The sequence below is a fragment of the Schistocerca piceifrons genome, chromosome 2 (genome assembly GCF_021461385.2).
Source record: "Schistocerca piceifrons isolate TAMUIC-IGC-003096 chromosome 2, iqSchPice1.1, whole genome shotgun sequence".
NCBI classification, from domain to species: domain Eukaryota; kingdom Metazoa; phylum Arthropoda; class Insecta; order Orthoptera; family Acrididae; genus Schistocerca; species Schistocerca piceifrons.
The window spans coordinates 880,694,603-880,766,691 of record NC_060139.1 but is presented as its reverse complement, the minus strand read 5'-3'; the positions used below and the strand labels follow the sequence as shown (position 1 = coordinate 880,766,691).

Genomic DNA, 72,089 nt, shown 5'->3' with positions numbered 1-72,089 from the left:
AACGTCGGCTTTGGTAATAAATACAGCCACTTACTACGAAAGCCCACCACCAGCTAATAGAGTATAGTAAAACAGAGTAAGTATATTCATGTCGCAGTTCGATGTAGCAGTCAGATGGCGTCCGGTAACAGTAGAAAAGGTAAGGGACAGTTTTGGGTTATTGCAGATAACGACTGAGGGCCACACGACGACGACACATTCTATGTTTCGTCGAAATAATCCGAAAATCACTTTTAAAAAGCAGCAATTAAATTTGTATGCGAAGATTGAGAAAGAGAATAAATTTCAAAGGGAAGATTTCATTTGTTATTATTAAGCAAGAGATATAAATCCTAAGGGAAGGTTACATAGGTTATTGTAAAAGGGAAGCTTATCATTAACAAAAGAGGTATAGAGGAGCCGGGAAGGTTTCAACGTTTCACAGTGCATGTCCATGGAAACAGCGCCCTTGGCACTCAAACGGCTGTCATATCCTAGTTACTGTACTAGCTACGTCGTCACTACAGTTCTCGGTTATTTACCGTCAAGATGAAGCTGGATGGTGTTAGGTATGGAATAACTTAAGTGAGGTGTGCAGTGTCGTGCTATTTATTTTGGCACTTGCCAGTTAATCAAGAGAGATCTGACCCAGTATTACCAATTACGTAATGGTAGCGCAGAGACTGGACATCAGCAGTCTGCGGTCGATCGTCAAGAAGCCGGCAGCCTTGAAACTGAGAGGCCGAGTAGCCATCACTTGCCGCAGCAGAGCCCCCATGTCTGTCCAGACGGCCTGACGTTGTCTCAGCGTGTCAGCCCTAACCACCAGAACTCGAGTGCGCTCCGCTTCATCTGCTGTCGCCGGACAGGAGAGCACCACGGCGACGGCGCCTAGCAGGTGCGAAGCCACCTACACCACGGAGTACAGGATGGAGCTGCTCAGTACGATGCCGCGGCCCTTGTCTGAACCAACCCAAAGCATCAGGATCTCGTAGGAGCCGTACAGGAGACTAGAGTAAGCTGTTATTATTTGCAGAGCCACAGTGAAGCCGATGTGCCGCTGTAGCAGCTCTGCTGCGCGATGGAGAACGGCGTGTGCGTGGTGCAGCTGGTTCACTGCTGGTTGGAAGAACTCCTCTGACGGTCAGTTGTGGTCCAGCAGGATGTGCGACAAGCGCTTGTCGCTGTGAAGAGCAGTTGCTGTGAGGATAAAATCGTTGATGGCTTGGAACCTCACACGCAGTTCGAGAACGAGCAGGGTGAACTGCAACACTAAAAGAATGTCCACAGTTCTGTACACCATGGACAGTGTCAACGACTACCGTCAACTTCACACCTATCGTAAGGAAGAGACAAAGCACTTTCTGCTACTACCACAAATACAGAAACGCAAGTTAACAGTATTCCTGGCATTTTGTCTCTCCGCCGCTGTTCGTGAAGCACACATTCGTCAAAGTATTCAAGTGCTTCAAAATACGTCCTCAAGTCTGTCAACATGCACACAGTATTACGTGCAAGGGCCCATAATACTTTAGAATAGACGAGCAGTCTCACTGGAACATCAACAAAAATAGTAACTGTCGATAATTTCTGATAAAGAGCGAGTGTTGTATGGATGTCCACCATTAGAGTGGTGAATGCCAAAAGCAACCAGGCAGTGGAATTCGCTTTTATCACTTTACATACTACTGCAGATTCTTCTTGACATTGAAGCAGTCGTTTGGATGGCATTAAACCCACTATTTTCCACAGAGCGTGTAGATGTTCACTGGCAGCATAAAAAGTATTTCTTGGCATTTTATTAGTCACTTGGTTGCATTTTAAATTCCTCTTGTAGACATATTAATTGCAGATTGTGCAGTACGAGCTGTTGAATGAAACTTTGGAGACTTACTTTCATCTCTGTGTCCTCTTATACTAGTATTTGGTAGCTCTGTACAGTAAAGCATTAGCTTAATTGACCCTGTTTTGGATCAATTTGTTGCTCTCCTAGCGTTACGAACATTGTGTCTGAGAGCGCACTCCTGTTATCTGTTGTTCCCGATGGCGGCCTTTAATCTTGATATTAGATTTCCGGCTTGCATTTGTCCACTTAACTTCTTATTACATTTCATTAGCCACCAAATTCCGCTTTTCCTCCTCCTGTTAGTGGTACGCTGATTTTCTCTTATTTATGCACGTAACACATCACATACAACGTCTTCTACAACAGAGTTTACGTCTTCAATCCTAATTACGGCCATCAGTCTCTATAACATTTAATCAAATATATCCCACTATTCCGTGGCTGATGGCTTCACCGAATAAGATGGAGCAGTGGTAACACGTTGGACCATCATTCGGGGGGACAGTCATCTTGAATTATGGTATTTCAGTGTTTTCCCTAAATAACTTAAGGCGAATGTCGATATGGTTTCTTTGAAAAGGACTCGGCCGATTTTCTTCCGTATATATCCCCAATACAAGCTTTTTCTTCGTCCCAAATGACCTTTTAGTCGACGGAACATAAAACTTTAATCTTCCTTTCATTTTTTTACCAATTGAAGGTATTACCCCCGTGACTTGTTGAAGGTCAAAGCAGAGGTAACTTTTACTAGAAACCTAAAACGGATAAATGTGGAAGGTAAGTCCCTTAGTATAGCGGAACCCTGCCATTGCCCTATACCACAGTCACCTAAAAAGGTGGCTTCATTAAAGTTAGTTATTTTTTGTAAATGCTTCGTTACATTACACAACCTGATGCTTCCAAGTTCAGTTGTACCCTCACCGTAGCTCTCTATGAAAGATAAAGGTAATGGGAGTGTACTGCGCACAGTGCAGAGGTATTTATTTGCACAGTGGATTGCTTCCTTCTCTTCGAATATACTTTGAAGGGACAGAAAAATCCTCAACAAGGGGAAGAAAGGTGAAAACGTCAATTTTGGGAGCAAGGACGGTTCTGTTGCAACGGAATACAGCAGCATTTGTCTTGTGCTTCAAAGCGAAAGCATGGAGATCCAACATCTGGACAGCTGAACATGGATTTCAACCACCATCCTCCTGAGTGCAAGTCGAATGTCCTAATCAATGGGCCACCTCGCTTAGTTGGTAATGCCACCTATATACAACAGCTTAGCGAAGAACACGCCAGTGTTGATTGTTTTAGGATATGAACTCTGATGTTCCTGAACAAATTTAATATTTCAGTGTAATCTAAAAATTGTAACCCCAGACCTGGAGTTGTTCTTCTATTAATGTATATAATTAAAATACAAGTGTATATATTTATATAATTTTTTTGGACATGTCTAGAACTTGAAAAAATCTGCTTTCACCAATAACAGTAAAAATTGTAAAATAAAATATTTCTCAATTGACACATGCATAAAATTACCAGTTAATGCGTTTCTGATATATGTGGCTGGGTGACTAGTGGTAGAAAAAGTAGAAAGGAGGCAGCCACTCTAACCTACATGTACACTCCGCAAGCTACCTTACGGTGTGTGGTGGAGGGTTCTTTGTCCAGAGATCGCGTCGCCAGACCAAAGTCGTCAATGCATATCGATACCACAAATATCAGCGGGGGCTCGTCACAATCTGCAAGAAGCAGTGGGAGGCACTCCAGAAGACCACGCCTCCCTTCTCAGCATTGCAGCGCCCTCATACTGAGGTCAATATACACCTGAGTGTGGTAGAGCTCTGGCCCATTTCGTGGCCTCCTCTGAAGGAGATGACACCATTCTGCAGGACCAATAAGTTGTTAATGTTTCTGATGAACTTGTACTTTAGTAAATGTTGAATATTGCAACTCAAGAGAACAGTTTGGTAATTAATGCATCAAGTGATGCATTGTACCTCTCGGAGTGGCCGCGCGTGTAGAGAAGCCATGTCACGGAATGCGCGGCTCCTCCCGCCGGAGGTTCGAGTCCCCCCTCGGGCATGTGTGTGTGTGTGTGTGTGTGTGTGTGTTGTTCTTAGCATAAGTTAGTTTAAGTTAGAGTAAGTAGTGTGTAAGCGTAGGAACAGATAACCTCAGCAGTTGGGTCCCATAGGAATGTACACACATTTGAACATTTGTTTGATCCTTTGTTAGTCAATGACAGTTGTGAATTATCCAGTACTCCCGCGGTAAAGAAGAGTGTCCATGTTAAGTAAACCTTTTATTCAGTAATGTAGAATTAATATTACATGAGTTGCAGTTTCTATGTGCCATCTCACCGACCAATCAAAGAACCCACAATTACGACCGGACAAAGTAGTTTCGCCTGGTCACAACAACTATCACTACGCCGTTTCCTATTCCTTTCAAGAATTGATTGTGGTAAGAGCGATTGTTGGTGGGGCTCCGTGGGTACTTGAAAAGCTGTAATTTTAACTTCATCGTCGTTTCGCGAGATATACGTAGGAGGAAACAACATATTTGTTGATTCTACTTGGAACATAAAGTTCGTAATTTTAACAGTAAAAGACACCCTTAAGCAGAACGCCCATCTTACATCGTCTGTCTCTGGCGTTGGTCGAGCATCTCTGAGTCGCTTTAGCATATACTAAATAAACTTGTAACTAAACGTGCTGCTCTACTAAAGATTTCCTCTGTTTCCTGTCGCAGACTGGGAAGCAATATTCTAGAACAAGTCGAAACGTGGTGTTTTAAAACTATGACGTATATATGCAGACTGGAGCGACACATGGAAATTTGTACCAAGGCCAGGATTTGAACCTTGGTCTCTTGCCCACTAGCCATGTACCCTAACCACTACAACATCCTGGCACAGTGGCTTTGGAGATCCACACGGGCTACCCTACCACTCCTACCTCCTAATTCAAATTCCCATTCACGCCTCAGCCTATTGTTATTCGCCCACACACTCGAACAGCATCGCACAGGCTCTCCAACTGTATTGGAATACCACCTTAGCATCGAACGAAATAGGGGATCCCGTCTGAAACCCAGGTGTGAATGGGAATTTGGATTGAGGAGGGAGACATGCAATGACAGCCTGTGCGGCTGTACAAAGCCATCGTGCCAGGGTGCTGTATTGGTAACCTCATGTGACTACCTGGTAGGAGACCTGTGTTCGAATTTCTAGCGTTGGTCCAATTTTTATTCGTAGCTTCATTCTGTCTATATACATCATAGATGTTTGAGACTTTAAAAAGGCCTCTGGAACCACGTAGCTCCATTTAACCAAAGCACTTATCTCTATAGTCGACATTATTGTCTTGGGGGATTCAGCAAATGTTTAGACAATTAAGATAATTCTCATTTATTCTTTCACCTCAGTTGCACATTTTTAATTAAATCACATCTTTCAAACATTCTGGATCATCTTCAGATCTAAGTAGTTCGACAGCAATCCCTCTTGTCTACTCAGAATCACAATCAGAGTCCTCTCATACGTGATTCTACTGGCGTAAGTACGGAGGTCCGAAGATGATCCGGAATTCTCCAAACACGTAATGTAATTAAAAATGCGCAACTGAGATGGACCAATAAATGAGAATTATCTCAGTAAAGTACCTATGCCCGGGTATCAGGCAGGATTCAGTGACGATTCGTCCATTGAATCTCAGTTTGTGTCTTGCTGCGATTTGCTATATGTGGTCGTTCCAATTTACTTTCCTCGTATTTTATGGCTGTGACGGCTTCTAGTGCTTGTTCTGCAATAATGTAGTCGTTGCGACTTCTCTGTATACAACTTTACCCTTCTCGAAAAGCCTTGTGGAAAATTCGACGACTTCCGTTAGATAATTTACACATATTGCATAAAGTAGTCGGGCTTATGATAAACCAGAATTTACTTTTACGTCTGAAGATTTCTCTATGCTCGGAATGACATACTTGTTCGGTTTGCTAGAAACTTTTCAGTCAAATCATACAGTTGATTTGGTAATCTGTACCCTCTCATTTTGCTTACTTGGCGGAAAAGCGGAAGTAACTGAAGTGCCCAAGAAACTGGTATAGGCATGCGTATTCTAATACAGAGATATGTAAACAAGCAGAATACAGCGCTGCGGTCGGCAACGCCTATATAAGACAAGTGTCTATCGCAGTTGTTAGATCGGTTACGGCTGCTACAATGGCAGGTTATCAAGAATTAGGGTGAGTTTGAACATGGTGTTATAGTCGGCGCACGAGCTATGCGATACAGCGTCCAGGAGGTAGCGATGAAGTGGGGATTTTCCCTTACGACCATTTCACGAGCGTACCGTGAATATCAGGAATCCGGTAAAACACCAAATCTCCACCATCGCTACGGCTGAAAAAAAATCCTACAGTAATGGGACCACTGACGACTGAAAAGAGTCGTTCAAGGTGACATTAGTGCAACCATTCTGCATATTGCTGCAGATTTCAATGCTGGGCCATCAATAAGTGTCAGCGTGCGCGATATTCAACGAAACATTATCGATATGAGCTTTCGGAGCCGAAGGTCCACTCGTGTACCATTGATGATTGCACGACACAATGCTTTAAGTCTCGCCTAGGGCCGGTCAAAACCGACATTAGACTGTTAATGACTGGAACCATGTTGCATGGTCAGGCGAGTCTCGTTTCACATGTATCGAGCGGATGGACGTGAATGGCTATGTAGAAAACCTCATGAATCCATGTACCCTGCATGTCTGCAGGGGACTGTTAAAGCTGGTGGAGGCTCTGAAATGTTGTGGGCGTGTGCAGTGGGAGTGATATGGGACCCCTGATACGTCTAGGTATAACTCTGACAGGTGACACATATGGAAGCATCCTGTCTGATCACCTGCATCCATTCATGTCCATTGTGCATTCCGACGGACGTGGGCAATTCCAGCAGGACAATGCGACACCTCCCTACCTCCCCCCCCCCTCCCCCAGGTCCAGAAGTGCTACAGAGTGGCTCCAGAAATACTATTCTGAGTTAAGACACTTCCGCTGGCCATCAAACTCTCCAGACATGAACATTATTGAGCATATCTGGGATGCCTTGAAATTTGCTGTTCAACAGAGATCTCAGCCCCCTCGTACTCTTACGAATTTCTGGACAGCCCCGCAGGATTAATGGTGCCAATTCCCTCCAGCACTACTTCAGACATTAGTCGAGTCGATGCCACAACATGTTGCGGCACTTCTGCGTGCTCGCAGGGGTCCTACACGATATTAGTCAAGTGTACCAGTTTCTTTGGTTCTTCAGTGTATATGGAACGTCTTCTGGAAGTTAAGGCGTACGGCATAAACCTGGGCTCCGGAAATCTACAGCTTTCTGTGTCTTGTGGACGAACAAGTGACCTTGTTTTCGGAACCCATGTTGCTTCCTACAGAGATCTCCAGACATACAATACTCGAACATAAAACATCTTCCAAAACTATACAACATATCTAAGTCAGAGATATGGCTCTATAGTCCTGTGCGCCCGTTCGACGTCCCTTCGTTTCATTGATTCAGTTTTTTTGCAGTCACTAGGAACGCTTCACTTCAACGCACTACGGTACGCTGCTGATAGAAGGGGAGCAGCTTCTTTCGCATACTGTATACAGAAACGTACTGGTATCCCACCAAGCCCAGATGCCTTTCATGTGTAAAGTGATATCGGTTTCTTTTCTATCGCATGATCTCTTACTTCGATATGTGTCATTTTTACGTCCGTGCAAATGTTTGAAGGAGAAATCACAGTAATATATTCCTTGCTAAAAAGTGTTATGCAAAAGGCGTCCAGTATCACTGCATTCTCCTTGTGATCTTCCGTTTGGATACCGGTATTGTCAAAAAGTGTATGGACCGATGACTTCCATCCTATACTACTTTAATGTCAGACTAAAACTTCTTAACGTTTTCTGTTGAGTCGGTAGATACAATTTTACTCTAGAATTTTTTTTTCCATTCCTCAGTACTCTGCTAGGCATACACCTTTGTAAGGCGTATTGTACAATACTGTTGAACGTCGTCGGTTTACGTTATACATTTTAGGTAACTGAGAGGAATTTTTCGTGTTAACCACTCATGTAATCTGAATGTAGATTTCTTTTTTCGCTCATGCTGTGAAAAAACATTCTTGGTTACCTGCGTATTCAGTGATGCTGTAATGTTTAATGATAACTGATTTTCTGTCCTACGCTGAAACGTGAAGTACAGGCCTCTTGCTGACTAGGAGATCTAATATGTTACCTTCAGGTGCTATTTCCCTGTCTAGCTGCTCAAGATGAATTTCAGATAAGGTACTTCGAACAATTTCACATGATTCCCTGTCCCTATTACGCGTCTCAGTCACTTGAGTCTCCAACTGTACAGCTAGTAGTTAAGATCTCTTATTAATACTGTGATGTGACCAGGATACATCCGCAAAATATTCCTTAAGTTGCCCCTGGAATCTTCTGCTACGACTGCTCCTGATCCATGGATCTATAAACAATATCTGATGATCATGTCTGATTTACCTTTAACACTTATCTACCCCGAATTATTGGCATACGAAGTCAGTAATAATCTCACTAGATATTATCTTACTATTTACAGCTATAAACACGCCTCCCTCCCGGTGTTCACTATACCATTGCGATTTACATTCCAGCCACACTTTTAAAATTTTACTGATATTAACATCTGGTTTCAGCCAACTATCTGTCCTTAGTGCTATATGGGCATCACTATCATTTATAAGCCAATATGCACTGAGGCGAGGCGACAAAAGGGGTCATTAAATAACGATATGGAGATATGCAGTTGGCGATAGTATCACGTACACAGGGTATAAAAGGGTGGTGCATTGGCGGAGTTTTCATTTGTACTCAGGTCATTCGTGTGAAAACGTAATTATGAAATCACGGCGGGAATGAACACACTTTGAACGTGAAATGGTAGCTGGAACTAGACGCATGGGATCTTTCATTTTGGAAATCGTTAGGGAATTTCTATATTCCGAGATCCACAGTGTCAGCAGTGTGCCGAGAATACTAAATTTCAGGCATTATCTCTCACCAAGGACAATGCAGTGGTCGGTGGCCTTCACTTAATGACAGAGAGCAGCAGCGGTTACGTACAGTTGCCTGTGCTCACAGACAAGCAACACTGCGTGAAATAACAGCAGAAATCAATGTGCCATGTACGAAGAACGTATCCGTTAACACAGTGTGACGAAATCTGAGGTTAAGGGGCTATGGCAGCGACAACCAACCCGAATGTCTTTGCTAATAGCACATCGTCTGCAGCGCCTTTCCTGGTTGGACCGTAGACGACTAGAAAACCGTGGCCTGGTCAGATGAGTCCAGATTTCAGTTGCCAAGAGCTGATGATAGGGTTCGAGAGTGGCGCAGACCCCACGAAGCCATGGACCTAAGTTGGCTACAAGGCATTGTGCAAACTGGTGGTAGCTAGTCCAGCTGTATTCATCGTTGACTGAAATTGTTATGTTCGGCTACTTGTAGACCATTTGCAGCCATTCATGGATTTCATGTTTCCAGAAAACGATGTAATTTAACTGGACCACAATCGTTCGTGATTGGTTTGAAGAATATTTTCTACAATTCGAGAGAATGATCTGGCTACCAGATAGTCCAAGATGAATCCCCGAGAGGTCAGTTCGTGCATAAAATACTCCACTGGCAACACTTCCGCAATTATGGGCAGATACAGAGGCAGCAAGTCTCAATATTTCTGCAGGGGACTTCCAACGGCTTATTGAGACCACGTCATGTCTAGTTGCTGCACTACTCCGGGCAAAAGGAGATCTGACACGAGATTAGGAGGTATCTCATGACTTTTATGAGCTCAGTGTAGTTCTGGGACGTTTCTGTAGACACTCTTGGAGGATCTACTAATGTTATATTAACGTTTTTCTTCCCAGTCTACGACGATGAATGCTATATTCTTTAATTAATGAGGATAGTGTTCCTTTCCGACCGAAATCAGAACGTATCAGCTTGGGCCGTACAGGGACAACAAGTCTGCATCACATGTATTGTGCTACGGTTGGCCGGCCGCGGTGGTCTCGCGGTTCTAGGCGCGCAGTCAGGAACCGCGCGACTGCTACAGTCGCAGGTTCGAATCCTGCCTCGGGCATGGATGTGTGTGATGTCCTTAGGTTAGTTAGGTTTAAGTAGTTCTAAGTTCTAGGGGACTGATGACCCCAGCTGTTAAGTCCCATAGTGCTCAGAGCCATTTGAACCATTTTTTGCTACAGTTGCAGCTGCTTCCTGTAAGTAGTACATGCCTAACCTATCGATGGAGCGAAGGTTGATAAAATCAACCCACATCCAAGATCGTCACAGAATCATCTCAGCCTGTGGTTTTAGCCTCCCAGTTGTCTCCAAACCAGAGGACTGTAATCAGCTCTGGAAACAGTCCAGCTAAATGCTAGCCCCAGGCTAGCTGGCTTCACCAAACCAACCAGCCGTATGTGGAAATCGAGGTTGACATCTGAACCCAGGCAGCAGGGGTCATTCGTATTGACTGAGCCACAATTTTCAGCTGTGTTCACCCAGTGCACTCAATCGCTGCCGACAAAGGCTTCTTCAGATTTCGGACGTGACTCTTCAGAAAGCAAGTGTACTCTCCTGTTCTTCCTGCCATTTATCTGAGGGACTTCCTTACCCACCTAATGTTTGATCTACCAATGACCACCCTCTGCACTTGTCTGGACGTTCCAGGAAGACCGGCCCCAGTACCGACAAACGAGGGGTTCTGTAATTTCAGAAATGGGCAATACCTCAAAGCTGTTGTTAAGGTGTAAGGGGACAACCCTTTGGAAAGTACCCACTCTCGCTTTCCGACCAGGTGATACGCGATTTTGCCACTGCTCATCAATTACCGTCAGGTGTGTGTCGATCGGCAGTATGAGCGAATGGGAAGCCACTGCGACACAAAGCATACTTTCTATGAGTCATTAGTATGAGTGATTTTATGTGCCCCGCCGCGAAGTCCTTTCTTGTGGCACCTCTTCATCTCGGAATGGCTCCCTAAAGACTCAGTTACCTGCTGGATGTATTCCAATTTCTATCTTTCCCTAAAGTTTTTAACCTCGTTCAGCTCCCTTTAATATGAAGGAAGTAGTTCCTTGATGTCTTAACACATGTCCTAGCATCATGTACCTTCTTCTTGTGAATGTTTTCCATACGTTCCTTTATTCGTCGATTCAGTAGAGAACCTAATTTTCAACATCCTTCTGTATCATCATTCTCAAATGCTTCTGTTATCTTCTTCTCCTGTTTTTCCACAGTCCATCATACTGTGCTCCAGTGCACATTCTCAGAAATTTCTGCCTCTTATTATCGCCTATGTTTGATACTAGTAGATTTATTTTGGCCACGAAATTCCTCCTTGCTGCTGTAGTTATCTCCTGATGTCATCCTTGCTTCGACTGTCACATGTTATTTTGTTACCAAGTTAGCAGAATTCTTTTACATTGTCTATTCCATAGCGACATTATTTATGTTAACTTTATAGCTAACCTTTTTTCTGCTACTCCTCATTGTTCTCAAATTTGTAAATTCCATTCAATAGGTCAAGTAATTCTTGATTTTCGCTATGGATACCACTGTTACCAGCGAAACTTTTTATTGGTATCCTGTCAACTGAATTTTAATCCAACTTTAGAAACTTTATTTTGTCTCAGTCATTGCTTCAATATCGAACAGTAGCGGTGGAAGATTAATCGCTTTCACCATTTTAAAACCAAGCAGTTCATTCTTGGTCTTACAGTCTAAGTGTCACCTCTTGGTTACGGTTCATGTTGTTACTAGCTGTTCCCGGTCGCTATGCTCACATATCAGTAATTTTTTATGATGACTGATGGAGAGTAAGTGCACATCCAATAACGTCATCTGCCTTCACATGTCTGCAGAATTGCTGCTTAGTGGTTCATGTGGAGCAGTGAACGTAGGAGTGTTTTATTTATTTATTTACACGTCACGTTCCGTAGGACCAAATTGAGGAGCAAATGTCCAAGGTCATGGAACGTGTCAGTACATGAAATTACGACATAAAAGTAATAACAGATAAAAATAAAATGTTTATGAATCTGAAGAAAGTCAAAGTCAATCCATAAGTTTAAGTAAACGCAATTAACTATACAACAAGAGTCAGCTCGATTTTTCAAGGAGCTCCTTTGACAGAATAGAAGGTGTGGCCCATGAGGAAAGTCTTTAGTTTCGATTTGAAAGCGCGTGGATTACTATTAAGATTTTTGAATTCGAGTGGTAGCTTATTGAAAATGGATGCAGCAGTATACTGCACACCTTTCTGCACAAGAGTTAAGGAAGTCCGATCCAAATGCAGGTTTGATTTCTGCCGAGTATTAACTGAATGAAAGTTGTTTATTCTTGGGAATAAGCTAATATTGTTAACAAGAAATGACATTAAGGAATATATATATATATTGAGAGGCCAGGGGTCGACAAGAGGTTTGTGAATTTACACCACTTATTACCCGAACTCCCCATTTATGAACCAAAAATATCCTTTTAAAATGGAAGAGTTACCCCAAAATATAATACCATACGACATAAGCGAATGAAAACAAGCAAAGTAGACTAATTTTCGTGTCGAACGATCACTTACTTCAGATACCTTTCGAATGGTAAAAATGGCACCATTAAGTCTTTGAACAAGATCCTGAACGTCGACTTTCCACATGAGTTTACTATCTATCTGAACACCTACAAATTTGAACTGTTCAGTTTCACTAATCATATGCCATTCTATGAAATTGAAACGACGGGTTTTGCTGAATTGTGTGTGTTAGAAACTGTAAAAACTGAATCTTACTGTGATTTAGTGTGAGTTTATTTTCTACAAGCCACGAACTTAGGTCATGAACTGCGCTATTTGAAACCGAGCCAGTGTTGCACACAACATCCTTTACTACCAAGCAAGCAGAAATATTTTAGATTTACCCGTAATACTAGAGAGCATATCATTTATGTAAATAAGCAACAGGAGTGGCACCAACACTTATCCCTGGGGTATTCCCCCACCCCAGTTTGACCATACCCCACTCAGACCCCACATCAAAACCATTTTCCACATTGTGAATAACGACCTTTTGCTGTATGTTGCTACAGTAAAAGGTGAACCAGTTGCGAGCTACTCCCCATATTCCATAATGGTTCAATTTCTGGAGCAATATTTTGTGTTCAACACAATGTAACGACTTTGTTAAATCAAAAAATACACCTAGCGTTCGAAACCTTTTGTTTAACCCATCCAGTACCTCATAGAGAAAAGAGAATATAGCATTTTCAGTTGTTAAACGACTTCTACCAGTAAAGCCAAACTGTACGTTTGGTAGCAAATTGTGTGAAATAAAATGATCAATTATCCTTACATACACAACCTTCTCAATAACTTTAGCAAAACTGATGGCATAGAAATAGGTCTAAAATTGTCTACATTAACCCTTTCCCCCGTTTTATAAAGCGGCTTTACCACTGAGTACCTTAATCGTTCAGGAAACTCACCATTCCTAAAGGAAAAATTACAAATATGGCTAAATACATGGCTAACATGTGGAGCACAGTACTTTAATGTTGTGCTAGGCTATCCATCATATCCATGAGAGTCCTTAGTCTTCAGTGATTTAATTATTGACTCAATAATGAGTATGAATCTACACATCGTGATACTGATGTAGCTATACATTATACAACTTTACAACTTTCTTTTTACATCTCAAAGTTTCCCATATTCTTCCACAGGGCACAACTATCTCTATATCTAATTTCATCGATGTCACCCTTATTATATAGGGTGAACATTAATAAAACCGACAAACTGCAGGGACTGATTCCTGACTGGGAATGGAGGAAAAAAGATCCAGTTAACAGGTGTCCATAAATAGACATTGTGTGTGCAGTAACAACAAATCGTCTCAGAATACAGTACAGAGCTGTATCACATTTGCATCACAACAGATGTTCAAAGTGTCCTTCATGGATTGCAGATGATAGCGATAGCAGCGGTTTTCATGCAGGATGCATATAATCATACTTTGGCTTACAACGTGGTGCCGGGGCATTTTCCTGGAGCTTTTACTAGGGTTTGTCTTTATATCCTGTAGAATCTGCTCGAATCTGGTGTACGCGTAGTGCACCGCATCACTTCACAGTTGTCAGTCTGAGAGGATCCATGATCACAAAAACACCAAAAAGAGCTTGAAATGTGGTTGGTGTCTGTGAATGTACTTGTTTTGGTATAGTCCTGATGCCTCTCGACCGTCTGCATTTGTTTGGCCGTCCACAAACACCAGCTCGGCTTGTTCCCGACATGAATACCAGACCCCGGACCATTCTGCTGCCTACAGTACGTTGCATCAATCACACAGCCTGTAACACACAAGGAACACGTGGTACATGGTCAGAGGAGTTGTCATTCGTCAGTGCCATCTACCATAGCAACGATACATTTCTGGGCACATGTTCACAGGACTTTTTTCCTCCATTTCCAATCAGGAATCCGTCCCCGCAGTTTGACGGTTTTGTTAATGGTCACCCTCTACTATGGTATGGAAGAATTGATTAAACATGTTGAGGATTGTCTATGCATTGTATTCACCGCGTTTAATCGTATTATGTAGAACATATCAACGAATAAAAGCATGTTCAGAAATATTATAAAGTTCAAAAAACAAACAGTAAACGGCTTTTTCAAAGAGTAAATAGTTTTCCCTGATTCGCTTACTATTCTTCAAATTTTTAAATACAAAGGGCGTTCAAAAAGCTTTGCACAGTCGTCTAATTTTTTTTAAATTTTGCAGGAGGAGAACGAAATTTTTTGTGAACGTACTTGGAACATTTGGCTATAAGTTAGTACATAAAAGCATTTTCTTTTATTTACAGGTGAGCCATAATGCACTGTGAAGTAGATGCCAGGTTGCGACAACAGTCGGTTCCTCTTCGAGACCGGCGGTGATTCTGCCACATCGATTCACAGGAAGTTGCTGCTTGTTTATGGGGAGGACACAGTGGATCGCAGCAGTATCCAGCGGTGGTTGCAGAAGTTTAAAGAAGGTGATTTCTCTCTACTAGACAATCCACGATGCGTAGACCATCGACGGCAGTGAGTGATGTGAATAAGGAGTCCATTGATCAAATCATCCAAAATGACAGATGTGTGACGACACGACAGCTTGCTGAAATGACTCGTTTGTCATTGGGTAGTGTGGTATCACTGATACAGCAAGCCGACCAGTAGTGGAGGGAGTTGACTGTACCCCAACCATCTCATGTGCGATAATACACTAGACAGCAACAGTACACCACCGCTGTGGTAGGCATCAGGCTGACTACATCTTGATTTTGAAGTAAACAAGCAGGCAGACCATCACCATTCACCTTATCACGGTTTCACTGAAACTCAACAGACCATCATTTCTCTCTCGTTCTAGCGACACAGATAAAATGGCAGCAGGACTGAATGTGTCTTTGAGCTCTGAAAGCCTCGTTATTTGAAGGGCCGAGCCCGCATCTATGATGGGCTGTGGATGTATATGCGCATTAACCCTCGTTTATCAGACTCGTCAGTGCTCTTTTCCTCGCTGTGATAATTCAGTAATTATTTTGGGTCACCGAATTGAGTTCATTCTGTCTACGACTGATTTTCCAGTGGCGTTTGGGCATTGAATTTGCCTAGTGTTGCCTCATAGTCTATTGTTATCTAACACGGCAACGTGTGCGTTACAACCTTTCTAACTCTGAGGTTATGTGGCAATGCTTGCCCCTGCCCTGATGTTTTCTTTTTTAATATTCTTCCTCTACAGTTTTAACCGTCTACAACTGCCACCAGTACCATGGAAATGATTCCCTGATGTCTTAACAGATATATTATAATCTTGTCCCTTCTCCTTGTCAGTCCCCTCCCGGAGATCCGAATGCGGGACTCTTCCGGAATCTTTCGCCACCGGAGAGAACATGATGACACTTTTTCAAGTACAGACATCATGTCCTGTGGATACACGCTATGCATCTTTAATGCACTGGTTTACGTTGTATTCTGCATCCACATGTCGTTGATCATTGCTCATTCTTCCGTCCTTAGGGGCAATTTCCCACTCCGACAACAAAATGCCCTGAACATACGTACGGTCCTCCGCCCTCTTCCACAAGGCCGTTGGCAGAATGAGGGTGACTTCTTATGCCCTAAGTCTGTCGCACAACTGTGAGAGCTGCCTATCTGGCGTCTTTACCTTTTCTAAATCCAAACTAATGATATTCTAATACATGCTCAATTTTATCTTCCACACTAGGCGACGCTATATGCACTGGAGATGCCAAAGGTTTCGTCTGTGATGCCCAAATGTCTCCGCAGCCCAAGTCAGCTTCTTGAAGCCTGTTGCCCACGGGCAATACAGCTTCCAGCTTTTCACGAACAGTGGCCATTACCTCACACATCCATATACAAGAGGTGCAGTACCTATCCATTCTTCACCAGTCTTCGTTTATATCATGAGGAATGTAACACGAACTGAAGCAGTCACTGGGTGCAATCGAAGTTCTGCTGCTACCTTACTTAGTGTTTTTACTGCTCTCCTGAGCCAGACTACGCATTAAAAATGCAATCACACACACACACACACACACACACACAGACACACACACACACACACCATCACCATCACCACCACCACCACGACCACCAACAACAACAACACGGTACTACTACACAACTCCACACGTATACTATTTAACGCCTGAATAATATATACTTCAAAACAGAGCAGCTCTGTGTATACACATATGTGCAGGGGATGGCGAAAAATATGGAAACACCAAAAGCACAACGCACTGCCATGCCTAATACGGAATAGCAATAACCGCTGTGGTTCAAAACAGCTTCCAGTTGTCACGAAGTGGATACATGTAGGTCTAGTATGGTTTTGAAAGGACAGTTATACCACTCTTCCTACAAAACAGCGGCAAATTCACGTAATGATGATGGAGGTGGACAGCCATGACGCACTTTCCTCTCCAAAGATTTCTGCATGTGAAAGGAAACAACATGGCAACAAATCACACTGCAAGTCAATACAATTCTTCAACTTATGTGACTGCATAGTCAGTATGTAAAATTCTCCGTCAGCCATTATTGCAATGCCCTTCCTCAGCGTGTTTTGCTGAGTCAGCAAGACTTCTTCAGCAAAAATTCCTCACGGTATGTGACACCATTGTCAGTATGTAAAAGTTTACGACGTTTCGACCACTGTTGCAAATGGCCTTCCTCAAAGTGTTTTGCTGAGTCAACCATTAAGCAAAAATTCTTCGGCATTTGTGACCACATTGTCAGTATGTAGAATTCTCCAATGTTTTGGCCAGTGTCGCAAATGGAATCCAGTCAGTGACAGACAAAAATGTTGGTACTGGACATGAAACAATTGAACAACCGGACAGAGATTGGAAAGATTTGCTTATTGCTGGAAATATACAGATTCTCAAGTAATCCGCGTAGATACAGAACTTTGCTAGCATCAGTCACCAGTACGATCAAGTTGTAATGTCATCCTAATGCGTCGACGGCGAATATCAGTTAAAGCGTTCAGGAATGTCCTCGTCACGTGACATCCACAGCAGTCTTCACATTTGAGATTTCATTACACTTGATATTCCATATACACTATGTAATCAAAAGTATCCGGACACCTGGCTGAAAATGAGTTATAAGTTCATGGTGCCCTCCATCGGTAGTGCCGGAATTTAATATGGTGTTGGCCCATCTTTAGCCTTGATGGTAGCTTCCACTCTCACACGCATACGTTCAGTCAAGTGCTGGAAAGTTTCTTGGGGAATGGCAGGCCATTCTTCACTCAGTGCTGGATGAGACCCGGCACGAAGTCGGCTTTCCAAAACATCCCAAAGATGTTCTGTAGGATTCAGGTCAGGACTCCGTGCAGGCCAGTCCATTACAGGGATGTTGTTGTCGTGTAACCACTCAGCCATAGGCCGTGCAGTGTGACCAGATGCTCGATCGTGTTGAAAGAGGCAGTCGCCATCCCCGAATTGTTCTTCAACAGTGGGAAGCAAGAAGGTGCTTAAAACATCAATGTAAGCCTGTGCTGTGATAGTGCCACGCAAAACAACAAGGGGTGCAAGCCCCCTCCATGAAAAAAACACGACCAGTTCTGCGGCTTACTCCTAAAACTTAGTCAACTGGCTTCTTACATTTATACATAATTATATATATAGCAAAATAAATAGTCTTTTCATACAGCGAGCCTATTTAAAAATAATTACAAAAATACTCAGTTCTTATCACGCAAAGTTAAACGTAATCGCTCAATGTCCCACACTCCCTTCAGATTGTGAGCAAATGTTCAAGAGTAGTTAGTATCTCTTTAAGTTCATATGCGGATAAAGTGCTCTGATTCTGTCACTCATCGGGTATCCCAATAGATAAGCACCAGGGTGTGGCACGTTATTATCTTGAACGGTACCGTACACAGTAATGAGCATTTCTTGTCCTGGTTTCTTGCAACGACGATTTAGGATGATTTGGGAGAAGTACTTTCATGGCAACTTGGTTGTACTTTTCGTATACCTTTATCATATAACAGCTTTCTTTGAGCGATCTGGATGTCAGTGTGGTTATTGCCTCCCTGATTTTTTGTTCTCACGACTCATTATTAATTGGAGTTTGCAGCAATATTTCGACCCATTTATTCTTCTCCAGCGTTCTCAACATCAGCTGAGATGGAGTTGTACTTTTTTTTAATTTTCTGGTCAGTGGCAGATCTATGTGCCCAAGAACTTCGTAGTTGCTGTAGCAGTAAGTGTGATGAGATTTCGTATTTAGATCACAAACATATCCACTAATTACGCCTGGTTTTTCCTCAGAAACCTGAGCGTATTTCATGAAAGTCCCGATAGACCAGTCTGCTCGAAAGGCGGTAAGGCAGATGATTCATCAATCTTGGCTTTAATTTGCTCTCGTTTCGATAATGTCTCCGTGACAACAGGCAACTGTTTTAATTTATACGAAGTAGCTTGACCTATCCATCTGTCAATCCTTGGCGGTATTTTCCCTGGTTGCGTTCCATTGGTAACAGGCTAGCTGTGACGGAGCTACATTACCCAGTATTATTTTCAGTCGCGTCTGTCATTTTATAATTGCAAAACTTTATCCAAGAGCACCCACTATGCGACAGTTCGCTACACCCAAGGGTGGGTAATTCAGCTCTTTCCTGAATCCTTCGGAATAGTGTCAATGAAGCTGCACTGATACATCCTCCTGCGTCCACTATAACATTAACAACTCGACTTGGTAGTCCAATACGAACCGCAGATTGTGGTCTTTTAGTGGAGTTCAATTTGCACGGATGTCGAACCTCCACAAGTTCTTAACGTATATCTTGGCCATCATTATACTGTAGCATCAATAAAATACTACTACCGGAGCCCCTATACCAATTTTCGACCAAGATATTTGGGCGAGATATAGTCGCATTTAGTTTAACGTCGGGTGTGGTCTGGTAGGACTTTTGTCCTCCACCATTTCTGTTATAATTGGTGGATTATTCCCCCAGTCATTGTTTAGGTTAGCTGTTGCAGGCTGGTTGCATCCACAGTTGGTTTGATAAGCAGTATTGCCCCCCTCCCTCCCCCCTTTCGTGCCTCCCATTCTGGAAGCGGTTATGATTTGGCGTTACTGTACTTGTTGCTCACGGTAGAATTCAGCGAATTTGGCCCAATTCCATTTCGATACAGTCTACGTCCAGTTTTGAACCGAATCTGCGATGGTTGTTCGGATTAGTGGAGCTCACCTGATTGTTAGGTGTTGCAGACTAGCCCTCTAGTCCTAGCACAACACACAGATAAGAACTCTTCCAGACTCGAGTAGTTCACGTGTATTAATTTTTCTTTGATTTAAATGGCTGCTGAGTCTTGAGAATCCATAATAAATCTTTATTCGCCATTGGTTCCGTCCAGTATCTAGTTTTATTAGTGTATTTTTCGAAATATTTGCTTAAATTTTCCTGCCATATATTAAAAGGCTCGGGTTCAAATACTTCTCGACGCAAAAGCCCCTGTATCGCATTTCACCAGTATTTTGCAATAAACGGTTTCTTGAATTCGTCATAGATATGGCATGACCCAGTTGCCTGGTGCACTATCACCGTGTACGAAACCACCCACGTAACCGATATGTTTTGCTTCAGTCCATATTTGTGGCAAGGCACCTTTAAATGCACGAAATGAGATGATGGAATCAATTATCTTCTTGTCGGGACTGAATACCTGAAATTGCCGGTGTTTATTGAGTTTCTCTTCTATCGTAAGAGTGATCAATTCATTTCCTGCCACCCGCATTGTATGCAATTAGGGTGACAGTTTCGGATCGGAAGATGTCGGTTGATACTGCAGAACAAATGGAATGTTGCAAATTTCCTCTTTCTTTGTCACTGATAACAGACTGGTTATCGTATAACTCTCGTTTTACACTGGCTAATTCGCAACTCACTGTTTCTTCTCGCACACATTGATTTACTTCAGTCCTTCATTGAAGAACATTGTCTCTTAGCTGCGTTTTGACTTCTTTTAAATTATCCGTAATCTCTTTCGTCAAATTATCGTTCTGGGATGTAATTGTCTCTACAACCACACGGATTTCTTCCTGTACTTTGAGACTTAATTGATTGTCCTTACATCTCAGCCAGGTATGGAAGTTAGCATCGAATTTGTCTTCCTGTACTGTATACCTTACGGTTGTAGCCTGGTCTTGCTCATGGGATAGCTTTGACACTTGGGTAGTTAATCATTCAACACTAACAACTACGGCTTCATGACCTTGCTTTAATTCCGAAACTTCTTCATATAAATTATGAACAACCTCAGGCAATTTCTTACATGTCACCCTAAATTCAGCAATCTCATTATGGGACTGTGAAATTTCTGTATTCTACCCAGAAAGGCAGAATCGGGTGGTTAGCTCCTTGTGGAGTGTAGCTCGTACTTTTTCGATCTCAGAATGTAAGGACGTCTGAATTTCTTGCATTTATTTGGATATTGCCTGCTTTAAACTCTCAGATAAATCTTGTTTTACAGTTTCCAGTTCGTTGGACAGTTCCTGTTTCAAACATTCTGGTAACTCCCTTTTCTGGTGGTGGAACATTAATTTAATTTTACGAGTATTTAACATTTGCGTACAAGGATCCAGGGCCTGTTCTCTGCTCGCAGCCTGCTCCTCACTTTGCACCACCTGCTGAATATTCGTTTCGACCATGTGCGCTAATTTAAACTGTTGCCGGGTTCTAACCATAGCACATTAATCTTACTCATAATGCCTAAGAATTACCTTTACTTGCTAACAATAAATCCTACAACAGTGAACTACTGTTGCGGAAAAACAGTTGTATTAAATGTAAAGCACAATCACGTTCAACAACAACAAACCAACAGTGCAAAAGTTGAATATGTGCTGCACACATTTGAAGACAATATCTAACGACGACTAGCTGAAGAAATTAAATGGCACATGTAATCACTGACTCATACCAATAAAAGACCCTGATACTAGTAAATCATGAAAGGAACTGTGTGTATACACTGACCCACAGTTGTACCGCTGCGTAGCCTTTGGTATCACAAGTTCAAATCTCTTTCAGATGCAGCTCAAATTTTGTTTTCTAATCACCAGTCATGAAAAAACCTTTATGATTACCGTACAGCACTACAGAAAACAAATAAAAAGAAAATAATACAATAAAACTACAAAATTCTTATGTTACGACACATTCTGTTACAGTCGCCGAATGAATTGTCTTTTACGTTAATTTTCGTTACTCTGATTATTAATGAGTTTTTATGTTGAAGTTAAGTTTTAAATTCGTTTATGGTTTAGTTCACAAGTTTAAACAGGAAGCCCAGGTACATTGGCAGCTCCTGGAAACCAAGGTTAGTCGACAATTGGAAGGATTCCGCTATGTGCAATGCGGGCCTGAATAGTAAGCTGGAAGCTCTCGCAGCGGAGGCGTGAAATAGTGTTGGCCGTGTAGCAGGCTCATCCGCAGCATCTAAAATTCCTATTAGACGTGTACCATAGTAACTAGGACCTGGATGACAGATAAACAAAATAAGTAGTCGATACTATTTTCTTAAGTGACTCTCGCCAGCCATCTTGTATTTGACTGCTTCCGCTTGCCAGTACCCTTGCTACTGAAGTAACATGTATTTCAACTGACTTCAAAATCTCGTTAACACTGTCCTCCACGAAATTTTGGTACTGGACAGATACAAAGCCAAAAACTCACAATTCCATACGTGGATATCTTACAATACTATATCTTACAATACTCTCTACCAAAGAATAATCAGACAAAAGAGCGATATTAAATTTACGATATAATACGCATATAATCGTTGATCATCCAGTGGCGCACTAACAATATACTTAACTGCCACTGTCAGTAGTTTGACATAAACACACTGAACCGTGAGACTGGACGTCAACAATTGCCAGAAACCATGTAGGCTACGCAGAATGCTTTTATCTGGTGTCCGCAGCTCGTGGTCGTGCGGTAGCGTTCTCCCTTTCCACGCCCGGGTTCCCGGGTGCGATTCCCGGCGGGGTCAGGGATTTTTTCTGCCTCGTGACGACTGGGTGTTGTGTGATGTCCTTAGGTTAGTTAGGTTTAAGTAGTTCTAAGTTCTAGGGGACTGATGAACATAGATGTTAAGTCCCATAGTGCTTAGACCATTTGAACCATTTTATCTGGTGCCTTCAGTTCTTGCACACTATGAATATGTCATGCACGAAATTTTAACTTCTGCATCGCTTCATGGGCAATACTGCACGAAATCTGAGACTGGACAGACAGCCTCCTCACACTTTTTGAAGATAAACGCAGAAATACGTTCTTCAAATCAGCCTCTTCGGCAGGGCTACTATAAGTGATTCATTCGTTCTGTCGTCTGGTTATAACTTAAGTGCAGCTACTCATAGAGGTCCAGTGTGGGCTGTAGTTATCGTTTAGCAACGAACCTTGGTAGATATTCTAATGCGTTAATGTGAACCGAGTTATGCTGGAAAAACCTAGTTGTAATTTTGGCCACCAGTTGAAAATCTGGCGCTGTTCAGCATCCCGTCGACGTCTCCGATGCTGATACTGAACGAACTGTGTAAGCGGCTCTTAATCTTAACATTACACCTTTCTTACCTTTTTGATCTTTTCTGCCCACGTTCCGATCCTAATCCACTACATATGGAAACATATCTCTACATTCTCACAGCGCCATATTTGCATCCGCTGGTAAGAATTGGAGGTAATTTTTTCCGGTGTAAATCAGTTCAATTATAATGCAGTAGCATGCCTATAAATTTTTGCTGCCTTACGATAATTACAGCCCATCATGGGCCTCTGTGAGTAGCAGCACTTTAATTATAACCATCCGATTTATTTTCCAAAGTATTACATGTACAAATATGACTGGTGCATGAAAAGAACAGTAAACACACCGAGTCTGCATTATATCTACTAGTTGACACTATCATGTTGATAACGTGTTGGATGTACGTATGTTACATTATGGCGTGTGGTAGCGTTCTCGTTTCCCACGCCCGGGTTCCCGGGTTCGATTCCCGGCGGGGTCAGGGATTTTCTCTGCCTCGTGATGACTGGGTGTTGTGTGATGTCCTTAGGTTAGTTAGGTTTAAGTAATTCTAGGGGACTGATGACCATCGATGTTAAGTCCCATAGTGCTCAGAGCCATTAGAACCATTTTGTTACATTATGGACTCAGAGCAGCATCTCTTGTTCAGTTGCAAAAGTGAGTAAAACTTGGATTGAACACTGGCAGGATGATATGTGGCATCTCTACAGTCAACCCTATTCACAATAATTGCAAAAGTGCATCGCAGCTATAAGGAGCCACACAACGAAAGCATCGTTCAGGCCAATCTTTGCGTAACCATATACTTCGACCGCAGTTACTCAAGATGAAGTTGGTGTGGAAAGACATATTTAATAGTCATCACAACTTACAAGTGGTCTACGACAGGCTCCGCTTCTCGCTTCCCGTTTTCCACTTTTTCCAGTCGTGTCAGGCGCCTTCTTATACTATTGTAGAATCCATCGCGTCCCAGACCTCTTGAGTCGAGCTCCTCCTAGGGCGTCCACACTTTCGTCTATTTGGTGGGGTCCACTGTCACACTTTCTTTGGCCATCGGCTATCGCCTATCCTTTCCACATGTCCATATCATTTTAGATGTTTCGTCCCTTTGGTGTTAGTTATTGATTTATCGATACCCATGGCCTCTCCTATGTTGGTACTTGGTACATGGCCCAGCCTGGAGAAGCCACTACATAGTCTCTAAAAGTCCATCTCTAATGCAAGCTCTCCTTCGCTGCCCTATTTTGTTATTTATGTCTTCTTCACTTTTTCCGTTTCATGACATCACAACATCAAGTACTTAAAGGAGTTACATCCCCTGATCTTACTGGCTTCAACCGACTGATCCTCTATGGAGCTCCGGCCGTTGTGGCCGAGCCGTTCGAGGCGCTTCAGTCTGGAACAGCGCGACCGCTACGGTCGCAGGTTCGAATCCCGCCTCGGGCATGGTTATATGTGATGTCCTTAGGTTAGTTAGGGTTAATTAGTTCTAAGTTCTAGGGGACTGGTGACCTCAGATGTTAAGTCCCATAGTGCTCAGAGCCATTTGAACACTATGGTGCTGTAGTCAACCTCCAGATACTCTTTTTTTGTGACGCCTCTTGCGAGACCGCAGCTTTCATACTCCTCTTTCAACTTCTGAAGCATTTATTCAGCACCATGTTGGTCTCCTGCTATCCTGCTACGATGACCCCGTTGTCAGTGAAGTGTGTAAAAGATTTCATCACCCACAGAGACTCCTATTGCTCCACATTTGTTCCTCCGCACTTTAAGCGCTTCCTCCACATAGATTTTAAATAGCTTCGGTGTTGTAGCACTACCTTGGCGTAGCCCTTTTGTCACACCAGACTCAGGTGAGACTGAACTTTCTACTTTGACGGCGCTCACGCTGTTCGTATAGAGCAGTTTAACTGTTCTGAGGACAGCCGGTGTGGCCGAGCGGCTCTAAGCGCTTCAATCTGGAACCGCGCGAGCGCTACGGTCGCAGGTTCGAATCCTACCTCGGGTATGGATGTGTGTGATGTCCTTAGGTTAGTTAGGTTTAAGTAGTTCTACGTTCTAGGGGACTGTTTTCCTCAGATTTTAAGTCCCATAGTGCTCAGAGCCATTTGAACCATTTTTGAACTGTTCTGATGTAAATACACTCCTGGAAATTGAAATAAGAACACCGTGAATTCATTGTCCCAGGAAGGGGAAACTTTATTGACACATTCCTAGGGTCAGATACATCACATGATCACACTGACAGAACCACAGGCACATAGACACAGGCAACAGAGCATGCACAATGTCGGCACTAGTACAGTGTATATCCACCTTTCGCAGCAATGCAGGCTGCTATTCTCCCATGGAGACGATCGTAGAGATGCTGGATGTAGTCCTGTGGAAAGGCTTGCTATGCCATTTCCACCTGGCGCCTCAGTTGGACCAGCGTTCGTGCTGGACGTGCAGACCGCGTGAGACGACGCTTCATCCAGTCCCAAACATGCTCAATGGGGTACAGATCCGGAGATCTTGCTGGCCAGGGTAGTTGACTTACACCTTCTAGAGCACGTTGGGTGGCACGGGATACATGCGGACGTGCATTGTCCTGTTGGAACAGCAGGTTCCCTTGCCGGTCTAGGAATGGTAGAACGATGGGTTCGATGACGGTTTGGATGTACCGTGCACTATTCAGTGTCCCCTCGACGATCACCAGTGGTGTACGGCCAGTGTAGGAGATCGCTCCCCACACCATGATGCCGGGTGTTGGCCCTGTGTGCCTCGGTCGTATGCAGTCCTGATTGTGGCGCTCACCTGCACGGCGCCAAACACGCATACGACCATCATTGGCACCAAGGCAGAAGCGACTCTCATCGCTGAAGACGACACGTCTCCATTCATCCCTCCATTCACGCCCGTCGCGACACCACTGGAGGCGGGCTGCACGATGTTGGGGCGTGAGCGGAAGACGGCCTAACGGTGTGCGGGACCGTAGCCTAGCTTCATGGAGACGGTTGCGAATGGTCCTCGCCGATACCCCAGGAGTAACAGTGTCCCTAATTTGCTGGGAAGTGGCGGTGCGGTCCCCTACGGCACTGCGTAGGATCCTACGGTCTTGGCGTGCATCCGTGCATCGCTGCGGTCCGGTCCCAGGTCGACGGGCACGTGCACCTTCCGCCGACCGCTGGCGACAACATCGATGTACTGTGGAGACCTCACGCCCCACGTGTTGAGCAATTCGGCGGTACGTCCACCCGGCCTCCCGCATGCCCACTATACGCCCTCGCTCAAAGTCCGTCAACTGCACATACGGTTCACGTCCACGCTGTCGCGGCATGCTACCAGTGTTAAAGGCTGCGATGGAGCTCCGTATGCCACGGCAAACTGGCTGACACTGACGGCGGCGGTGCACAAATGCTGCGCAGCTAGCGCCATTCGACGGCCAACACCGCGGTTCCTGGTGTGTCCGCTGTGCCGTGCGTGTGATCATTGCTTGTACTGCCCTCTCGCAGTGTCCGGAGCAAGTATGGTGGGTCCGACACACCGGTGTCAATGTGTTCCCATAGTGCTCAGAGCCATTTGAACCATTCGATAAGCGCGCTTTTCTGGTATCCTCGACATGATTTTTACAGTCATTATTTGTCAATTCTGTGCACACACTCACTACCTTGACTGCACACCAATCACTGCTGCACCTCCGGCGTATCTCTGTGTCTGTCGCAACCCTCGGACTGCCAAACACGTTGCTCCATCTGACTGTCTGTCTCTGATAACGTGAATACGGTGCACGAGTTCACACTAGGAGTACGTGCGTTTATCTCGTGATAGTGTGGCGAGAACAAGACTTTTCTGAACAATTCTTTTGTTCCTGGTATTTTCATAACGAAAGTTTTAAATCAAACGGGCAAATTCAAACACTAATTTAGTATTGAAATTAATAAAATTTTTGCTAGTAAAATGTGAGATGACATCCGGGGTGTCCAAGGATATGATCAACCTACAAGTGCTTATGACTAAATACAGTGTACTCTCAGAAGAAGACATAGGATGCAGATGGTGGTAGTATCGCGTACACAGGTATAAAAGGGCAGTCCATTGACGGAGCTGTCATTTGTACTCAGGTGATTCATGCGAGAAGGTTTCAGACGTGATTATGTCTGCACGGCAGGCGTTAACAGGCCTCGAATGCGGAGTGGTGGTTGGAGTTAGACCCATGGGACGCTCGTAAATCGTTAGGGAATTCAAGCCGTCGAGATTCACAATGTCAAGAGTGTGCCAAGAACACAAAATTCCAGGCTTTACCTCTCACCACGGACAGCGCGGTGGCCGACGGCGTTTGCGTAGAGTTCTCAGTGTGAGAGAGAGAGAGAGAGAGAGAGAGAGAGAGAGAGAGAGAGAGAGGGGGGGGGGGGGGGCGGGGGGAATCAGCCAAGCAACACTGCGTGAAATATCAGCAGAAGTAAATGTGAGACGTACGACGGTACGAACACATACGTTAGGACAGTGCAACGAAATTTGGGGTGACGACTGACAACACCGCCTTCTGTTGAAGCTCAACATCGCTTGCAGCGCGTCTCCTGGGCTCATGACCATATCGGTTTGACCCTAGAGTACAGGAAAACTGTGGTCTGGTCAGATGCGTACCGATTTCAGTTGGTAAGTGCTGATGATAGGCTTCGAGTTTGGTGCAGATCCCACGAAGTCGTGGACTCCAAGTAGTCAACAAGGCACTGTCGGAGGTGATGGTTGGTCCATAATGGTGTGGGCTGTATTTATATCGAATGTACAGGTCCTCCGGTACAAATAAAACGACCATTAACCGGAAATGGATACGCTCGTCTTTTTGGAGACCATTTTCAGCCCTTCATGATGGAAGTTTTATAGATGACACTGCACCATCTCACTGTGCCACTACTGTTCACGATTGATTTGAAGAACTTTGTAGACAGTTCGAGCGAATATTTGGTCACCTAGATCGCCCGATATGAATCTCATCGAACATTTATGGGACGTATTCGGGAGGCCAGTTGCATGGGGCTTCCAAAGATTTGTTGAGTCCATGCCACGTCGAGTTGCTGCACTATGCCGGGCAAAAGGAGGTCCAACACGAAATTAGGAGGTATCCCATGACTTGTGTCCCTCAGTGTAATATCCATACAAATTATGAAAATGTGTGTATGTTTCACATCTTCTCCTAAAGAAGTGGACCGTTTCCAACGAAACTTGGTATACATATCACTTACTGTCTGGAAATCATCACTGTGGGGGTAAGAAACACCTACCTACCAAAGGGATGGGGTGTGGGTGAAATAGCAGTGCAGCGTAACACGAGCGAATACACGTCCTTTAGTCATCCAGTATTCGAGAATGAGAGCACTTGTAATAAGTTTTAAACGTAATTTCAAACCTTTACGAAACGTTATGTAGCTGATGACTCCACAAAATAATGAAAGAAAAAAACGTTCAACGCTTACTCCATTTTCGCTGTTCATGCAGTAAAACTATCACATCAGAGGTTTTAAATTAATACTTCTTTACCACTGAGCATATTCGCAAAACATCTTGCAGATAGTATTTACATTTACCGGTCAATGTGCCTGCAAAAGTATGTCACTGAAAGACACAAAGTTCAGGAGCACAACATCATAAACACTGAGCTGCGTGAAAACGAAATTGCAGGACGAAAATCGCTACAGGTGAACCATCTGCACAGGTATGAGTGAAATATGTTAAATATATATGACAAGTGGAAATGGGACAAAGCCACGAGTGAAAAGCTCCTCATAATCGTCTGGATCCATTGAACTAAACTTTGTAGGCGTAGTAGTTACCACCTGAGAAAAAGTACAGAACCAGCAACCATTTACTGGGGTGGTGGGGTAATGTGGGGAGAGAAGGGGGACGAAATGGACATTGATAGGAGGAAGGAGGAGATGGGCAGAGAGAGGCGACGGTAGAAATGGATAGAAAAAGGAAAGAGGAGTTGGACAGAAAGAAGGGGAGAAGGTGTTGGACAGTGGGAGGGGATGGAAGAGATAGAGGGAGGGAGGAAGAGAAGATGGATACAAAGGAGGAGCAGATGAACAGAGATAGGAAAGAGGAGAAGATGGAAAGGGAGAAGGTGAGGAGGAGATGGACGGAGAGACGGGAAAGAAGGAAATGGATTTACAGGGGGTAAGGTGGTGGTAGAGAGGGGAGGAGAAGATAAGAGGGGAGAATGAGATGGGCGAAGGGCGGAAGGAGCACATGGAGGTGCTGATGAACAGAGAGAGGGGAAGGAGAAGATGGACAGAGAGGGGAGAGAGAAGGAGATGGACAATGAGAGGGGGGAAGGAGAGACAGGGCTAATGGAAGACTGAAATTAATAAATACCGGGGAACGCCGGGTACGTAGCTAGTATTATGATATAACGAGTTTCAGTCCCTCCGTACTTCTCTCCTCCCAGGTTCTAACTAGCTGAGTGTGCGTCATCACTCGTTTCAACATTGTAAACAGAAAAATTAAAACTCCGACTGCTACTCTCAAAAATCTATCTCTTGTACTACACGTCTCGAACAGGTATTCGCAGATTTAAAATGGAGAGTCGAGCCATATGGATTTCTGGACAAGACAAGGATATTGTGAGTGTGTCTCAGAGGACCTAACTCGCCCTTTTTCTAACGAATTACCAGCCGCCACTCTGTATCACATCGGCTGATTTCTTACATAAATGCAGCTTTATCTTTGTGGTGTGCGCGCTTGTCAACACGTACGTGGTGGTGCGATAATACACGCATCGTTGTGAAGCTGATTCACAGTTCCGAAACCACCGATAATGATACCGAAATCTATACACATGGTGAAAAAATAGAGGATCGCCTGTATATAAAACCAATCGTGTTAGTCACAGAAATACTAAAATGTAGACTTTCAGGGCCGGAAATATCATTTCCATTATAATTATCCGGGCTGTTATGCCGTGGTCGGTTGATGAATTTTGTCTCAATTCCCAACGTTTCGTCTCCGACTGCGGGAGACATCTTCAAGGGAGTCCGTAGGTCGATGGAAGGTCCAACACACCCACTGGCTCGCTACTGACTGGGGCATAACAGCCCGGATAGTTATAATGGACGTGAGTCACAGAAATTCCTGTGTGCACCTAACAACAGGCGACTTATTTCTGTTACATGAAAGAAAAGCATTTACGGTGAAATACAAGTGTGAAGGAAGCGGCATGGGGCAAAAATTACGGTGTTCTCCTCTGTCGATTTACTCGCAGATGAGGAATTATCTCGTTCAGCACCAGAGTTCAAGCGTTAAACGTAGTTTAGACGATGGACATTGCCAACTGATCAAGGTACAGGAAGGTTACGTAGCTAGATTAATCACGAGACACTTCGAAGCGATCACTGATCAAAAAGTACAAAACAGAGGAGAGGCACATAAAACAGGACAATAATGAAAATTAATAATAAAAGTAATAACGTGTGGTGATCTATACCTACACCGTTTTCTCTACAGTGAGCGGAATATCTTTCCTAAAGCCAGACTGATCATCATCTAACACATCCTCAGTTATCTTTTCCACTCGTCTGTATATTATTCTTGTCAGCAACTTAGGGCGGCGAGGGGTAGCCACGTGGTGTGAAGCGCCTTGCCATGGTTCGCGCGCCTCCCCCCTGTCGGAGGTTCGAGTCTTCCCTCAGGCATGGGCGTGTGTATTGTCCTTAGCGTAAGTTAGTTTAAGGATAGATGAGGTCAGCAGTTTGGTCCCATAGGAACTTACCACAAATATCCTACATTTTCAGCGACTTGGATGCATAAGCTGTTAAGCTGATTGTGCGACAATTCTCGCATTTGTCAGCTGTTGCAGTCTTCGGAAATGTGTGGATGATATTTTTCCGAAAGTCAGATGATGTGCCGCCAGACTTATACATTCTACACACCAGCTTGAACAGTTACTTTATTGCTACTTCCCTCAATGATTTTAGCAATTCTGATGGGATGTTATCTACCCCTTCTGCCTTATTTGAGCTCTTTTAAATTCTAATTCTAATTCTGGATCCCCTACCTCTTCTAAATCGACTCCTGTTTTTTCTTCAATCACATCAGGCAGGTTCTCCCCCAGACAGCGACCTTTAATGTACTCTTACCACCTATTCGCTCTCTTCTCTGCATTCAACAGTGGAATTCCCGTTGCACCCTTGATGTTAGAATTCTTGCTTTTAATTTCACCGAAGGTTGTTTTGACTTTCCTGTATTCTGAGTCAGTCCTCCCGACATCATTTATTTTCGGAGTTCTTCATATTTTTCATGCAGCCTTAGCCCTCCCGCACTTCGCATGTAGACCCGCGTTCAGAAAAAAGCAGAACGCCATTTCCCAGAGATGGGAAATTTATGTTCACAGGACACGTACATTAGTATGTTGTGCAGAAACGATTAACATTTGAACCATGTCAGCCCGCGGGTTGAAGGTCAACATCGATATCACGGAGGAAAACCACCTACCCGTAAAATGTGCTCCCAGTTTTCGGTGTCGCTGTAACCCGAAGAGAATGGATCAGTGTGCCTTGAGCAGACGTGCAGGATACCTGGCGTGAACCGTACCGTCAAATGAGTGAGTTTGAAAGAGGGCGCATTATTGGCGTGAGTGAATGTGATGCATCCCTCCGTGAAATTGCTGCTCTTGTGGGACGCAGTTCATCGGCAGTGCATCTTGTGTGTGCAGAAAGGTTCGTGGAAGGCAGTAGAACACGACGAGACGGGTCAGGTCGCACCACCCAGACCAGCCCCCAATAAGATCGATACCTCATCCGAGTGGCTCTGCAGGATACTTCTGCGTACTTCTCGGCTCTAGCGCAACAGTGGAACAATTTAACATCTCGTACAGTATCAGGGGTGACAGTCCGTCGCTGTTTATTACGGCGTGGGTTACGTGCGGGTCGTTCACTTCTCCGCCTACCTTTAACGAATATGCAGAAACGTGCTAGGCGGTAGTGGTGTATGGAACGACGTCGCTGGGGACAGGAATGGCATCAAATAGTATTTTAGGACGAATCAAGGTTCTGTTGGTTTCAAAATGATGGCCGCATTTTGCTTCGCTATAGACATGGGGAGCGGCACCACAGTGATTGCAATCGCACAAGACATAAGGCGTGCACTCACGGCCTTATGGTGTGGGGTGCTATTTTGTGCACTAACAAATCACAGTTGGTGCGTGTCCAGGACACTGTAAGCAGTGTGACCTACGTGAATGACACTTTGCGACCCGCAGCTTTACCCTTTCTGCAAAACACCCCGCACACCATTTTTCAGCACAACGCACGATCACATGTTGATGCACAGACATGTGCCTTCTTGGTGTTACAGGATGTCAGCCTTTAGTCCTGGCCCGACAGACCACTAGACTTGCGGCCAGTCTAAAATGTGTGGGATACGGCAAAACGACAGGTGCAGTGTTGTGACCCAATGCCAACGACCACAGATGAAGTTAGGAGTCAGATGAATGCAGCAAGAATGGCTATACCACCATATGTGCCTTATAGGCATCAACGCCATCACACATAGAACACGTTATCAGTGCCCAAGGCGGCCGCTGTGCGTACTAGGCAAAAGGACACATGATGAACCGTGGTGACTGAAATACTTGTCATTTCTGCAGAACATACTAATGTACATGTCCTGCGAATATGAAAGTCCTATCTCTGGTCGTTCGCGGTGTTATGTTTTTTTTCTGAACATTAGCGCATTTCATTTCTCAGCGACTTGTATTGCTGTATTCCTGAATTTCCCTGAACACTTATTTACTTCCTTCTTCCATCGAGCAACTAAAGTATTTCTTCTGTTACCCATAGATTCTTCGTAGTTATCGTCTTTGTATCTATGTTTTTCTTCTCAACTTCTGTGATTGTTCTTTTCATAGATGTCCATTCCACCTCAGCTGTACTGCCTACTGAGCTAGTCCAAATTACTATATCTACAGCCTTAGAGAACGTCAAGCGTATCTCGTCATTCCTTAGTACTCGTACTTCCGTATCGCACTTCTTTGTGTATTGATTCTTCCTGGCTAATGTCTTAAGCTTCAGCTTACTTTTCATCACTACTAGTGATATGCGTCTATATCTGCTCCTGGGTTCACCTTGCAATAAAGTAATTGATTTCGGAATCTCTGCCTGACCATAACGTAATCTAACGAAATCTTCCTGTATCACCCGATCTTTTCCAAGTATACTTCTACCTTTTGTGATCATTTAACAGAGTATTCGCTATTACTAGCTTAAATTTATTATAAAAGTCAATTAGCCTTTCTCCTTTCTCATTTCTCTCATTCCTTGTACCAAGCCTATATTCTCCCGTAATTCTTTTCTCCTTCCCCTACAATTGCATTGCATCTCCAATTGCATATTGCATTACCCATTCACTATTCTCATATACTTTCTCTATCTCTTGCGGCGTCGACATTTGTTCCTCAACCATCGTTGTCGGTGTTGGTTTGCTGTCAATTCTGATGAGAACAACCCTATCACTGTACTGTTCACAGTATCACACTCTCTGCCCTACCATCGTATTCATAAAGAATCCTACTCCCGTTATTCAATTTTCTACTGCTGTTGATATTACTCCATAATTATGTGGCCAGAAATGCTTGTGTTCCTTCAATTTCACTTTGCTGATACCTTCTACATGTAGGTTGAGCCTTTGCATTTCCCTTATCAGAGTTTCTATATTCCCTACCACGTTCAAGCTTCTTACATTCCACGTCCCGACTCGTAGAACGTTATCCTTTCGTTCTTCACTCAATCTTTTTCTCATGGTGATCTCGACCTTGGCAGTCCCCTACTGGAGATCCGAATGAGGCGCTATAGGGGAATATTTTGCCAATGGAGAGATCACCATGTCACTTTTCCAATTAGAGACCAAATGTCCTGTGGCTACACATTATGTTTATTTAATGCAGTGATTTCCGTTGTCTTCTGCATCATCATGCCTTTGGTCAATGCTGAGTCTTCCGTCCTAAGGGATAGTTTCCCACACTAAAGGCAAGAGAGTGCTGTGACCCTCTGCCCGCTCCTCCGCCCCGTTTGACAATGCCGTTGGGGGAACGATGGGACTTCTTATGCCGGAAGTCTTCGGCCACGAATGCTGATTATTAATGAAAATTTTAGCGTTGGCAGGGTTTGAACTCGGGACCGAGGACTTAGACCACGGGTGCGTACTGTTTTCATACCTGGATCTCCCTCTACAGCTTTTACTCCCTACACTTCTTTCCATTACTCTTCCTTTGTGCCTTAAAATGTGTCAGTGGACCCCTTATTTTAGTGGTGCCATTACTTAACTTCTTCTTCTTTTCGATTCTGTACCTCCTCATTAGTTATTCTATGTACCTATGTAATCTTCAGCATTCGCCTGTAGCACAAGGTTTCAAAATCTTCTATTTCATTCTTGTTTGAACTATTAACGTCCACGTTTCAGTGCTGTACAGGGCTACACTGCAGACAGATATTTTCAGAAAAGTTTTTTAACATTTATATCGATATTAGACGTTAACAAATTCCTCTTTTGTAGAGAAGCTTTTCGTACTGTTGCCAGTCGGCATTTTATATGCTCTCTACCTCGTCCATGATCAGTTATTTTGCTCCTCTAATAAAAGAAAACTCATCTAGTACTCTAAGTGTATGATTTCTCAATCACATCCACTTGACTACGTTCCATTGCCATTGTTTTGTTTTTTCTGATATTCGTTTTGTAATCGCTGTTCCTTTTACGTCTCTGAGAGAGTTGCAACCTCAATGATTTTATTTGTTCTTCCTGAATATTAATTCGCTTTACGGATTTTTCTTTGGTTTCGTTTACTGCTTGCGCAATGTACAGATTAAACAGCACCTGGAATAGATTACGTCTCTGTCTGAGGATCATCTCAACTACGGCTTCCTTTTCATATTCTTCGACTTAACAACCGAATTCTCGTTTCTGTACAAATTACAAACGACCTTTCGGGCCGGCCGCTGGTGGCCAAGCGGTTCTGGCGCTACAGTCTGGAACCGCGCGACCGCTACGGTCGCAGGTTCGAATCCTGTCTCGGGCGTGGCTGTGTGTGTTGTCCTTAGGTTAGTTAGGTTTAAGTAGTTCTAAGTTCTAGGGGACTTATGACCTCAGCAGTTGAGTCCCATAGTGCTCAGAGCCAACCGACCTTTCGGTCTCTGTATTTTACTCCACTACAGTCAAAATTTCAATGACTGTAGTCCAGTCAACATTGTCGAAAAATTTCTTCAAAACTGCAAATGTATCAGGGATGAGTTATAGGTCAGTAGTGGAATCAAGCAGATTTGAAACTTCCTAGGAGAATAAAACTGTTTGACAGACCGGGTCTCGAACATGGGATTTTTGCTATAAATGTAGACTTGATTTCCTGGTTTGTCTTCTGAGATCAGAGACGTCTGCATTACCTCGCATGTTCGTGTATTTCGTGCAGAGTAAGAAATGAAGACACCAGACAATCTACCATATACATTCAGAATAGGTGCACGCCCAGGAAAGACAGCTGGCGACACATACTTGATATGCAAACAATAGACGGTGTGGCCCGTCAGTCTGTTAATATTTGGAAATTCACTAATTCACGGACTAATGTAGATACAGAGGTAAAAACAGACACACATGCCTGAAATGATAGTTTTATATTGAAACCAAAAATAGTGCACAAACTGGGCAACAGATGGCGCTGGACAACAACACCTGATTGACGCCGCATGAGAATCGTATATACTCGTAAAATGAGTTGTAGTGTCAGAGGATGCCAGATCATTCTTAGCCTGGCTAATAGAGACCTGCTGGAAGACACGACATCCATACAGGATGGCGCTCCACCCCATGTCTTGCGCACATCGTTCGTTGAATATAGCGCGTTGCTCCGCCATGTACGTCATGCTTGGCCTCTCATGTCCCTCGACCTGTGATTGTTGGTTGTGGGGTTACCTGAAGTAGTAAGTCTACTACGAATATCCAGCCTCATTACGGATGATAAAAGACAATATCTGACGGCAATTTCTCACCGTACCAAACCTGGTAAGCTGAATAGCGCTGTTTAAAACAACGTCCCTCGACTACAGATAATGTTGATGAATGATGGCTGACATGCAGAACATTTGTTGTAAAGAACATCGTCTTTGTTACCAATCAGTTCTTACACTGATTATTGCTTTTGTATCATATGAAGCGCCATCTGGTGATCATTTATGCACTTTTTTTGTTATTCGGTTTCAAGAAAAAACCCATGGCTTTTCAGGCATGTGTGTCAATTTTTACCTCTCTATCTACATTATTGCGTGAAATAGTGAATTTTCAAACCTCAACAGGCTTTTAGCTCACTCTTTATGTTAGCAGACAACATAGGACGGACTCTTCAAATAGTTCAAATGGCTCTGAGCACTATGGGACTTAACTGCTGAGGTCCTCAGTCCCCTAGAACTTAGAACTACTGAAACCCAACTAACCTAAGGACATCACGCACATCCATGCCAGAGGCAGGATTCGAACCTGGGAAGGACTCTAATGCAGAACTTCAAAGGTAAGAAAGTGAACTGATGAAACGTATTTGGCGACACACACACAAACACACACACTCGAATATATATTATCAGAGTAATGGACCGTTTAGTGCAACATCTGTTTTTTTAAAAAAATCTGTTATAAACACTGAAGTTTTATTTTACGTAAGAGCTTATACGTGTCTGCTTTGCAGGGCAAAAAAGACAATTTTATTAAATGCAGTATATGTAACTACTGCAGAAAGTGGCTAAGTCCCCATATAGTTCTGTAGGAATTGTGGAATAGGTTACGGAAGTATGCGCAGAAGCAAATTTATATATAGCACCAGACGATCATTATCAGCATTTCTCTTGTGAATATCGGTGCTGAAGAAGCTGAGGGAAGCTTCAAAAAAATTGAAAGAATTATGACTGAAAAATTATGAAGTCAATTACTCACTGTGTGACATACTTGTTCACAAATAAAATAATGCTATAAGTGGGGAGATAAGTTGCGAACTTTCTAGAAACGTATAGTGAGTATGACTCGCCGGTGTTGGCGCGTCCTATCGTGCCGGTGTGCTTGTGTTAGCAGTCACCATGACGCTGCACTTCCAGCGTTATAAAGCGGGCGGTAGCCACGCATCCCGATTTAGACGCCGTGAGACACCAGAAGCAGCGCTACGTCCAGCTAACCGCAGACACATCTGGTATGTAATGCGACAACATTAAACTTTTTTACTGCATAATATTAATAATTACGTGTTTCAAGCACAGTAACTTGTCTCGAAGTCGCTTTAAAATCTTGTGCTTAAAGAAATATGTGTGCCGGTCCAGTATTAACAAAAATGTATTCATCCAATGATTATAGGTTTATCTGTTGAGGAAGTTTAAGATAAGTGTTTAAAGCAGCGCCGCTGACGATATAATTAAAGATGGAGCCGTTGATCTATCGCACTTATTAGCTTTTTTTATCGAATCATGCTATTAGTAGGAAAGAAAATTGGCTGTAAAAGTGAAATCTGATTTAACGTGATACGCCTGCTCAAACGACAAAATCATATGAACGTGCGTTCTCATAATGAAATTCATTGTAGATGCAGCACAGTTTCGAAGCCGAGCTTTTGTAATTATTATCGAGAGAGGTGGAGCAGTGGTTAGCGCAGGGGACTCACAATCGGGAGGACGCCCGTTCAACTACCCATTGGGCCAACCAGATTTAAGTTCTGCACGATTTCCCCAAATCGCTGCAGGCAAATGCCGGGATGGCTCCTTCGAAAAAGGCACGGTCAATTTCCTTCCTCATCCTTTCGTCTTCCGAGCTTGTGTCTCGTGTTTAACGACTTCACCGTAGACGGGACGTTAAACTTTTAATTTTCCTTCACTCCATTTTGCAATTATTCATTCCTAGAGAATCGTGAATGTGGACTGATAATCTCAACTACATTTTAAAACGAAATTTTCAATCTAATCCTCGTGGGTCTCAATTTGTGTTATACAATAACATTTCAATATTTGTGTTCCCACAGCAAGAAATGTGTTTCGAACTTTGCATAATACCTGTTTACTGCGAAGATATCCTTTTCATTCAACGAATTGATCTCTCTTGCAGACAGTTTTTTTGAGATAAGAATATTGAAAGGAATCGTAAGACCAATTCTGGAGACAAGGAAAGATAGGGATTTTTTTCAAACGCTTTGTTCCAATCTCTAAGCCCCGTGTGTGAACAGGCTCAACGTTCTGAAGCTCTCCACATTGCACTGTGGTGACAAACGTCATAGGATAACCTCCAAAAATCGTGTCGAACATCCTTTTGTCCAGCGTAGTGCAGCATGTCGACTTGGCATGAACTCCTCAAGTCGTTTAGGTCCACTGCAGAAAAAATTAGCGATGCTGTCTCTGTAGCCATTCATAATTACGAAAGTGTTGCCGGTGCAAGATTTTGTGTACCAACTGACCTCTCTATTATGTCACAGAGTATTCACATCTGGCGACCTGGGTTGCCAAATGACTCACCCAAATTGTCTAGAATGTTCTTCAAACAAATCGCCAACAAATGAGCCGTAGTAACATGGCTTATTGTCATCCATAAAAATTCCGTTATTCGAAAGCATGAAGTTCATTAATGCTACAAATGTTGTCCAAGTGGCCGAACATACCAATTTCCAGTCAATGATCGGTTCAGTCGAACCAGAGAATCCAGTTCATTCCATGTAACCACAGCCCACATCATTATGGAGCCACAGCCAGCTTGCACAATGTCTTGGTGACAACTTGGGTCCATGGTTTCGTGAGGTCTGCGCCACACTCCAGCCTTCCATCAACTCTTACCGCATGAAATCCCGATTCACTGACCAGGCCACAGTTTTGAAGTCGTCTGTGGTCCAGCTGGTATGGTCACGAGCCCAGGAGAGGCGGTTCAGGTCAGGTCGTGCTGTTAGCAAAGGCACTCACGTCGGTCGCCTGCTGCCATTAACCCGAAATTCCGCCGCACTGTCCGAACGGATACATGCTTCGTACGTCCCGGATTGATTTCTCTGGTTATTTCACATAGTGTTCCTTGTCTATTAGCACTGACAACTCTACACCAAAGCCGCCGCTCTCGGTCGTTAAGTGAAGGCCGTCGACCACTGCGTCGTCCGTGGTGAGAGGTGATACCTGAAATTTAGTATTCTCGGCACACTGCTGACACCGTGGATCTCGGAATATTGACTTCCCTAATGTTTTCAGAAATGGAATGTCCCATGCGTCTAGCTCCAACTACCATTCCGCGTTCAACGACTGTTAATTCTAGTCGTGTGGGCAAAATCACGTCAGAAACCTTGTCGCATGAATTATTTGAGTACAAATGGCAGCTCCAGCGCGGTTACAGACTGTAGCGTCTAGAACCGCTCGACCACACCGGCCGGCGATATTACCGCCATCTGCATATGTACGTATCGCTATCTCATGATTTCTGTCACATCAGTGTATATAATTTGCATTGAATAAAGGGCGTCTGTTATATTTAATCCATTTTCAAATACGCAGTCTTGTGAGCTAAACAAAAGAAAAACATTGCCTTTACTGTTCTCTGTTTCCGTATTACTTTCGTCAGTCTACACGGTCGGGAAGTAACTTGACATTTTTGTCTTCTGCGTGTAATCGTGGACCCACGTGTCGTCAACAGTCACGTAATGATACCAGAAGTCCTACGGATTATGCTTCAACTTAAGCAAACACAAATGCCCTTTTTCGACCGACTTTGGCCTCGAGTCAGCAACTACAGAACCATTGTGAGGCTTTTCCACATGTAGGTCTTCTTTTCCGATAGTGCGTGCCCGTAGTTCTAAATGCCTTCTAGATACAATGAATATTAATACGAGAATTTCCTTTCACTTTATCCATCTTATATTGCTCACGGCAATAGTCCTATAACAGTCCATATGGTTATGGCCTAAGCTGCTTTCATATCTGAAGAGGTCGTCTCCTTTAGACCGATGTCGCCTTACGGGACAAATTTCGATGTTTTTACTAATTACACAACATGCTCAGGGTCATAATTCGCAAAGAAAAAATAAAATTTGAAAAGAGTTGCAATACTCTGCCTGGTAAAAAGCTTTTCTGGTGGAGATTTTGCTAAAATGAATTCAAAGAAGACAGTATCAGCAGTCATAACTCTCTTTTTGCAAACAATCTTTGCGTTTCTTCGCAGTACTTGTCACTGTGCTACCAAAAATGTGCTCATCGCAAATATGCGAGTCTTTGAATCATTCAAGGAACGTCATTAGTTGCCCCCTTCAGATGTACGAATGATACTTTCCTTAACCTGCTAACACAATTAAAGATGGGTAGTTGAGCTCGTCACTTCTTCACACATATAACTATAATAAATAATGGAGCTTCCAGCTGAAAAACTGTAATTAATGGCAAATACAATGAGTCTCATCACTAATGGACTTAATGCTGGCACTTACGTGGGAAGAGAAACACGCGATTAAGATACACAACAAGTGGGTTTCTTGCAAACTTTGTATCATACAAAAGATCGTCATAATAAAACTCGAACGATGTTTAAACATTTTATTCATCGGCTTACAGAGGTATAAACGTTTTTAGCAATATGACGAAACAGTATAACCCCACATGCATTCTTGTCGTGAGTTCATGAGACGATCAACAAAGGTAGTAAAATCTCGTGGAACACAAGCTCGCCTAATTTCTCACCTTGTGATTATTATCTTTCCGGCTAGCTGAGGTGTCAACTATTCTCAAATAATCCAAACATATGATAATAGGTACAGACAGACATTGCAAACATTATTGCTGACGTCCCTCAGGCAGAGGCCCTAAGTGTTCCTCAAAATTTGATAAATCGAACTCAAGACGTCATCGAAGGCAACAATGAATATTTCAAGCTTCATCTGCAAAGAACAATTCTCCGGTTAACTGCCTAGGATAATTTACCAACTGTCAGACTTTTTAGCCTATCAGACTAATAAGCGTTCACAGGGCAATTTTTGTTTTAGTTACTCTGTATCTTCAAACTATCGTGAAAGGAAATACTGAGTACCATAGAGTTTAATTGTACTTCTTTTACGTTCGCTGACAGAAAAAGGTAAAGAAAGGATTGCTCGTACGTATGTCAAATCTCGTCTACGAGGCCTTGTGTGATGTGTATTTTGTAGGCAACCGTACGCTGGTGTACCTCTTTGTCATATGTCAGCTCAAATTCAGACTAAGGTGTCAGTCATCGTAGTACTAACCATATTCCCGGCAGTTGTGTAGTGGGATCTAGATTTACAGGCAGTTCACGGAGATAGAGAATAAGAGTCGTTATCTGAATATCTGATGCTCTCTGCCCTTCTGCGTGTTATGTGTTCTTAAGTTAAGAAAACCTCGATGCATGGCACTTTAAGGAACTATGCCTACAGCATTTATTTTATACATTTAAAACATCGTGACTTCCTTGGATTCGTTCGTCCTCGATTTTTCATCATTTCAGCAACGTGTAAAGAAAGTTTACCCTAATTTGCACAGATTTTGAGAACGTTTTGATTACTTGACGTACGTATCACACCATCCGTCAGTTCACCACAGACTTGTCAGACTGCTAAACAGACACCAGCCCAATGGAAAACCAGTAGTCTACACAAACTCTTCAATAAGTACCGACAGTTGTTATGTAAGGTCAGTGCAATTCAGTCAGTTAAAAATATTAATCAAGTGCTCCATATACCAACGGCAGGTTGGAAGATAAAAATGACTTGTTACATCATCTGTGTGTAGTCAGAGCAAATAGTCGTAACAAAGGTACACGGACAATCTCAGAGATAATGCAGATACGCTTATCACTAGCAAATATTTGGATTCTCTGCTATTTTTTTTGTCTGGCCATAAGGAGAGAGGAGTCTCTTCCTTTTTATCTAAACCTTCTAATTACTCTCCCTTTTTACGGAAGTCGCAAAGGACATACATGTATAGGTATTTCTATAGGGTTACTTACATTCACGTGTTGAGACGGTAGAGTTCTGCGGACGAACTTATACATTAGAGCGTGCAAGAGACTTATCTAGCAAGTGATGGAGCATCTCAGCCTCTGAAATCGGAGGTTATGTGAGCAGCGCAACGGATATACGGAGTTGTGACACAGAAGTTTTTCAGTGAAGTACTTTTGAGGCCGCCCTTGTGATTCTAGAATACATTTCAGAATAAATGCGACTAAATAGAAAAAAAGAAAACGGTGTTGTAATGTTTAATACGAAAAAGAAAAATCAGGCTGTAGTTGGAGTGTCAAACACTTGCAATACGATACGGGCAAAATTAACTTTTCCGTTTTGTTCATTACTTCGAGCCTAAGAAAAAGTGCAACATCGTGCTACCCATACACTAAAATGCACTTTGTCTGAGAAGACACATCAGGTACAGATATACGGGTGTCTTTCCTAAGAGTCGTCGAGCGCATTTTCTCTAATGTTTCGACAGATATTTGCCATTTCGCTTTTGCGTTGTGTCGCTCGAGTTAGCCCAAACAGTTACTACTCGTCACGCTTTCCATACGACGCCCACTGACAACAAAAAGCGTCGGTTTGTTTCACATTACATCCAGTATTATTATTAGTAAATCGAAGACAAGTGTAATATGTTTGAATAAATGGTTCTGATACGATCAGCAATTAATTTTCCCTTGTTGACATTTTATGCCTATGCTATAATCTTCTGAAAAGTAATAATAAGTTAATAAGTATACTTCACTAAACAGTAAAAATATGATACCTCGGAAATTATTTGTTCACCCTTTTCAAAACATTGTTACACATAGCATTTTATCCACCACATATAATAAATGTTTGACCTTTAAGAATATTATAAGGAAAACGTAATATTGTAGAGATGGTTACATGCAGATTGTATTTTTTGTCGTCTTTCTGTGGAAGACCTTTAATACTTACTAAACTATATTTTTTCTGAATACTTTTTGAAGCGGAATGTTTAAGATACATAGCATATAAAGCAACTGATTTTAGAAACTAAATTTTAGACGGTATTCTTTCAAACACTTCAAGAGTATTTTTCACCATATTTCTATACTTCGCTGTCACTATCTGCTCCAAGATGAAAAATGGTTTTCTTGCAAGACGTGTTTAGTTTACATTTATAAATCTCTGCATGCTCTACAGAGAGTACTGTCTTACAATAATTTCACGAATGTTATTTTTTAAGTATATGAGGACAGAACGACCGTAAAATTTGCTACAACCACTACTTAAGCAATTATTTTGTTATAACATTCCATGAGGTGCTTGTATCATAAGGCCTATAAAATTTGAGAGACCCTCACGTGCTGTCCTAGTAAATAGTTCTCATTTTAATGTACTGGGTAAATTTTTATTTGTATGAATACCTCTTTGTAATTTCCAGAGTAACTCGGGGTTTGTTGTTCAAGTACTTTAATAAACAGGTACCGTTTTTATCAAATGAATTTAGTTTAATGGTATGGATTGTTACATTTGTGTTAGTTATCAATTTAGTTCATTCAGGAGACTACCCTATTAAGGTAGACAATTCAGCATAAGGAAGTGGCCTACCTGGATGGAGGTAGACATTGCAAGTGGTGATTGGCGCAGTTGTTTGCACTCTAACCCACCACTGCTTCCAAGTTAAATGCCCCCTGTGCATTGCAAAAAATCAATCTTAGTGTGACGTTTGTCAAGAAAGTCTGCCCGAGAATCAATGAACAACCATGTTCGAAATAACAGACACCATACACATATAAGTAAATATATCGTTTGTTAGAGTGTTAACATCATTGCATACCGCATGACTAATACTTCAGAAACCGTATGGCTTTAACAGTACAGTATTTTTATGTGCAGAACTCTGTAATCGTCAGAACTTCAAACCACTATAAATTTCATAAAGCTGATGTACAGTTTTTTTTCACGTACGTGTTACTAAAACGCATCAGGTATCAGATTTTACGTGCCAGATTAATCTCAAACTTCCTTTTATCACTTTTTGCTTACATTATTGAAATCATGTTCTGCTGCAGTTAAAATCTACTTTAAGATTAAATTAAACTATTGCTTGGAAAAATGTATTCTTAGAGAATAACATGTTTACTAACTTAGAATAATATTCAAATTTTTGTTTCTCAATGAGACGTACACAAAGCATTTTTTTGTGTGTATGTCCCACAATTGATGCAGTGCTACCGACTTCAAGATTTTTTAACAAAATAATTTATCTGAAGTTAGTGTGTAGCAGGCAGGCACTCCGTCTTTAGGCCACAAGTGACCCATCGGGACCATCCGACCGCCGTGTCATCCTCAGTAGAGGATGCAGATAGGAGGGGCGTGTGGTCAACACGCCGCTCTCGCGGTCGTTACGATGGTTTTCTTTGACTGGAGCCGTAACTATTCGGTCGAGTAGCTCCTCAATTGGCATCACGAAGCTGAGTGCACCCAGAAAATGGCAACAGTGCATGGTGGCCCGCATGGTCACCCATACAAGTGCAGGCCACGCACGACAGCGCTTAACTTCGGTGATCCGGCGGGAACCGGCGTATCCACGGCAGCAAGGCCGTTGCCCGAAGTTAGTGTATAGTTAGAGGATATTCGCTAATCGCTATTGGATGGAAGGTACTGAGATTTATGTCAAACAGAAAATTTGTTGACTATTAATGATGGCACTACAAGCTACGCCGCACAGCATCAGACCTTAGTTTTCATTTTTTTAACAGAATCACTGTTTTTATTCTTGTCTTTACCACACAATATACAAAACTCGCAAATTTTCTGAGGAATTTGGCTACTGTTGTGGAAATTACTCATTTAATGTTCACTTTATTTTTAGGTACGACAATGGCTCCCCCGACTCTTTATAACAACCCTTTGAGTCCTCCATGTCGTCTTGTACGTTTGGTGGCTGGTATCATCGGAGTTGACCTGAAAATAGTGAATGGTACTGACATGAAGTCGCCTGAAATGTTGAAGGTAATGTATGTGTTAACTGATAACAAAATTATATGCTTCTAGAGCGCAAAAATATTTTGACATACGTTGAGAAATGAAAAACTGCATAAAAGCAAACTATTTTATTTTCTTTAGATGAGAAAATAAATACTGGGCGGGCTTGGTTATGACTCCATTGAGCCCATAAGCGCTATCGCCAGTTGTGACACCAGTGGTCCGATTCCCGTGCTGCCATGAGAGGTGTATTCCAGATGTGTAGAGTCGAGTGACGATTTTGTGCTTTCCACTGTATTGATTTTAAAGTATCAGTGAAACAACAGGAATCTTAGCTCAAGTTCAGCAGTTGGACACCGAGAGAGGAAATGCCAGGCCATTGCCATTGTAACAATCAAGATGATGACTTTTGGATTGTTGGCCGCTCAAGGGCGTCGTTATCAGCGCCCGTACAAATTCTCAGTCATTGCACATTCCAGTCTTCCAGTTCCCGAATGACGATGAAATGATGGTGACAAGAACACCCAGTCGCTGAGCGAAAAAACTTCCCAACCCAGCCGGGACCCGTTTTAACGGTGTGTTAGTAATAGGAAAGTGTCGCGGTGGTTCAATATGTAACTGTTAGACTAAGAGTCCAGACGTCTGTGATTCAAACCAGAGACGGCACTGGGATTTTTTTTCTAACTTCTTTAGCATTTGACAACGATATATGTACGTGAAAAATGCCATATTGCCCCGTGGTTGGGGTCCGCGTAAATTGTATCTCCACCAAATCTGGGTAAGTCAGTTCGAAGGCAAGAACACACCACTCCAAAAGGACCTTTCCTGGTTAAGTATTGCCTCAACTTTCGTATTGTGGACGGTATAGCTTACTTACTTCAAGCACTTTCTGTTACACTAACATAACAATCTCTGACCTCTACTTTCTTAGCTGTAGTTGTTTGTTTACATGTATTTTTAACTACTAGAAGTCTGAAAATGTAAATTTTATTGCTCTATGTATGTAGTAAACAGTACTGGTGACATCCATATTTTTGCATTATTCATTTTCTTATCTTTACATTCATTTTGTGTCTGTCTAGAATTTCTGCTTGGTTCTTGTTTCAATGGTGAATTAGTCTTCGGTCTCCGTAATCTGCTTTAAGGTAATTGAGGGTTCGAACCAGAGCATCTCATTTTGTATTATCAAATGCTTCCTCAGTTTCAATGAAAGCGATTAGTAGTACTCTGTACACACTTGGCGTATTCTCATATCAGTGACTCGTATCTTCCAAACTCGAATAAGTCATCTGAAAGCTGTTATAGTCTTCTTTCCAAATAGCGTATAATTATATTTCGTTAATACTTTGGAGCGTGGGATACAATATTCGATGTGGAGCAGTTTTGTTCCAGTATGAAACCTACACCGTTGTATCCTTGGGCGTTAACTCCTCTGCTTGGTCAATTCACTTCGCCGATTCCTAATACGTCAGTTATTAAACTTTCCATTTCTGTCCTCACATTCTTCAGTATTCTACTTTTGCGGTTATCTCACATTTTATGCCTCTAGTCGATATGCTATTTTTTGTTTAGAATTTTTGTATCAAATTGTCTTTATTGCTGTCCGCGTCATATAGTCGGGTAGGCGATTACTCCGGATGATTTCACGTAAGAGGAATACATTATGGAAAATCATATACTGTTGTTGTTGTTGTTGTGATCTTCGGTCCAGAGATTGGTTTGATGCAGCTCTCCATGCTATTCTATCTTGTGCAAGACTCTTCATCTCCGAATAACTGCGTCAACTTACATCTTTCTCAATCTGCTTAGCGTATTCATCTCTTGGTCTCCGTCTACGATTTTTACCCTCCACGCTTCCCTCCAATACTACACTGGTGATCTCTCGATGCCTCAGAACGTGACCCACCAACCGATCCCTTTTCTAGTCAAGTTGTGCCACAAATTCCTCTTTTCCCCAGTTCTATTCAATACCTCCTCATTAGTTACATGATTTACTCACCTTGTCTTCAGCATTCTTCTGTAGCACCACATTCTCTTCTTGTCTAAACTATTTATACTCCATGTTTCACTGCCATACATGGCTACACTCCATACAAATACATTCAGAAAAGACTTCCTGACACTTAAATCTATACTCGATGTTTACAAATTTCTCTTCTTCAGAAACGTTTTTATTGCCGTAGCCAGTGTACATCTTATATCCTCCCTACTTCGACCATCATCAGTTATTTTGCTTCCCAAATAGCAAAATTCATTTACTACTTTATATGTCTCATTTCCTAATCTAATTCCCTCAGCATCACCTGATTTAATTCGACTACATTTCATTATCCTCGATTTGCTTCTGTTGACGTTCATCTTATATCCCCCTTTCAAGACACGGTCCATTCCGTTCAGTTGCTCTTCCAGGTCATGCGCTGTCTGCGACAGAATTACAATATCGTCGGCAAACCTCAAAGTTTTTACTTCCTCTCCGTGGATTTTAATTCCTACTCCAAATTTTTCTTTTGTTTCCTTTGCTGCTTGCTCAAATACAGATTGAATAACATCGGGGATAGGCTACAACCCTGTCGCACTCCCTTCTCAACCAGTGCTTTCCTTTCATGCCCCTCGACTCTTTGTAATTGCCATCTGGTTTCTGTACAAATTGAAAATAGTATTTCGTTCCCTGTATTTTATTTTGAAAAAGTAATCCATTCAACATTATCTAAAGCCGTTTCTATCTCTACAGATGCTAGAAACGTAGTTTTGTCTTTCCTTAACCTATTTTCTAAGATAAGTCGTAGGGTCAGTATTAGATAGCGTTGAAATGGTAGAAAGAAGACATAAGGACAACACCATGAATGGTAAACATAGGAAGATGAGTGGTAAACATAGGAACGGACCGAACAACTGGCACGATAAATATTCACACCTCTGCCAGGTACCAACGACCTCCCTAGAGCCTGAACGAACGCATTTTCATAACAGTGGCTATCTCCAACTAATACGGGCTCAGTATTCATCAGTCTGAAAAGCATTTGACGTCCTCCGTTACTCACAATTCTAGAAATCAGGATATTAATATTTTTCAGCACTGATGGTTCAAATTAATGATACCTAGTTTTTCTGTGCGACCATGTTACTTTTATTTACGATGCATATCGGATTTGATTATCAAAGAATCGGTGGGCTTCCAGGGATAGTAATCAGGTTTCTGTTCGTTCTCAAGCCATCAACATTGGATTGAAATTGCGGTAAAATTGTAGCTGGACTCGAGAGACGGTATTTTAAATAATAAAGAAGCGACCCTTCAGGCGCAGGTTACTTGAGAGGATCGGTGTCTATTCCTCCTCAGTTCCCTGTCTCTATTAATTGCCCCAAATTGTCGTTCTCCAACATTCGCACTCACCCGCACCTACTCACAAAGAACTGACCAACCAATGCGCGCACCGCTGCAGCGCTTTCACTGTACATTACTTTTACAGATTTGGAACGAACATGTATGTGCCCAGTAACAAGAAACAATTCATTAACAAAAGATAACAACTACCTCTCTCGGGATTTTTAAACATTCACTGCAGTTTGATTCCACATAAACACTCGCTGCTTTAAAATACTACGAGGTCGGCCACTTCACTGTTTTATGACGTACTCATAGGCCGCCGTCACCCTGTACCAAAACGTAACGTAACTATCATGCACTCCTTTCTCATGTTGTAGTGTCGAGTGTTCATTTCTGAATGCAACGATTCACTGATTAAAAAAAGTATCAGGACCATGTTAATGGCCGTCAGTGGACGCTTTCAGTGAGGCGTCTGAATGTCTGTGTAGGAGTGCCAGCCTAATCTTCCTCAACAGCCAAAACTGGAGAAGACTGTGTTGTTGGATGCTAGGGTCTGCATCGAAGTCAACTTTCCTTGTCATTCCAAAGGTGTTCCACTTGCTTCGCTTCGGGGCTCTGATCAGGACAGTCCATTTCAGAAACGTTATTGTCCACAAACCACTGGCTCACAGTAGTGGATTTATGGCGGGATGCATTGTCATGCCGATAGAAACAACTAACGTCTCCCAACTGTTACTCAACAATAAAATACGTTCACATTCTTCGGAATTTAGTGTTTTCTTAAGCGCAACTATGAGTCCACAACCTAACCCAAAAAAGGACCCCCATACCGTAACAACGCCTCCGCTACATTTCACTGTACCACTGTACACGATGGCAGGTAACGTTCTCCAGGCATTCGCCAAACGCTAAGCCTTCCATCGGATTACCACTCCAAGTCATTCGTTTTCATACATTCACCGTTCAGTGGCGTCGGTCTTAACACCACCTCAACTGTCTCGTAGCACTGACTTCAGAAATGTGTGGTCTTTCTGGATCTGCTCGCTCATTGTAGCTCGTACTTCTTTACTCCCTACGCACGCTCGCGGCGGCAGGTGGACTGTTGTTAGCACTTTGAAACTCACGAGTGATTCCTTCTGCTGATATGTTGGATTTTTTTACAACCACTCTCAGCAATGCTGCTTGGTTTCTGTCCCTGAGAACGAGAGGTCCTGGTCTTAGTTTAACTGTGGTTGTTCCTTCGCGTTTCCAGTCCAAAATCACATCACCAGTGGCCGATCTCGACAGCCTTAGCAGCGTCGAAATGACCCTGATCCATTTGTTACTCAGGTATGTATTGATTAATCCATTTTTGATGTCCCTAAACTCTCCTGACCAGCCCGTTCTGCTGTTAGTGCTTCTCTGCTGGCAACACAGTACTGCTGGCCTCCTTTTATAATGGAGGGGCCTTCTCTCGTGACATCTGGTGGTCGATTCCGCTTTATACGCGGGTGTCTGATAATTTGCATACACATGCAGACTCTGCGAAGCGGTCTGGTCGGCGCAGGCTAACACTAAACGGATATTGAAAGGGTTCTACTCAAGTACAAAACCATAAGCCAACTTAGTCCACAGCACGCGGGTAAAGTGTTGCAAAATCTAACACTCGTATGCTGCCTCAACAGTCTAGATTCCTAGTAATGCTCTAGTCGAAGCAACGGAAACTTTCAATCCAGCTGCGAACTGCCAGCTACATTTCTTTGCTTTATTGTTATCTCCCCACGAAGACGCGGGCTGGCAGGGGATAAAAGCACTCATCAGCCAAAGGTCCCAAGGGGTGAACGTGGCTGGCAGTGGAATAATACTCTGCTCTTTCACCAAACGAATCTGGATACAAAGATGGGATGTAGATTTTAAAAGCATGAATTGTGTACAATTTTCTTAAATACATGTAAGGACATTTTTCACTGATCACATTTGCAATAGCACAGGAAAGCTGTGTACGAAATTTTTAGAAACTGAGTTGCGAGAAAGTTAAAATCAATAATGTACTGTATCAGACTTTTATGGGAGAGACCTGCAATTAGAAGGAGTAATAGGGAGGGAGAAGGTGGCTTGGTCCTTTTGGGTAGTTAGATTTGATACGGCTGTTGGGTACAGGTGGGCTGGTTTGTGGGGATAAGGATAATGTGGGACAATGGTACGAAAATATCAGGAATAGATAGTTTGACGAAGGTATTTCAAGGTCAAGAGGAGGAGAGAAAAGAGGTGGATGGGGATGGGCCTGGAGGGATGGAAAAATCTCCAGGGGATAGGTAGGAGCCGGCTAAATCTGGTAGGAGGGAAAGTGTCAGGTCGGATTTAGTTGTCAAAGAGTGGGACGCTATTGAAACTGCCCTGGGAAAGGACCAGTTTCGTCTGGCGACCTCACTTGTATCGGACTTTCCTGCACTGTGGGATGAGCCCACGTGGTACAAGCGGTGAATCTTCCAGTGGCGTCATTGCAGACCTACTTCTTCGTAACATCGATAAGTGTTCTGATGCAGTGGTTACCTCTGGCTGGACGCTACCTGAGAATTTCCATCATTTCGCAGTCGGCGTCTGAGCCACTGTCATCTTGGCTGGATACAAGATTTCTGGCGTTGGAAAGTTTAGCAGGAAGGCACCTGTAATTTAAAGTGTGGTAGTGGTGGTGGTGGTAGACTGAATTTCGATGTTCACTGTCAGAGAATTTAAGAATTAGTTGTTGGTCAGTAGCTCATGTATCTGCCTTTACAAATAAAATTTTACCGTGGCTGCAACCATGGAATAAGTGTTGTTTTGACAACATCATTTCATCCTGACAGCAACGACTTCCTTGAGGTCCAGGTACTCATGGTATACTAGTGATCTGCTGCATGTCAAATACTCAGGGCCTATGTGAATGTGGAGATTAAGTGTGATATAAATTTCGCTTCGATGATACTGCCGCCACAAAATGTGCTGAAATATCGTTTATTACCTTACCTATGTGGGAATATCATGCAAATGACTTTTAGGCCGATTGACATCTCTAGCTACAGTTTTCTCTTCAACAAGACTGCTACATAAGTCCCGTTGCTCATACTTCTATCATAAGAAAATGAATAACGTATATCATAATCTACCGTGGCATTTGGAGCTCACTTCTCATTTTCCAGTATAATATTCTGCCATTTATGAAGATGACAAATGCAGCAATAAATATACAAACCAGAAATTGTCCTCAAGTGAACTTTATACACAGTGGATGCTGTTGAACTCCATGACTCTTCCTTTTAGGAGTAGAAAAATTTCCGCAATCAGTCACAATAAAATATTATTTATTAGTTTTCTATACACCTCCTACGCCTAAGTTCTTTGACCACAGCCTACACGTTCCTACGTAAACACAGTGTATATCGCAAGTGCACGTCGCAATAGTGAAATATGCAGATAAATTTTATAAAACTGAAGCATGGACGTGAAAATGGTAACAAATGTGCAACTAAGTGGAAAAACTGTCCCACACCGTAATTATAATAATGATGCTTCATCTTTATGTAAGTACAGATGTATTTTCCATAAGTGCTGCCTTGCCACTTACAATTGTTCCACGTGTATCTGTTTATTCACCAGCAAATAATTTTCTTTGTATTTATACAGTGATTTCCAGCAATATAAACATGTACATGAATGTATAAACACTGGAGGATGGACACAAACCCGAAACTGGTCGTGTGACGAATAAGTAATCTTTTATTGTAACTGGTAGCGGAAGTTTTTCTACACCGGAAATTGTCATTGTTATGTTTTCATTTCCTGATACACATTTCACGTAAAGGTTATACGAATATCTGAATCGTATGCTTTATTTATTAGTTCATATTTCAGTGTCAGTGTCGTCTCAGATGTTGCTTACACAAATTTGAGGTGCTACGTGTTTCTCGATCATTTCAGAAAGTTCCTCAGCACACTGTTCCCGCATTGGAAGACAATGGCCTGTATCTTGCTGAAAGGTGAGCACTGATTATGAGTTACAATTACGTGTAAAATTTTTACTGATTGTTACATAATGATCGACTTGGATGGAGCAAAACAATAAAAGCTTTCTGAGAATTGGATCTGATACTGATGAAAACTAATATTAAATTGAAAAAATAAGTTTATGTCTGTTTTAGCTTTTCAGTAATAAAGTTAGCGGTATAGTAGTTGTTCAGTCTAGCAAGTACATTGGAAGAAGTCATTTACGGCCTTTAGAGCTCACGACGTTTCACTGAAATAGTTTCGTGTGACCAAAGGGGAGCTATAATCACATTACAAAACGTGAATATGTAAACGGTGTCGATAAATCGACGTACTGTACAAGCTCCATGTTTTTTAACAGTTCTGGAAACAAGTAAAGTACTTGGTAAACAGTCTCCTGGCTCGCAAAACAGAGAGATTTATAAAGGAAAATATACGGCACATTAAAGCGAAACAGGGGCAAAAATAAGCTCGAAGAACTTAAATCTTAACTCCGGTTTCGCTATACTCTATCAACACAAAGAAAACTGTTCCATTACAACTGAAGGACCTGAGAGCGGTCACGTATGTTAAAATTAGTCTAAATGAAAAGAAGTGAAACAAGTTTTATGAGAAAGAAATCTGACCTTTGCTACTATCGTGACTCCATGTACTAATTTCAGATATAGATTAAAAAAAGAAGGAAGTACAAAAGCTCCATGAGATTCCAAATCACCCCTTGCCTTGCTAAAGAACAACAACGCAGGAAAGATGAGTAGTAACACTACTGAAAAAAGTGCGAAGCAATAAACACATAGTCAAAGTATATTTGATTAATGGTCACTGTGGGATGAATGGAAACTAAACAGCAGATAGTCTGTCCAAACTGGCAACATATGAGGGCAAAAAAAAACATACTTAAGTACCGGCTGACGTCTTTCTACAAAAATATAGACGACTCATATGAGATGAGCGGAACAAAGAACGGGCACAGTGCTCGAAAGCAAGAGATCGTCATTATGCCTGCATATCACCATGTAACACGACGCAAACCTTGGTGCACGAAGACCTTTTAAGGCAGAAAGTTTGTATCCACTATAGCACAAATGACCTTCAATCCTGCATGCTTCAGACAGCATCTAAACCGCAGTTAAGTGTAACGGATTCTTCGACGACCTATGCAGCAAGTATATTCTGTCAGTTAAGTAAATCAATTAATTATCTAGTTATGTGGTGTGTACTTTCTGTTTCGGTTTTATCTTTATTTTGTTTTAACTGACCAAACGTCTTACCATATACTGTCTAGTTTTGAACGTTCGTTTCTAAGTAGCTATATCTCTCCATGTACCTAAGCAAAAAATTTTTATTCTACCCACCTAAACAAGCCAAAAACGTAGTACGCAGTTTTCAGAATTGAAAGCTAAAGATTAAAAGTAGAATGTAGATAGCTGTTCTGGTAGTGACCTACAAGCCAATAAATAACAGAAAGAAAATTATAGAAACGTAGTAATGATACTATGATTGCAGTTCTTACATCTACGAAATGGTGACAATATAATTAGTCATATCTAAATGAAACTTGACTATCAAGAATGACGTCTAGCAACATATCATTTTTTTTAAACTTATGAAAAGTGACGACGATGATGAATGTCTTCCCAGATATAACTATCACATGTGCGATGGATGTAGGGGTATGTGTTTCCTGAAAAATTGGAACTTTGTGGTAACGTCTTACGGAACTAAACTGCTGAGGTCATCGGTCCCTAAGCCTACACACTACTTAATCTAAGTTTAACTTACGCTACGGACAACATACACACCCATGCCCGAGGGAGGACTCGAACCTCCGACGTGGGGAGCAGCACGGATGGTGACAAAGCGCCCTAGACCACACGGCTACCCCGCGCGGCTGTCTTTCCTGAGACTGTGGTTAAATATGTATATAAGAATACACAGTACTACAAATCTGTAGCAGTTTGCCCATCATTTGGTCGACCTCTATCTTCACCTACTTAATAACGAACATTTTTTGCTGGTTACACATCAAACACACACACACACACACACACACACACACATACACGTCCGAATCAATATGCAGAAAAATTAATTGTATTTTGCTTTAGTGTCAAGTAAGAAGAAGACACATGAATTAAGTTTGATGAATAACGTCAGGAGAACGTTTGTACACCATTCCAATTATCGCCAACACTGGTCATAAGACACACCGTTCTGTAGGTCCATTGTTCTCTGAGGTTTCTATGCATTGTCTTTGATTAAAACTCCCACGCCTACCACATCTGAGAGGTCTAAAAGCAGAATCCCTTCAGTTGCCTAACAGTATCTCAACTAAATATTACAGGGAGCTGCAAGTGTGTGTCTGCTCCAGTTTTATAAAGCCGTCGTACCTTCCTGGCTCGATTAAAAGTGCTACGTGAGTGGATCACCGAGAGATTCGCGTCATCAGAGCATTCACGCTTGAAAACAAGCAGAGTCTAGCGATTTTCCATCTCGTCCTCGGGGAGCAACCACACAGGTCTTTGTTTAATCCAATGTCACAGGCATCTCATGCGATAAATGAAAAAGTCATGGTAATGAATTTCTCCATCAGCGACCAGCTACACTATCTTCTGAATATGAGCAGCAAGATGTTGCAATTGATACACACCTTCCTCGCACTAGGTTAGAATCGTTTAGCACCACGCAAGCTAAGGAAGCCCAGAATGATTCTCCAAAATTTTTGCAGACAATATCAACGTAAACATTAACAAACGTAACACCACGTTAATCGTCTTTCCGAGAGATTTCAAAAGCTGTTAAAAAACTCACTTGCTTCACTGTTGTTATTTTCCTCTCACCACTTTTCTTTTATTCGGCAATAGAACTGAATTAAAAACACGCACTTCAAATTCAGCCAGATATACATCATCGACACCTGTAAATTTTTTTTGTAGTAAGAAACAGTTTCTTCTACTAAACATGTAATACTACACGTTTTTAATGAGTTGATACTCGTTCCAAAGATTGTACCCTTATGAAAGTGCCACCTACAGCGTTACGTGCACTTTATAAACTATGAAAAGCCTGATTTTTTTCATCTTTCGTTCTCATTCAGGAAAGCTTAAGCTCTTTTCAGCCAGAGATCTAGTTTTTTCTCTTTTGCTGCCATTTATTTATAAAGGGGAGAAAGGAGAATTTTCAGTATACTGTCTCCTTGTTTTTCTTTTCCTGATTTGGTTTTTGGTTTGAGGGGTTAAATCATAAGGACAGTTTTAGGGAAACCTCCCTGATACCTTACCTGCGATTTTTTTTTATTTGTTGTATTATTTCCCTGAAGGAGATGATGGCTTTTCTTTTATCTTGAATATCACGAAATTAACCATTATAATTTTTAATCTCTAGTAAATGAGTGACAAATCATTGTAATTTGACAGTTTATGAATATCAGTTACATGCAGTGCAACTAACTGCGTGGTGTTCAATCGGGTTGAAAATTCCCTCAAACACCTGCTTCATTAGCATATAGGGTGGTCAGAAACAGTCTGAAAAGCTTGTCAGGGTATTACGGGGTCTGTTGTGCTGAAAAATAATAGTTAAGAAAGAAATCAGATACGCTGCAACGTTTCCAAGAAAATAAGCATCTAGGGAATAGTAATTAAATTACGAAAAGTATACATGTACAACATTTGCACGCATATAAAATTTATATATTTTAGGCAACATAACTTATTCATAGAAAAACGTGTAAATCTATTAACGGCAAACAGAAATTCGGTCTTTGAAAAAGAGTTAAAAGTGTTAACTCCAACTACATTTCCCTCTTCATACTGTCATTTGCAGAAAATCTTGTTTAGATATTCTGTAGCGTTTACTAAATATCACGGGTATTACCCCATATGCAATTCATTCACACTTCAGTACAGGATACTATACTTGTACTGTATAAATAATTTCACTATGAGTCAACATTTTTGGTTTCCAACTGAGACATGTAATCAGCAGATGGTTGCAGTATATTTGACAGTACCATTTGGCTTCAAAGACCGCTTGCTGTCGTGATGCAATTATAACTGTGGTTACACTTGCCATAATATTATAGCATTGGTAAGGTAAAGTTTGGTGTTAAAATAAGTTGCATTGAACTTTTCGCCTTCAGAAAGACAATGACAGAATATTTGTAGAGATATTCAGCAGGGAATCATATAGACGTAATGAATGAACACCACACTCTCACTATGTGCCTGAATGTGCAGCGATAGCATAGACTTTATACGTATCTGAGCTTGTACGTTTATAACGATTTGGTGCTCTGTTAACAGCCGTGCCATTGCCATGTACCTCATCTCAAAGTACGCGAAGGATGACTCTCTCTACCCGAAGGATGTAAGCAAACGTGTCCTCGTCGACCAGAGGCTATTTTTTGATCAAGATTTGTACAACAGAATTTTGAGTGTTTTCGTAAGTATTACGTTACTCTCGTTCATACAAACAGATTAACCATATTCCGTTTTTGTTTAGTGTTGTTTAAATAAGAAAGAGAGTTCTGATATATTTTTATTTTAGTGTCAAGCTTTTTTCGATAAATGACCTTAATTTTTAAAAAGTGCCGAAATACAGTCTCCCAGTCGCTTTCCTTTATTTTCGTATGACCGGTTTCGGGACGTCTGCCCTTCTGCAGATCATTTGCTACAATTGCGGACTAACCTGTCGAATGTGGAGCTGAAAATTATCTGTCAGGTTAATACCTGTCACTACAACCACCCTTCTCTGCGGAATACTAAGCATTTTAGACCAACACATTCGCCACAGTCACTCTGTCACTGACACTCCGAACCCACCCGCGACTTGATTAGCAGCTGACTTAGACGCGCACAAACCGCAAGTAGTCGACTTCGAGCAGAGTCGCTCGTGCAAAACGGACTTTTTTAGCGGAGTACAGCCCCATTTCCCCTCCTGCTTGCTGAATGTCCACAAACATTAGTTTCAGTTATTCATGTCTCGGCCTTCAGTTGGTACAGTGAAGGTTTCATTATTCATCTCAGAATTACTTTAGCCGTATTCATTTCATAGTAATGGTGGGGTACAGCCTAATTAAAGTTACGGACTGTTCTCGTAGTTTTTGTTTTACTACTGATGTTTAACAATGGATTAACTCTATGCATGAAACAGGAGAAGTCGTATAAGGGTAAAATGACTCTTATTGAATTACGTTATTAGGAACCAGTTTTCTTTTTTTTTAAATTTCGGACTTGCCATATGAAACGAAAGCGTCCCCTTGAGCTACGCGCATTCCAGAAGAATGATGCCTTATCGTATGTGACCCCCTTGTGAGAGACTATACTCACTACGCCACAACCACAGTAAATACATCATTAGTCTGATTACTTACCATGCCTCTGAGTACACTTTTAATAGTTTCTGTTACGTGATTGATTCTGTGGATATGGTGTGTAAAGCAAATATTGGATTACTGACGTTTATCTACTTTCTCTATCTCATTTTCTGTACCTACAGTTACCTTTCATGTCTTGCACTTTTCAGCACCCACGTTCCTACTACATCGTTGCAGCTTCTGAGATCTACTTTTACGTTAATTTTCTGTCAACAGCTGCCAAAATTTTTTGGCAAACCGATGGATCCCAGCAGCGTCGATAAAGTGAACGACGGTCTGGAGACTTTGAACCGAATGCTGGATGGCAAACAGTGGCTGGCCGGAGACAAGATCACACTTGCTGATTACGCTGTCGCTAATTCTCTGTCAGCGTTGGAGGTAACGTGAAGCTGTCAAATCAACTTTTAAGAAATTAAGAAACTACGAACAACCTATCTAAGAAGAACTTGCTAATTTTTCTGAGGGTTTTTATTAGATGATGTCGTTCAAACTTTCTCGCATTAGTTCAGTAGAAATCTCCTTAAGGTCTGAGCGACATGGTCAGCCAACAGTTCTATGAAACTCAGAAAAATTAGTTAATTTAGGCAATCAAAATATCTATGTTCAAAAATTATTTGAGTGCTGATGTCACCTCTATTTTCAGTTTGCTCCAGAAAGTGGAATTGACCCTACGAAGCAGCCTAACATCAAGCAGTGGCTTCCACGTGTTGAAAGTTCCCATCCAAAATACGGAGAAAGCCTCAAAGAATTCCGTGAGGGCTTGAAGAAAATGGCGCAGAAGTAAAAGCACATACTATTTACTGGTTTTGTATTTATGTAATAAAATGTTAACAGTCATCTAGTCAAATAAAGTTTATTAACAACATGTGCAAATTATTTCCAAAGAGTTAAACACTTTCCAGAATGAATCTATAAATATGGAGCGTACTGAGCGTGAGTTGTTCTGAAAATTCCTTGCAGGTTAAAATTATGTGAGACACGAAATATTGTCCATGTTTGTGTCTATCAGCAAAAGTAACTTTCAGTGCTGTTAAATGTTGTTTGTGCTAAGGAGAATAATTTCACATTTGCTACAACGAAGTCCTATAGTGTTCGCCTCTGCTGCAGATGGGGATGACGTGTCACTGGCGACCTCCTTAGGCCCTATTACAGCAAACTTCTTTGCGGGAAAATTCTAAGAACATGCACAGAGAAATGTTGTCAAAAGGAACGAACGTTTGGGTTCTTAACTTAGAGACAATTCAAAGAGAAATTAGGCCATTTTCAAGAACACCTTATTAAAATTACTCCGAAGTTTCAGCTCACTGTGAAAGAAGAGGTAGATGGTAAATTTGCAGTTTCTGTGAACACTAGTCTTTCAGAAGGGAAACGGTAGCTGCGGCCACACTGCATACGAAGAACCCTCACACATGGACTCTTCCTTACATCAGGGTTCAAACCTTTTGCAGTAGAAGTGTGGCGTCATAGAAACGGTTACCAGTCAGGAAGATCCGTGAATCAGAGTAGCTCCAGGTAGTAGTGGGTTATCTGGCTACTGCCTTGCTCAAAAAGTGGTATTCGTCCGTACAAAGAAGAGCGTCAAGACCACCAGGTAATGATCCTATGTTTTCCTGCCATTCATTAAAGAAGTAGCTGATGTTGTAGCCCAGAAGAAAGGTCAAGAAAGTTAACAAATCGCTGGAAAGAGCTGGAATTTAGATAATAGCACGCAGTTGTGGAGCCACGCATGTGAACGCAACAACACTAAGGCCGTGCCCTACGTGAGCGACAGAAGCGAGCGACAGCGCGCGACAGCTTCAGGCGACAAAACACAACCGCAGGTGATGAATTGCTTAACATCCGATTTTAAGAAAACTATTCGGTGAAAAAATTTAATTCTTCCGCAACCTATAGCTTGATATCCTTAAATGATAAAGGTCAGAATTTATTTTCGTTATTCGTCATAGTTACTGTGCTGCACGAAATTGAGTACATGGCTGCACGAAATTTTTAAGAATTTGCAAAGGTAAAATCACATTGTGTAGACTTTCCGTTTACTTCATTTAAGGCCATACATTATTGCATATGAAATGTAACCAATATACCTAAATTGTATTTAAAGTTGAGACCGGAATGAAAACTCTTTTCATTCTTTTGGTTGTTTTATCCGCGGATGGGTCGCATATGAAATGTAACCAATATACCTAAATTGTATTTAAAGTTGAGACCGGAATGAAAACTCTTTTCATTCTTTTGGTTGTTTTATCCGCGGATGGGTCGCTCGCATCGCGTCCGAACCTTTCCTGAGCTACGGGAGTCAAGTGGTCGTAGAAATCGTCGTATCTCATAAAAGGTTCAAGATATCAAAACGACGATTTTTGGAAATGTGAGCACGCAGAAAGTATTATCTTATCATATGATTAACACTTGATATGTTTTTGTAAACGCGTGAGCAGAGCGAAAACAAGACTCCCTATAACTTACACCATGAGGTTTTGTCCAAATTTTCATAGGCAAACAAAGGAAGAGAAACAAGTAAACGGGGTATCAAAGTGACAAGCATGAGGTCTAGTTTGGCATGAAAATATTTAACTGCTTGAAACTAATCAGGGTAACGAACGATAACTTAATTAACAAGCTGAGGAAAAATTGAAATATTTCACGAAAAGCTGCTTTAAATGGAGTGTCAAAAAAGTCATCTGTTCAAGACCTAGCTATATTCCACATAAAAAGACACATTGGTGCGGTATTGAATGTCAAAAACGCTTCTTTAGGATCAAGTACGTCAGGAAGGCAAACGAGGAGTCAGTAAGGTCATGCTTTCTGAACGAAACTTGAAATTAAAAAAATGGAAGAAATATTTTATGAAATTATTTATGTAAAAGAAATAAGTAGATCAGAGAAACGTTCTACATGCCTTTGAATGATGCTCGAAATTGATGAATAGAAAATAAGGTGCACCAAACGTTTCCCTAATATTTTTTATTTCATACTTTTAGACAAATCATTACACAAAACGTTTGACTTTCTTTTCAAAAATTTTGTAAGCCTTACTTTTACAGACTATTTAGAGTAATTGAGACATTTGGCCTTAACACCGACTGCTGATAATTACGTTCGCAACATGAAATATCTGTAAAATTTCATGGTTCATTGTAATTTATTAGGAATTAAATATGTGTGATATACTGGGATAGGTGTGAAGATCAAGTTATTTGGCAAGACCTTAAAAATATACTTAGCGATGTAGTGTAAACAGTATACATAAAACTCAGTATACAAAATCGTAATTGAGTCAGTAAAAGTATAAGATTTGTGAGGAATCGAACTCAGGACCTTATCCTTGCTTGTGATTACGAACTATTTACGCTACCCCCACACCGCAGCTTCCTGTTGTCCTATCTTATCATCCTTTACACTTATGTTGGTATGTAGCGTAGTTAATCATGTAATAGTAGTCATTCCTCCGCATTTATTAACTGTTAAAATTTATTGATCGTGTAAAAAAAATAGTATTTAATCTATTGATGAGATAGTCGAATGCTCCTCTGCTCATTCACATGTATTCGAAGAACTTGTCTGGCGATCCTTGTAGTTGATGATACTTATGAAATTTTCCATGGAGATTCCTCCATTTGTAAATTTCATACAGAGCGTTCCTTTTCGCTTTGTTTTCATAAGTAAACATAAGTCTGTAGCCTTACTCTCAAGCTACAGTATTCTACAAGTTAAGGACGCCGATTTATAGAAACAGCTGGTTGGCTCTAAGCAACCATCTTGTAGCACGACATGGTCTCTCGCACACACGATACCCAAGGTTGTCACCCGATGTTGCTGCTTGTCGCTGGAGTGTCGCGTATCCAGAAGTCGCTCACTATCGCTCACCTCTGTCGCTCACGTAGGACATGGCCTAATAGTGGAAAAACGACTGAAACAAATTAGCGTAACTGTAGAAGGAAACAGACAGATCAGCTGCCGTGAAAAGCGCTTTGCAGCCGGTAGAACCATAGGTTTGACTTGGTAATACGTAGGTCCCGGCTGCCACGAGCAGGTACTATGGAAAGCTGCACAGAGAGGCAATAGGAACTATGAAACACATCAACAATTTTAGTCCTAAGAAGAATGTGTGAAACTGAAGCCATCGATAGGCGACAGCAACCGACAACGGCCAATAGTGCTCGAGTCTTCAAAACATGTGACTTCACAGCTCAGGGCAACATCACCCGGAAACGAACTTTATAATGAAATCAGTACTGAAACAGGGAGTGAATCGGACATTCATAGAAGCTACAGCTCCCTGCAAGATATCCTCCTCAAATATAGCCAAACACAGAAAGATCCTTCCTGTTTGACATATGAAACACGAAATACCCACTATGGTTTAATAGCCATGCTAGAAAACCGCTACGTAAACAAAGACACCTCCATCACACATTAAAGAGTGGCCAAAACCTAACTGACAAAGAAGAGCTGAACGAAGCGAAAACGAGCGTAAGGAGAGCAATGAGACAAGTGTTCAATGACTCTGAAAATAAAATTTTGTCACCGATCTCATTGATAACTGCCCCGTCACATCTGTTCCGACATATACTTCCACCTCTGTGCCCTGTCGCACAAAGGATACACCCAGCGCTTTGCATACCACCTGTGTTAAAACCATCAGCAAGAACTAGTAAAAAAGCCGAGTTGCCAGGCAGAAGACTTGCGCATCCGCCGCCCGCGAGTGTCCAGGACGGAGTGCTTTGTTCCGGGCGGTATCGGCTCCAGATTGGTTCGCAAAACGAATGTTTTTGCCATTCACTTAGGAATCAGTACCTTCTTCCACGCTACTTTAGCTTTTAATGTTATCTCATAATAACTGCGACTCTGATTAAGCAGTTAACATTTCTAAACGACGTGACGGGAAACCGATTTTCTTTGCCTATATGTCTCGAGTTCAGAAAGTAGTTTCTGTATTAAACAGGATATACACAAGCTGTGATTCGCTAGCACAGTTGTTAGGTGGGCTAGAGTATCTTTAGGCACGCAAGGGTGGCGGGACAGCTGACTCTCTACCCCAAAGAGATCAGCGATTAAGCCTGTCGCCGCCCTATCGGCGAAATCCGGTACGTCGCTTTACTCCTACCCGTTCACATAGGGCTGTGGTGTCCCCTGAAACCGTCAGGCAGACTTGTTGCCTGATTGCCACTGTTTCTGAGTGCAACCACGGTGCCTGACATTAAGCTTGATGTCTCCTTTGATATTTCCTCTATTAAAGTGTCATTTACTGCGACCTATGACCTATCTGACAGGAAATCACCAATCCGATCATAGACTTCATAGGTTTCAAGCTTGACTGGAAGTCACTTCTGACTAATGGTATAATAAGCCTTCTGGAAAGTTTGAAACGTGAAAAATTCTTTACTATAATTATTTTCAGTCGTTGATCACTCGGGCATTTTACTGTCATGACTGTTTACAGTGTTAGCCTTCTTCAGATATTTAACGTCAACTACAAAGAGAACTACGTTTAACCACTGTGTTAAATCTGTAGCAAACAACAAACTACAGTTAACATTTGTATGGCGTCTATGAGTAATGTAGGTACGATGTCCAAACATACTAATTCTTCTCAGTGGTTGATACAAAATGTAACCTGTCGTACGTTTTTCTGTACTGCATGTTCACGTCAAATTTATACGTCCTGCAGATTGAGGGTACTGGCATCTTTATGCAGTACTACATGGAGAAATTGATAGCGTGCTTCAAAATGTTTGGTACACTGAATAATATACCATTAAAATAAATAACTGTTTTAAAAAAAACTATGAATACAATAATAATAATAATGATAATAATAATAACAGTGATACTTTTCATGTAAAAGATGAAACACTTGTGGATTAAACTGTCTCCATCACAGCGCACAAAGTGCAGATTTATTTATTACAAACAGATACGCTGCTCTGAAAGCTCTACAGAAAATTACAATGTTGTGGGAGGAATGGTTAGAGAGCGGAAGTCATTGTAGAGGTGAAATCTTGTTCAGTCAGACGAAAATTGCAAAATATAAAATTCTTATTCAGTGAATGTGAATGTACTATGTAGCAGTAAAGAGATGAAAAAGCTATTAAATCTATGTGCCAAAATAATTTATTTACAATAGAGGTAAAAACTATGGTGATAAGAATATAAACAAATTATTTGAAACTTCCTGGCAGATTAAAACTGTGTGCCGCACCGAGACTCGTACTCGGGACCTTTGCCTTTTGCGGGCAAGTGCTCTACCAACTGAGCTGCCGAACCACGCCTCTCGAGGCGTCCTCACAGCTGTACTGCCAGTACCTCGTCTCCTACCTTCCAAACTTTACAGAAGCTCTTCCGCCAGGAAGTTTCATATCAGCGCACACTCCGCTGCAGAGTGAAAATCTCATTCTGGAAACATCCCCCAGGCTGTGGCTAAGCCATGTCTCCGCAATATCCTTTCTTTCAGGAGTGCTAGTTCTGCAAGGTTCGCAGGAGAGCTTCTGTAAAGTTTGGAAGGTAGGAGACGAGGTACCGTCAGAACTAAAGCCGTGAGGACGGGACGTGAGCCGTGCTTAGGTAGCTCAGATGGTAGAGCACTTGCCCACGAAAGGCAAAGTTCTCGAGTTCGATTCACGGTCTGGCACACAGTTTTAATCTGCCAGGGAGTTTCATATAAGCGCACACTACGCTGCAGAGTGAAAATCCCATTCTGGAACAAGTTATTTATTTGTCCTTGTTAACTGTTGAAGATGATGAGCGTTTCCCGGTACCGCCACAATTTTGAGAAAGTCAGCTCAAACAGATTTGTTATCAACTTTCCATAGTCAGGAAATATCTGAGTTCCTGTTTAGTTGTCCTACGTGATCTAAGCTCTGTCCTTAAGTAAGTTACTAGCTTCTTAGGATGCGGCAATAAAATTCGTTTTCTTCACTAAAGAAATCAAGTATAGTACAAAATTACTTTTGAATGCATTATGGGAACAGCAGTGATCAATGTCTTATAAATAATTACTATTAAAAACAGTCTTGATCACAATTTATTTAAGAAGGTGACCGGTTTCGACCACTACTGTGGTCATCTTCAGACCATTGAGTAGGAACCTCTTTCTGTTAGTAGTGATTCTCCAACAGAAAGAGGTTCCTAGTCAATGGTCTGAAGATGACCACAGTAGTGGTCGAAACCGGTCACCTTGTTAAATAAATTGTGATCAAGACTGTTTTAATAGTAATTATTTATAGTACAAAAGCCCTTTTTATTTGTGTCACTCAAAGACAAACACGAAACTTCTACTGAAATAACTTAAAGGACAGCAAGCAAGGGGAAACTACGGCCGAGGGCATGCAGCTTTACTGTATGGCTTTACTGATGGCGCCCTCTTGGGTAAAATATTCCGGAGGTAAAATAGTCCCCCATTCGAATGTCTGGGCGGGGACTACTCAGGAGGACGTCGTTATCAGGAGAAATAAAACTGGTGTTCTACGGATCGGAGCGTGGAATGTCAGATCCCTTAATCAGGCAGGTAGATTAGAAAATTTAAAAAGGGAAATGGATAGGTTAAAGTTAGATATAGTGGGAATTAGCGAAGTTCGGTGGCAGGAGGAACAAGACTTTTGGTCAGGTGAATACAGGGTTATAAATACAAAATCAAATAGGGGCAATTCAGGAGTAGGATTAATAATGAATAAAAAATAGAAGTTCGGGTAAGCTACTACAAACAGCATAGTGAACGCATTATTGTGGCCAAGATAGACACGAAGCCCACGCCTACAACAGTAGTACAAGTCTATATGTCAACTAGCTCTGCAGATGACGAAGAAATTGAAGAAATGTATGATGAGACAAAAGAAATTAATCAGATAGTGAAGGGAGACGATAATTTAATAGTCATGGGTGACTGGAATTCGATAGTAGGAAAAGGGAGAGAAGGAAACGTAGTAGGTGAATATGGATTGGGGGGAAGAAATGAAAGAGGAAGCCGCCTGGTAGAATTTTGCACAGAGCACAACTTAATCATAGCTAACACTTGGTTCAAGAATCATAAAAGGAGGTTGTATACATGGAAGAATCCTGGAGATACTAAAAGGTAGCAGACAGATTATACAATGGTAAGACAGAGATTTAGGAACCAGGTTTTAAATTGTAAGACATTTCCAGGGGCAGATGTGGACCCTGACCACAATCTATTGGTTATGAACTGTAGATTAAAAACAGAAGAAACTGCAAAAAGGTGGGAATTTGAGGAGATGGCACCTGGATAAACTGAAAGAACCAGAGGTTGTAGACAGTTTCAGGAAGAGCATAAGGGAACAATTGACAGGAATGGGGGAAAGAAATCCAGTAGAAGAAGAATGGATAGCTTTGAGGGATGAAGTGGTGAAGGCAGCAGAGGATCAAGTATGTAAGAAGAAGAGGGCTAGTAGAAATCCTTGGTTGACAGAAGAAATACTGAATTTAATTGATGAAAGGAGAAAATATAAAAATGCAGTAAATGAAGCAGGCAAAAAGGAATACAAACGTCTAAAAAATTAGATTGACAGGAAGTGCAAAATGGCTAAGCAGGGATGGCTAGTGCACAAATGTAAGGATGTAGAGGCTTACCTCACTAGGGGTAAGATAGATACTGCCTACAGGAAAATTAAAGAGACCTTCGGAGAAAAGAGAACTACTTGTATGAATATCAAGGGCTCAGATGGAAACCCAGTTCTAAGCAAAGAAGGGGAAGCAGAAAGTTGGAAGGAGTATATAGAGCGTCTATACAAGGGCGATGTTCTTGAGGACAATATTATGGAAATGAAAGAGATTTGAGATGAAGATGAAATGGGAGCTATGATACTGCGTGAAGAATTTGATAGAGCACTGAAAGACCTAAGTCGAAACAAGGCCCCGGGAGTAGACAACATTCCATTAGAACTACTGACAGCCTTGGGAGAGCCAGTCCTGACAGAACTCTACCATCTGGTGAGCAAAATGTATGAGACAGGGGAAATACCTCCAGACTTCAAGAAGAATATAATAATTCCAATCCCAAAGAAAGCAGGCGATAACAGATGTGAAAATTACCGAACTATCAGTTTAATAAGTCACAGCTGCAAAATACTAACGCGAATTCTGTACAGACGAATGGAAAAACTGGTAGAAGCCGACCTCGGGGAAGATCGGTTTGGATTGCGTAGAAATATGGGAACAAGTGAGGCAATACTGACCCTACGACTTACCTTGGAAGCTAGATTAAGAAAAGGCAAACCTACGTTTCTAGCATTTGTAGACTTGGAGAATGCTTTTGACAATGTTGATTGGAATAATCTCTTTCAAATTCTGAAGGTGGCAGGGGCAAATACAGGGAGCGAAAGGCTATTTAAAATTTGTACAGAAACCAGATGGCAGTTATAAGAGTCGAGGAACATGAAAGGGAAGCAGTGGTTGGGAAGGGAGTGAGACGGGGTTGTCGCCTCTCCCCTATGTTATTCAACCTGTATATTGAGCAAGCAGTAAAGGAAACAAAAGAAAAATTCGGAGTAGGTATTAAAATCCATGGAGAAGAAATAAAAACTTTGAGGTTCGCCGATGACATTGTAATTCTGTCAGAGACAGTAAAGGACTTGGAAGAGCAGTTGAACGGAATGAAGGGAGGATATAAGATGAACATCAACAAAAGCAAAACGAGGATAATGGAATGTAGTCGATGCTGAGGGAATTACATTAGGAAATGAGACACTTAAAGTAGTAAAGGAGTTTTGCTATTTGGGGAACAAAGTAGCTGATGATGGTCGAAGTAGAGTGGATATAAAATGTAGACTGGCAATAGTGAGGAAAGCTTTTCTAAAGAAGAAAAATGTGTTAACATCGAGTATAGATTTAAATGTCAGGAAGTCGTTTCTGAAAGTATTTGTATGGAGTGTAGCCATGTATGGAAGTGAAACATGGACGATAAATATTTTGGACAAGAAGAGAATAGAAGCCTTTGAAATGTGGTGCTACAGAAGAATACTGAAGGTTAGATGGGTAGATCACGTAACTACTGAGGAAGTATTGAATAGGATTGGGGAGAAGAGGAGTTTGTGGCACAACTCGACAAGAAGAAGGGACCGGTTGGTAGGACATGTTCTGAGGCATCAAGGGATCACAAATTTAGCATTGGAGGGCAGCGTGGAGGGTAAAAATCGTAGAGGGAGACCAAGAGATGAATGCACTAAACAGATTCAGAAGGATGTAGGCTGCAGTACGTTTTGGGAGACGAAGAAGCTTGCACAGGATAGAGTAGCATGGAGAGCTGCATCAAACCAGTCTCAGGATTGATGAGCACAACAACAACAGCAACATTGCACAGCCGTAGTTATCTGCTCCCGTTAAGTGAAGTTCTGCAGCGGGCTACTGAAAGTTCAAAATTTGTCTATGTGAAGCAGTTAAAAAAAGGCTTCAGCGACGCACCGGATCATCTATGTCCCAATAAAAGTTTATTGTGTGAAATTAACTTTCAACCTCTCGAGTGAGAATTTAAACTTCAATGTTTAAACTTAGGGATGTTCGTCTGGAGGGTTTCCTTAATTACCCTGTTTAATTTCAAGAAATTAAGTCTTTTGCAGAAAGAATTTTCACTCTGTAACAGACAGTGCGCTGATTAGAAACTTAGCTACAGATTAGAACCGTGCGTCGCGCCAAGACTAGAAACTGGGAGCTTTGGCGTCCTCAGGTAAGTGCTCTGCCGAATGAGCTCATTTCCTATCTTCCAAGTTATCCTGCATATCTTGCGGGACTAGCACCCCTGGAAGAAAGGATAATGTGGACACGTGGCTTAGTCACAGCCTGGTACGCTTTCTGATCATACTGCCACGATAAATGTATCCCAAGCATGGGAAGACATACAGACGAATGGTGAACTAACTGAAACAGTTTCTTGTGAGTACAAGATATTGACAATGCCAATGTCGTCGGAATAACACTTTTTACTTTGGTAATTCTCGCCAAGAAGTTCACTTTAATGTGTACGTTATATCAGCGGTAGTGCCTACGTGCATTTTGTAATGTTATAGAACCAATTTTTAAGAATTTTGATAAAATAATGTGCATAAGAACAACTGATGTTGGGATTACCACCAGAAGATGACAAACGTTTTCTACTGCAAGGTAAAAGTAATACTCTAGCATAAGTGTTGTCGTAATGTTTGCAAGAGATGACAAACCTTATATACATACTCCACGATAAAGCGAATACCCAAGCGTTGAGTTGCTATAATGTTTTGGTGACTTTAATAGCGTAGCAACCCGCGTTTCGTGCCTATGTGAATGTGCATCAGTATTGTTCAGTATGCTATTTATTCGCAATGTTACGTACTTTTCACTGTGTGGCAGCAGAAGATGACAAGATATTGTTAATAGCCTAGCACGATCTATCTAAAATGTTTGACTGGCTTTCATATCGGTTTTAGAACAAATGTTTGATGAATTTACACTTGGGAATACAGTAGTTTACTTAGGAAGTTTGCCGCGTCGATCCGCATGGCTAATTTCCCCGATACCAGCGATCTTGTTCATGGCTACGTGGTACCGGTGCCAAGAGTGTGCCACTTAAAGCTTTAGGTTAAATTAGTGCTAGTACTCATGCACGTTTTGCAATCTTGTACAACTAATTTTTACTTATTTTATTGAATTTAACATGGTATTAATGAGTGGTACAGAAATAGAATTACGCTCATCTGCTAAACTATAATTTACTTCGGTTGTGCCAATAAGTGAACCATGTATCCTTTAATGAGATATACAGAAAAATTAAGGTGTGGGAATATTTAATTTGAAGGTCCATTGTGGTTCCAGACTGATATGGTTATTGAACTTTAGTCGTCAGCAAGTGTAACTTAATCTGTAACGCTTATCAATAGTGCCTTTACGCACGCAATTTATACTTTTTAATACTAAAAACTAATTAATTTACAACAGTAGTGGCATATGCTTCTTCTTCGAAATCTTATATATTTTGAGAAACAAGGCAATTTTAGTTTGGTGCAAAGTTTGAATTTTCGTTTGTGATCAGAGATTTGTAATCAAGCTAGTGTATTAAGATAAGCAACTTGTTTGTGTGTGTTGGAGAGGAAAATTGTTATTTATTACATAAAAAATTTTATTTCGGTGGCAGTGATGGTGTATATTCGAGACATATATCTTCCGTTTCTGCCTTCTCTCCTTGGTCCTTAACTCATCCTCACACGGCAAGAGATGAGAACACGAAACACACGGAGGGACATTGTCGAACATGATCGTTTTGATGTTTCAGGTGACTGGTATGGGGAGGCGCAACGTTGCATGGTGGTACTGGCCTAGAAATCTTAGAATACGGTACACTGAGTGGTCAAGGTTATTGTGACACTGTACTTCATCTCCATGTATGTCTTTTTAGAGGAGCAACTTAATTTTTAAGGATGACAATCCGCGACCACGTGTAATAAGTAGTATACTAAGAACTACTGCGTGTAAGAAGTTGTAGTTACATCAACTTTGGTTTAATATAGGTTTATAAATGGATGAGACAATAAAGTCACACTCTCATTTTGTCATTTGGTTTCAGCTCTTCTTGTCTGACGATGTCTGTATTGTGTTAGCTCGTGTGAGGACTTACGACTTTTAATTGTGTACATCTATAGTGTGAAAGTATTCAAAACTTTAATTTCGGAAGTATCTTCCACTTCATCTGAAAATAATTATCTCTGAAAAGGGAAAAGTTTTATTATTAAAGAGAACTGATAATTAATTTTTATTAAGTGAATTCAGGGAAGTGAGATAGGCAGTTTGACTGAAAAGCAATTAATTCAAAGTTGAAACTGAGAGAATAACTATTTTCGATCGCTACATTACGCAGCCCAGCGATCGTCAGTTTTTCATCAAGTCAAACGAAATGTAATACATGCATAGGATCTTTGACAGCTTACACTAATGAACATTACCTTTACAGTAACATGCAAAAATAATTTTAACATGAATTTAATTTACCTGCAAGAGTTAGAATTACTTTGGCGGGACTTGCTTAAAGATTATCGTCTTTATTCGCTGATTAATCCATCAAAGTTAAAGAGGGAAAGATACTGTGAAATATTTGATTCCACTACGAACCCTGTTTTACGACTAATTTTAATGACAGAAAGTTGTGGGATCTTCTCGCAAAGAAAATAAACAGTTATCAAGCCCTGATGTGAGAGCGAAACGAGTTTCAACAACGACTAACCTTACCAATTAGTCAAGAAATATCAAGATTTCGAGAGCCCCCACAAATAGCTCAAGCCAACGTCGAGCCCGAACAAAGGACAAGAATTGGACACTACAGTCAGCGGATTAACGTGGAATACAAACAAAGAAAAACCGTGAAATGATGCTTTATTGTGTTATTGATTATTGAACAATAAATGTACAAATGTGTGAACTGTGTTGTGCTATAATTGTGATTGAGGCAAACCATGATTTTCTGTTGCATGTACCTGTTTTATTGACTGAACCTCGTTGAGGGAGAAATTTTTATCACGGAGGCCTTGTCTGAGCATTAATGTACACTAGCAGAACTACCCAACTCTACAAAAAGGTAAACATGTTGGTATTTGCGATGTTGCCTTTTGACAGCGCTTTAATCTTGATAAATGATAATAAATTAATTTAGGTTAGTTTGTTTAACTAAGTCAAGATATTTTGTTGTTTGCAATAGTAGACAGTTCTGTGTGATTTCGTCAGTTACCGTGTATTCAGCTGCGTAGGAAGCATCATTTACTGAGAGAATCTGTTGAAACTATCATGATTTGTTTAATACTATTCCATTAGTTTACCTAGAGTTATAGTGTTTTTATCAGCAGTCATACCAACGCCTAAGGAAACGACAGCATCTGATAGGTTGATCGATTTGGGATTACGGGAAAATTCAACAGATTTAAACGATATAGAACTAGAGAATACTCCAGTGCCAGTAAATAGCAGAACTGAAAGTCGTGAGTCATCGAAACCACGTGCCTTTGAATCAGTTATTGAACACATCGGAACATGTACCGCAGTGGTTTCCATCAACGAGTTGATGAAACCGTAGAATGTATAGTAAAACGGAGATAGGTACCCAGTTGGAGAATGACTTCTGACCCATTTACTGCTCTTTTAATGAGACTAGATGAACGAGATAAGGAAAGGGAGAAGAGACAGGCTGAAAGGGATAAGCGATTAATCGCTGACCTTGAGGAAACGGCAAAAGAACGAGACATAAAATTAGTAGAGAGTGATAAGTGACGGAATGAAGGGGAAAAAGAAGTAGACAGCAAATTAGCACACAGGGGCAGAAAGATTTTCGATGATTTGGAACAAATCCGTTCCAAATTGGCCGAAGTTAACCATAAATATGAGAGTCTGCCTGAACTGATCGCTCAGTTAAAGTTAGAAAGTTTCCAGGGAATGTATATTAAGATCGAGTATACTGTAGAAACAA

The 72,089-nt window shown here is 41.7% G+C and overlaps 1 protein-coding gene across 1 annotated transcript; it reads left to right on the top strand.

Moving 5' to 3' along the window:
* The first annotated feature begins 37,173 nt into the window (after window positions 1-37,173).
* On the top strand, window positions 37,174-58,521 carry LOC124777897 (glutathione S-transferase 1-like). The gene is made up of 6 exons (XM_047253442.1): window positions 37,174-37,220; window positions 44,845-44,984; window positions 52,219-52,277; window positions 56,586-56,724; window positions 57,875-58,036; window positions 58,302-58,521. The coding sequence occupies exons 2-6, from the start codon at window positions 44,853-44,855 to the stop codon at window positions 58,440-58,442; spliced, it is 633 nt and encodes a 210-aa protein (XP_047109398.1). The 5' UTR covers window positions 37,174-37,220; window positions 44,845-44,852; the 3' UTR covers window positions 58,443-58,521.
* The last annotated feature ends 13,568 nt before the right edge of the window (window positions 58,522-72,089 follow it).

Coding starts and splice junctions, on each gene's coding strand:
- LOC124777897 (XM_047253442.1), top strand. CDS start 44,853: ATGGCTCCCCCGACTCTTTATAACAACCCTTTGAGTCCTCCATGTCGT. Junction 56,725..57,874: donor ACAGAATTTTGAGTGTTTTC/GTAAGTATTACG, acceptor TTCTGTCAACAG/CTGCCAAAATTTTTTGGCAA. Junction 58,037..58,301: donor ATTCTCTGTCAGCGTTGGAG/GTAACGTGAAGC, acceptor CTCTATTTTCAG/TTTGCTCCAGAAAGTGGAAT.